This window comes from Biomphalaria glabrata, chromosome 11 (genome assembly GCF_947242115.1).
Source record: "Biomphalaria glabrata chromosome 11, xgBioGlab47.1, whole genome shotgun sequence".
Classification (NCBI taxonomy): Eukaryota; Metazoa; Mollusca; class Gastropoda; family Planorbidae; genus Biomphalaria; species Biomphalaria glabrata.
This window is the reverse complement of record NC_074721.1, coordinates 779,039-835,839: the sequence shown is the minus strand read 5'-3', so window position 1 is coordinate 835,839 and position 56,801 is coordinate 779,039. Positions and strand designations below refer to the sequence as shown.

The 56,801-nt window shown below is 33.9% G+C and overlaps 2 long non-coding RNA genes across 11 annotated transcripts; one reads left to right on the top strand and one right to left on the bottom strand.

Annotated features, from left to right (window-relative positions):
• Positions 1-4,521: 4,521 nt before the first annotated feature.
• On the top strand, positions 4,522-16,275 carry LOC129921854 (uncharacterized). The gene is made up of 6 exons (XR_008773839.1): positions 4,522-4,593; positions 5,390-5,482; positions 6,926-7,084; positions 9,394-9,626; positions 14,720-14,851; positions 14,980-16,275. It is a non-coding gene; the product is annotated as an uncharacterized LOC129921854 (long non-coding RNA).
• Positions 16,276-16,956: 681 nt separating this feature from the next.
• Positions 16,957-50,982, bottom strand: LOC129921786 (uncharacterized). Of its 10 annotated transcripts, none has more exons than XR_008773771.1 (8): positions 50,635-50,982; positions 50,358-50,442; positions 49,923-50,116; positions 48,862-48,985; positions 48,217-48,394; positions 20,489-21,583; positions 19,362-19,462; positions 16,957-19,238 (listed from the first exon to the last, which is right to left on the bottom strand). It is a non-coding gene; the product is annotated as an uncharacterized LOC129921786 (long non-coding RNA). The 10 variants fall into 10 exon arrangements; XR_008773767.1 differs by having other exon boundaries at positions 50,569-50,981; XR_008773769.1 differs by having other exon boundaries at positions 50,358-50,461; positions 50,635-50,981.
• Positions 50,983-56,801: the final 5,819 nt, after the last annotated feature.

The window sequence follows — 56,801 nt, the reverse complement described above, 5'->3', positions numbered from 1 at the left end:
TCTATTTCAGAAAGCTAAGAAAATTTAACATCAACACAACAATTATTAAACTTTTTTTATACAGCAATCATCAGCAAACCGTCATTAACTTTGCCATCACCTGCTAGTATGGTAATACTTCACTGGCACAATGACTTAGGACTATAAATAGACTAATTAAAAAAGCATCGTATATCACTCGAATACAGCTACTATCACTTGAAGAGCTTTTTCATGAAAGATGCCTTTCCAAAACACTCTTGATTGTTAAGGACAACCTGCACACATTAAACCACTGTTACATAAAATCTGAACAAAGTAGTCGTCTCCTTTCCATTAGGACTAAAACAGAAAGATTTAAAAACTCCTTTATCCCACTTTCGGTCAGAGCTGTCGACATCGAGAAGTACATAGAAGTCAAATTCATAAAGCGCTGGTTGTGTATGTGTTTTGTGTGTGAATGTTGTTCAAATTTTTCATCTATACTGTTATTGTACAGTAGTTACACTGGACTGATGTTGTCAATCGTTATCAAACTGAATTTCCATTTGATTGGATCAATAAAATTACCTTATATATCTCTTATATCTTATCTAGATCTATTCTAGATAATAAGTTAGTTATAGACTATAGAGATCTATACTACTAGATCTAGATTCTATCTTAGTCTTATCATGAATATAGATCTAGAATTAATTCTAGATCTAGAGTAGACATATCTATTCTGTGTAGACTAGAATAGATCTAGATCTAGTCTAAGACTAACTTGACTAAGACTAAGACTGTATTTTTTATTATACTAGTACTAGGCCTACCTACTACTAAGTACTACTACTAGTACTAGTACTATTACTGTACTCCTGTAGACACTGTAGTGTAGTGACTGACTGTAGTAGCTAGTAGATCTACTCTAGATCTATCATCTAGTATGATCTAGTAGTTCTGTGAGTTACTGTAGTCACAGTGTAGTGTAGTACTGTCAGGTAAGAGTAAGAGTTACTAAGAGTAAGACGAGATTGAAGAGTGTCACAAGAGTAAGACTAAGACTCACTAAACTAAAGTCTGTCTCTAAAGACTAAAATGAATAATAATAAGTCTCTTAATTGAATAAGTTAAGTCATTATGATTATAACTAGATCTAATTCTAGTCTATAAGTAGTATAAGAGTAACTTATACTTATAGACTATAAGATAATAAGTCTCTAGATCTAGATTATCATATGTTATGATATGATGATTATGATATAGTGAATATAGTGATATAATAGTATATATAATATAATATATATAATAGATATAATAGATATAATAGTATATTCTAAGTATAGTATATATTTATAATATATATAGTATATAGTTAATATAGTCATAGATTCTACTCAGGCTCAGACTACTTTCAAAACTTTCCAATAGATCTTATTGAGATCCAGAAAGCAATTTAGAGAATATACCCGGTATATAAATAACAAATCTACTACCTAGATCTATCTATATTTCTAGTCTAGAACTCAAGATCTCCTGTCTTGTTGTCTTTTATCAATGAATGAGCAAGTGAAGGACGTGAAATTAATAATCATAAACATAGAATCTAGAAATATAGGTCTGTGATATTAAACAAGATTTCGTCAGATTTTCCGGTGTGACTTTCAATGTTTTGCCAGATTTTTATAGATCAATTTTGTTTTAATGTAAGCCTAATTAAGTTTAATAAGGCCAATTCATCTCGAGACGTTTATATATTAAAAAAAAAAACATTTAAGGATCAAGTGTCAAAGTTGATATGGACAGTCACATAAAATTTCATTTATTGTTCTCTTTTGAAGGAACGTCTGTAATTTATAAGAGTGTCATAGCTGAAATGGACATGAAATCAAATTTAATTTGTTGTTCTCTTTTGAATCGTGTACTTTAGATTGCAATCACACGTACTGACTCGTGATACCAACCTAACACCCACTGGTTAATTGATTTGTTTCTTAGAGTATAATAATGCATCTATAATTTTTTTTTGAAAATTTAAAGATGTCTTAATACAGTGGGCGTAGCCGGGATTTTTTTTTCAGGAATGGGAGGAGAACAATTTTGTATGTCAGCTATGACATATGACGGAAACTTATGCATTATCTCAGTCAGTTAGCCTTATCGAATATTACCGTGTCGTAAAGTACCATAACGAAAATCTAATTAAGAATATTGAACGATAAAATAAAAATCGATTTACTGAATGGACCCTAACCTGAATTTATCTAATAGAAACATATTAAAAACAACAATAAGACCACAGATAGATAGTTATTTGAAAAATAACAAAAAAAATATAAATGCCAAATAGACACATTATGTTTATTTTTATAATCACAGACCTATATATTATATCTACTGCAATGTTTATAATTGTTAGAAAATACGTGACGCTGTAACAAGTGACCTTGACAATTAATACAAAACATGTTAAATAGTTAGAGTCTAGTAGCGGTGTCGTTAAGATGTCTAAAAAAACAACAACACCAGCACTAAAAAAAATGCGCCTTGCAGCATTGCCAACAATGTAAAAGCTATTTGCATGAAATCAATTTTGAAATCAGTGACGTAGCAAGGTAATCGTAGGGTTCAAGAATACAATGGTGCCCCCCCCTCCCTTTTTTTTTACATGGATAATAATAAACAAATCGAGTCTTCGTTGAATTATTTAACTTTGTTTTTTTGTTTGTTCTTTAATAATGAATCAATCTTTATGATGTGTTTGTAATAATGGTTAGGGCCGATATAATAGGTGTTTTTTTTTTTTTTTGTGTTGTCTGTTCCGAAGAAGATGTTTTGTTTGTAAAATGTTTTATATGTTTCGGATGTTCGTTCAGAGTTGAAGATAATTTACTTCCTAGTCCAAACCTCCCGCAGAACGACGGGGGGATGGGAGCGGGCAGGGTTTGAACCCGGTAACATTGATAAATCCAAACGGCAGTCCAGCGGGCAAACCGCACGACCTGGCAGCCACTTTACGCTCCATCATGGGCATAAAGTAGTAAGACGAATTATAGGCTAAATTAATTGTCTGCATCACTTGAAATTTGTCAAGCAGTGATGTTTAGCTTTGGAAATCAACCAGTTCAAGTTGCAGCTCTGTCTGGGCACTTTACACATTGGCCGCAGATTATGGATTTTTGAAACAACGAACATTGTTCAATCTGAACACGATCATCATCACATGGTCCAGACTAAATACCTTGCCACATAGATTTTGTTGGTGAATAGTTCAATGAAGCCACAGATGCTCGGTTCCATTTGACTCCATAACTTTTCTAACAACAGTTGCTGTCAAACACACTTGTGGCACCATTAAAAGTCACTCCCACTAATTACTCCCAAGAAAGAGAAAGATCCCCTCCCCCTTTGTTGCTCAAAACTTATTTGACAGGACTTCGCCAGTGAATGTCCCATGCATGCTCATCATAGCTACTAACTTCTCTGATTTCAAAACTGCTGTTTGCACCACGAATAAGCACCAAGATTTTTGGGTGTTATCATATATGTTGGTAAACTCGTCAGCGGTAATAGAAAACAATTCGAAATCTGGTTTGTCTGTTAGTTTTCAATGGAGATTTTTACCCTCATCTTTCACTTGCCTTGTAATTGTCATGAGAAAGGCTTCAAAAGCACTTAAATTTTCTTTTCAGGAATCCTTTCTTCCATCATTGCTAACATTCACTTTTTTATGCATTCGCTGTCGGAAAATGGCTTCATGTCTCTACTTACAATGTGAACAACTCTGTAGCTAGCCTTACAGCCGACTTTTTTTTTTTTGGTAAATATTCTCATAAGTCCTCCACCCTAGCTGGATTATACAATCGCGTCTCAAACCAAGAACGCCGCCTGTATTTATGCGTTTAATTTCATAAAGACGTCTAATGTTATGTTCTTTAAAAAACACACACACCAGATACAGGGTATGTTTGATAATTATTAGTGCTAATCTACTTACCCTAATGTGCCGGATGTATCACATCGCTGACCAGGTATGGCCTGAGGGCCGTATTTTGGGACACACTGGTATAGAGGAGCTAGAGGCTAAGCGATCGGGAAGGGCAGCCTTAGGAACTCTCCGTGACTTACCCTACCTCTGATGTTATCATGTTAGCAATACTAGCAAAGCTCTAAAGCATACAAATAGTAGGCCTACGTCACACGTAGATCTAGTTTGGCTGACAACAGCGGTCGTAATCATTGAATAGCAGACGTCTAAGTATATAAGCTGTCGATGTGGGTTAAAATTAAAAGGTGAAATTAACAGAACTATCCCTAAGCCGGCCTAAGCCTAATACTACCCACTGGACTAGATCTAGGTGAATTTAGTACCAACCAAATTATATTTTAACCCTATATCGCGATATGCTGCTAATTTGCTACAAAGTCAATGAAGTCGAATTATTTATTATTATATTTTTTATTTAAATAAAATTGATTTCCGATACTTTAAAGTTTAAAGCGAAATTAATTTTTAACTTAAGCTTTAGCTTCCTCTTCTCTCTTGTTTTTGTTTGTAGATCTAGCGCAGGCATGTCAAACTCATAGACGACAGGTGTTTGGGCCGCATAAAATGTCGTCTGCGAAGCGCAAGTTAGTAAATCTTCTTCCTCCAATGCTTACAATACCTTCATAGCCCTCGAGAACATCTTCCATTATCCTTACAAGGAAGATATTATATAAGATAAGATATTGAAAAGTGTCGGTGAAAGTACTAAGTAGGTACTAACTTACTAAGCCTACTATTTACTACTAATGCGTGTACTAACTTTGTAAAAACTAAGTTACTAAGGGCACTAAGGCAGCCTTGCCTTGCCTTGTGACTTGTCTTACTCCAACTCAACTGTCACTAACTAACTCAGTAACTGGTTTCAAACCAGGTTATAATGTGAATGTCAGAATGTGCCAATGTCTGGCAATGTTATTGTTAACCTTTTTGTTGAAGTACACACTTTACACAGCACTGTTGGCATCCTTGCAGTCATTGTAGAGGTTCTGGATAACTTTTTAATTAATTATGTTTTATTTATGTTGTACTTTTCCTTTGTCGCCCAGAGTGCCCCATGCCATACTCGATCGAAAGCTTTCTTGAAATCATTATAAAGACATGGAAAAGATTCTCTTGGTGTTGGGGGTATTTTTCACAGAGTATTCTGAGGTTTAGTATTTGTCAAGTTCTGTTGTGCTGTGACCTTGTCTAAAATCCGCTTTTTCTTCTGATATGATTTTGTCTGCTATTGATTTTAGTCGATTTAATATAATTTTTAACAGTACTTTGCTGGGATGGCTTGTGAGGCTGAAGGTGTGGTAGTTTTACTCTATTTAAAAATCTATTGTATGTGTTGTTATTATGATTCTACAAATATGTTTTATTGTTTGCTATGCACAGATTTACTAAATGCAATGTTTGGACGACTTGCAGCCAGACTTTAATTACAAGAGAAAGATGTTTCTTTGCTGGCTAAACATAGATGATAGATGGGTATGTTTATAGTTTATCTGTCTTTCATTATGTCCATCTAAAAAAGATTTGTTTTTTAAATAAAAAAGTTTGCCTAATATAGCAATGTATGTATAGAAACCAAATTACTTTGTATTCTAGTATAAAGACTAGATTTCATATCACTATGCTCCAACAAAAGTGTATCACTTACTCCTATGGCTAAAGTCAAAAGTAAATGCTACAGATCTAGATTATATATCTTACCATATAATCTTGGATTTATAGGTAAATCTACTCAGGCTACATTTAGTAGATCTACTGATCTAAATAGTAATTTAAAAAAACAACAATAAAGTAACATGTAGGTCAAATACAAGTTTTATGTTAGTAATCTAATCAAGATTAGAAGGTTTCTTCATGGTCTAGATCTAAGACTTAAAACTGTATGTAGAATCTAGAGCTAGATCTAATAATTAATACAAGTCTAGATTATAAACATGCATCTAGATCATGATAGTATTATAAATAGTCTATAATTGGTCTAGATCTAGTCTAGAGCTTGAGTAAATATAAATAGATTCTACATAATAGTAGGCCTATACTCTAAACATACATACTAGATCTACACACATAGTATGTGACATAGTACTCGACTCTCAAGCTCTAGCTAGATTGACTAGAATCTTTCAATCTAGATTAGATTTAGATTTAACTTTTTAGAAATGATTTCCACAGGGAATGGGCAGGGTTTGAACCCGGAACCATCGGTAAATCTGACCAGTCCATCGCGCAAAATGCATGACCAGGCAGACATCTTGATTTGAATTAATAATTAAGATACTTAATGCATCATAAATTATTATTTAAAAACAAAAAAATAAACTAGTTCTTGACATCCATTGTTTTTCAAAGTTACATAGAACAGGTATTGATCTAGAAATAAAATGGTTTATTTGAATAAACAAGTCTATAAGGCAGATGATGTAAAGGTCACCTGTTTCTGTGGACCACGGTTAACGAGGATGTCTTGGCCAGCACAATGACCAACCACCTTACTTTTTCCTAACTAATGTCAAATACCAATTAAACCTGGTTGGACTCAGAGGTATCCCAAAATTATACCAGTCTTCAACGAGATTCGAACCTGGGACTCCAGGTTCCACTAAGGGCCTCTTTTGAATGAATAGATCTACAATTTTCATACTAATAGATAAGATAATAATAATTAATATAAAAACAACACTTCAATTCATTTCTTTTATTTCCACAAATAAATGAATGCATTATATGATTTGAATAAATATATCTACATATTAAATTATATAAATATTTCTCATTGGAAAGCTTGGATATAAAACAGGTACAAAAAAATGCACTGTCTCACATTTACATATATATATATATATAATTTAATTTAACTACTATATTTATGAATGTACACAATTTTATTTTTTTTAACACACATTATTTCAAATATTCTAGGTAAACCTGCCTATAGATGTATTAGCTGATATGTTCAAAATTCATCCCACAACTGCATCTAAGATATTCATAAAAGTTTTGGATGTTATGTATGTCAACATGTCCGATTTGATTTTCTGGCCCAATAAGGAGAGTCTTATTCATACTTATGGCAGGAAGGTGAGAGTAATAAATGACTGTTTTAAAATTTTCATTGAGAGACCTAGCAGCGTTAAAGCACAGGCACAAACCTATTCTTCCTATTAGCACAACACAGTAAAATATGTGATTGGAACAACACCTCAAGGTTTTGTCTCATTACTTTCAATAAATGAATTAAAAATATTTAGACTAAGCTTTATAGTTTCTTTGGATTTAATAGCCTTTACATTTTTATTTTTAGAAGTGATGTTGTTCACAAGAGAATCAAATTTAACTTTTTGTTTTTTAATGAGGTGATGTCAATCTCAGAAACCTTAGTTGGCAAAACTTTTTTAAGCTCTGATGGATTTATCCAGTAAGGTGACAAGCCTGTAACTGTCTTACTCTCTTTTATCTTATCTTATATAATACAGACGTTACTTCAAAAAAGAAGATGATTACGTCCTACGCGTCAAGCATTTAGTCATGCATATTAACCAATGACTTAAATTCTGCCAAGTCACTGGTTTTCCTGGCTAGCTCAGGCAACCCATTCCATGCTCTAATAGCACTAGGGAAGAAGGAGTATTTGTACAAATTTGTCCTAGCATATGGGACGAGGAATGTGTCTTTATCTTTATATCTTTCCGAGTATTTTATTATTTTTTTTTTGTATTTGAAGATCATAGAAGTGAAAATTGTTCTTTAGTCAAGTTTTAGTTAAGTAAAAATTATCAATTTAGGTCAATGATTAATATGCATGATGCATGGCTGAATAATCTTCTTTTTTGAAGTAACCTCTGTATTATATAAGATAAGAAGATAAGAGAGTATACTGCTGCTGCATACCTGCTACATCATACACACATTTCTAAGTGCACACTGCTTTTGAATTTTGTTTCCCTTTTTCAAATTTGGATGCTGGCAGATTAATGAAGCTCATTTTTTTAAATAATACTTTTTTATTATCCTGAAGGAAATTTGTTATAAAAAATAGTGCCTGACACATAAATTATTACAATGCTTAAAATGAAATCTAAATTTATTCAATGGTGTTCCTCTATATTCTAGTACATCTAAAAATGGCTGTGAAAATTTTAGGACATCCTCCTACTTGTCTAGCATCTCTTGAAACTAGGGGCTCAAGGAAATTATAATAAGAATTACAATATTAGAGCAAAGGCTCATTTTAGCTCTTATTATTAAAAAGTAAGCTCCCCTTTCATGCGCCCATAGTGCAATTGATATAAAGGTCATCTGTTTCTGTGGCCTATGGTTAGCTAAAGTCATGTTACCAGCACAACTAGTTTTCCTCTACTCGTGTCAGGTTCTCATTAGAGCTGGCTGGACTAAGATCCTGAACGTAAAAATTCCAGTCTTCTAGGATTCGAACCTGGGACCTGGGTTCATAAGCCAAGTGCTTTACCACTCCCCACTGTGCCTCTCATATTATTAGTTAGGCTGTAAACATTCTTTCATTGGAACTGAAAACTTGGTGACTCAAAGATATAACTATACTTGTTTACTTGTTTAATTAGTTAATTAAAGTGTTTCAATTTCACTTTTTTTATTATATGCTGTAGATTATTCATTATTGAGTAGGTCTATTTATGAAAAAAATCCACTAGATTCAACCATTGAAGTTGGAGATGTACACAATTCAGCGTAATATTACATGACACTATTATCTACTATATAAAATCAAATTACTTGCACCTTGTTAGTAACAGAAGTAGGCCACCAATTTCCTTTATATTGCACGAAAGGCTAAGGATTCTTGGCCGAGGCGCAATATTTTAATCAAGATGATATGAAGGATTTGAACACAGGTCATTATTATAATAATGGATGTTTTCTTGCAAAGCAAAATAATTTCATGTTGTATAGACATACTCAAAAGAAATAATATTTTTCTGCAAATCACCTTGTAATTTAAAATTCAATTTAATAATTTGAAAGGTTACTTCTATTTAATTTTGACACAAACTTGTTGTTCCTATTGTATACATCAGGGGTGGGCAACCTTTTTGTATTGAGGGCTGCATTAAGAAAAATTTGCGAATGGGGAGATATGGGAATATATTCATGTATTTACAACTTTGAAAAATACGCTTGCTAACTGTGTCTTTTGATTCTTATTTATACCATATTATAATTCACTTTTCTTTTTTTCACGCTCCCATTTACAGCAAGAGTTAGCTATTTCTGAAATCAATTTTACTATTTTTACAAGATGATATATTAAAATTTGCTAGATGATATTAAATTTACTAGATTTTACACGAATTGAATTATTTCCAAATGTACTAAAGACTATTTTATTTGCTGACCAAAATTTTTTTATTCAGCCTTTTAGAGACCACTGGGACATTGTTCTTGGCTGCCTTTGGTATGGGGAACTCTGAGGAACCAGCTATTAAAGAAGAAACAAATAACTGTCTAGATGATAGTGACTCAGAGATAACAGATAGTGTGCTGCTGGAAGTAATTGAGGTGGTTGGCTACATTTTGTATGGAGTATACATTCTTGATGCTGTCGTGGTCCTGATCAATATGCTGTGATGAATTTGAAGACATTTAGGTTTGTTTCATGTTATGTGAATCATTAAGTTAAAAGTGTTTATATATCATGTTTCTATTCAAATACTCTTTACTTATCAATGCTTGTGAGAGGACCTTTTGTTTGTTTGTTTTACATGTTAATTCATATTTGATGATCATTACATCCTAGTCCAAACCTCCTGCAGGATGGCAGGGGCAGGGTTTGAACATATCAGTATAATAGTATAGAGTGCATGATGCATTAATAGATAATCCTCCAAAGTTGTGGGGTGAAAGTCTCTGCTGATTAAACATAACATCTTCTATCTAGTTCCTTTGGAATTGTTCAGTGCATTTGTGAAGGAAAAATGAAGCCAATTCTTTTAATGCTTGTTTATTTTCATTTCAAATTAAATAGCTAAAAAAATTTTTTTGACAAAAAAAAGATGCCTCTGAACCTCCTCGCTGTTATCAGCAGTAGACATCTTGGCTAGCTTGGACATGTTCATAGAATGCCACAAGGTTGACTTCAAGACATTTTGTATGGTGGTCTATTATCTCATCATTTCTATACTACTTCTAGCTATCTCATCATCTCTACACTACTTCTAGCTATCTCATCATCACAGCACTACTTCTCAACATCTCTACACTACTTCAATCTCAACATCTTCTGTCAGTACTTCTGTCTACACATCTGAGCACTACTTTTAACTATTTTAATATCTCAGCACTATTTCTAACAATCTCAACATCTCAGCACTACTTCTCATTATCTCAGCACTACTTCTCATTATCTCAGCACTACTTCTCAACATCTTTACACTACTTCTATCTCAACATTTCTACACTACTTCAATCTCAACATCTCAGCACTACTTCTAACTATCTCAACATCCCAGCTTGGATGAAGGAATGATTCCTTGACTACACTGATTTGTTACAAAGCAAATCAAAACTATGGCTTATGAAGCAAATAATAATAATGACAATGTCATTGCTATATCAGCATAGAAATTCAACACAGGCAAAACAAAGAATGTGATTCCAGAATTGATAGCTCATTCTTAGCTTTGTTCTCAGGCTGTTAGCCACTTATAATAAAAATAAATTATAAAACAAAATAATATTGTATTCAAGGACAGATTTTAAAACAGTATCCAACTGTTTGACATTTATCCAATGATTATGGAATATTTGCTGTTGGTACAGCAATGACAAACCGTAAACTACTTCAAAGAACTGACAAAGTTGAAGAAAATGCAGAGAAGTCAATCTGAATTAATCTATCATGGCAATAGTGTATGCCTTATTTTGGATGGAGCAAAGACCCATTCATCTGTTCACACCACAATCCAGGCAACATTTTCTTTCCATATGCTAGGCCAAATTCATACAAGTGCCCTTCTTCCTTAGTTTGAATATAGAATGGAATGGGTTGCCTGAATCAGCCAGGAGAACCAATGACTTAGCAGAGTTTAATTCACTAATTAACATGCATAACTAGATACCAGTAAGAGGCATTGTTAGGATGGACTAAAGAGCCATTCATTTTAGTTTTTCATCCAACACAAATGGGGACCCTAAAAAGAAGAACTAAAGATGGAATAACTGTGGATGTGCTAAGACCATTGCTCTGTATTGACCACACCCAATACATGGTTGTGATGTTGGCTCTTTCATCCTTTTCAAAAGAAAAAGATAGACTGGGTACTTTATTTTTATGAACAACTCTCTGACAAATAATGGAAACATATTTGGAGAATTGGTAAGCCATTGATTCCACTTTCACATGGACGAGCCAATTGTGGAAAGATGATTTTCTATTAAGAACTAGAGAATAGCAACTTGGCAGGGAGGACACTGGACACAGAGAATTGTCATAGACAGCTTTCAAGGATTCTCAAAGCTTAGTGACTTTATTATAAGACCAAAAAAAAGTTTTATCATGCTGGAAATGTTCATTGAAGATGTACTCTGTATTTTGATGAGCAGAGAAAGAAATGTGAACCAAAGTGGAGCAAAGAGAAACATCAGTAGATATGATGCAGGGATGCAACTGAATAATAGATTACTCGTCCTCAGTTTGGGAACCGTCAAGTCAAGAACATTTTAAGAAACTAGAATACACAAAATAGAACAGTGAGATTCACAACTAACAAATATTCACATTTGACAAGAGTTCTACCTTTAGTAAAATTATTAAATTTAGAAAGACTTCAGGATAGAAGACTTTAAAGTCAAGTATCTATTATACATAGAACAATAAACTATAATCTCCAAATACAAAAACAAAACTTTAAAAAATACTTAGAAAGACACAAAAATAAAGGAACATTCCTCATTCCATATGCTAGCACAAATTTATTCTTCTTCTTCCCTAGTGCTATAAGAGCATGGGATGGGTTGCCTGAGTCAGCCAGGAAAATCAGTGAATTGGCAGAGTTTAAGTCATTTATTAACTTACATGACTAGATTGACCTAGGGACACTTGTAAGACTTCTAGGATAAGAAGATAATGCAAAAAGATGGCAATAGACTGGGTGCTGTGAAAGCTCTTACTTTATTTCATCTGCCACTGAACAGTCTAAGAAAGAGTGAAGGAAGGAGAATCAAAATCAGTAAAAAGACAGAATTAAAAACATGGGTTTAATTGTTGAGTTAGATTGGTTTATATTTGTATCAAACTGCTTGTTATTATTTTGATTTTGTTGAATTTTCTGTTTTAACTTGATGATTTCTCACTTTGATATTGTCTGTAATATTCTTCACCTATCTCTTAGTTTGACATGATTTGTTGATTGTCTTTTAGGGTGTTATTCAGGAAGTCTAACTTGCATCTGGTCACAGCTATGTGATGGTCAGGAAAACCAGTGACTTGGCAGAATTTAAGTCATTGGTTAATATGCATGACTAAATGCATGACGCGTAGGACGTAATCATCTTTTTTGAAGTAACGTCTGTATTATATAAGATAAGATAAGATGGTTCTGAGGTCCAAGGTTTGAGTCCTCCTTAAGACTTATCTATGTATTACTACAGTTTCTTCACCTTCTTTTCCCTGGGTGCTGCTATTATGTTTGATGTCATGTTTATTTCATCAATAGTCAAAGTAAGAAGTATTTGGGCCTGATATTGATTAATTCCAAACCTACTATTACTTAGTCATAGTAAAAAGTATTTGGACTTAATAGTGTTTAGTTTTGTTTCACTTTCAAATGGAATAGTTACTTATGCAACTTCATTTGTTAAGATATGAAAGATTTGAAAAAAAAACATGTAGATCTTTTTTTTAATGCTTTTGATATAGTGCATAGTTCATGCTTAGAGCATACTTATTTCGCCATGGTCCAGTCTCCTTTTGTTGACTATTGGGGGAAGGGAACATATGGCAGGTTTCCATGCTGCCTTAGGACTTTCAGAAAACACAACTCTGCTCGAGTCAGGATTAAAAATCAAGCCCCCTTGTTAAGTGGCTAAGCTGTAGCCAAGCAGTGTAGGCCCGCCTCTCAGCCACACATCCCACAAATTTTGTGAATAAAAATGAGAAAATGGAACCTGCATCTGACAATTTTATCATAGAAACTCTTTTAGAAAATACTTTTTACTATGACTATGGGTGGCTGCCTGGATGTGCAGAATGCATGCTGGACTTTTGTTTTGACTTGTTGATGGTCCTGGATTCATACCTTGCCCTTCCCTATCGTCCTCTGAGATGTTTGGATGAGGAAATAAATTATCTTCAACTTTGAAGGAACAATTGAAACATGTAAAACATTTTACAAACTATCATCTCTATTTTAAAAATGGCCTCGTCCTTAAATAGGTCACTTGCTAACATTGGATACTAAAGAAGTTACAGTGTTACTACTGCAGCCTTGAGTTCAAATCACAGTATAGAATGCAATTTTTATTTAGGGCTTCAGGATGTTTCCAACCTTGAGTTATGGATACATAACTTCATTTTGGGATATTATCTTTCCTGAACAAAAAATCCTTATTCTATTAATTTTTTACTTTACTAAATGTACCCAATTCTTAGCAATACCTTAACGACACATATGACAGAATAAAGTGTTGAGGAGATGGAGTGTTGAGATGGAGCATTGAGGAGATGGAGCATTGAAGAGCTGGAGCATTGAGGAGTTGTAGTGTTGAGGAGATGGGAGTGTTGAGATGGAGTGTTGAGGAGATGGAGTATTGAGGAGTTGGAGTGTTGAGGAGATGGAGCATTGAGGAGATGGAGTGTTGAGGAGATGGAGCATTGAAAAGCTGGAGTGTTGAGGAGATGGAGTATTGAGGAGATGGAGTGTTGAGATGGAGTGTTGAGGAGATGGAGCATTGAAAAGCTGGAGCATTGAGGAGCTGGAGTGTTGAGGAGATGGAGTATTGAGGAGTTGGAGTGTTGAGGAGATGGATTGTTGAGGAGATGGAGTGTTGAGATGGAGTGTTGAGGAGATGGAGTGTTTTGGGAGATGGAGTGTTGAGGAGTTGGAGTGTTGAGGAGATGGAGCATTGAGGAGATGGAGTGTTGAGGAGATGGAGCATTGAAAAGCTGGAGCATTGAAGAGATGGAGTATTGAAGAGTTGGAGTATTGAGGAGTTGGAGTGTTGAGATGGAGAGTTGAGATGGAGTGTTGAGGAGCTGGAGTATTTAAGCAAACAGGAAACTTGTTCTATTCTAAAGTCACTAAAAGAAAGCCTTCACATTTATTTTGTTTAGTTTTGTAATTATTTTTTCTCTTTTGTTAAAAAAATTTGAACAGAATTTTTTAAATACTCATTTGGGAATCAACAGTGAAATTTATTAACCGGGATATAGGCTAATTGATTAATACTATTTGATATCTATCTTGTAATTTTGCTTTCCTCTGCTATGCTGTTTTTTTTATTTACACATTTTATCTCATATTGTTTGAGATCTATCTGTGATCTATATTATCTTGTTTAAGATCTATCTGATCTAATTTGTGATCTATCTTGTTTGAGATCTAAATGATCTAATTTGTGATCTATATTATCTTTTTATGAGATCATTATTTTCATATTTGAGATCTCTCTTAGCTTCTGCAAATAGAATTTCAAGAGATGATGATATTTATATTAAGCCCTTCTTGCATTTATTTCTTCCAGAATGTCCAAAAGATTAGTCAGCTAAGGAGCCTAAAATGTTGGCCTGTTTACAAATGTGAGATCTTCCTTGACTACACAAGTACCTTACAGAAGAAGGCTACTCACTTGTGTTTGGATATGTCAGCTGTTTTGGTAATATATCAAGTGTTGTTTTCATATCTCTAATGTTTGTAGGTTCTAAAGTTAGATAGTGTTGTTTTTTAATGCCACATTGCCTGTCAATTCTGTTTAGTTTTTATTTATTCTTTTTTTTTATACAGTCCCTGTGGCCCTTTTCAAGCATGACAGATACTATTCTAAGCAGCTTTTTTCACTGGAAATTATTCAATCACAGAAGCTGTGAGGGATATCTGAAATCCATTGCTTACTAGTCTAGAAAGACTTCCATCCATTGAGTGATAAAAGATTAAGCGTACACAACTTTTAGTAGTCACCACATAACACATTTTGATGCTCAAGACAATACTGTTCATGAATGGTTTATTTTTCTTTATGCTGAGAATGTCCAAGAAGGAAAAGGTCAAAGGTTAATTGGACAAACAAGTTAATAAACTTTGTCTTTGAATCTGAAATTGTAGAACTTGTAGAGAAAAAAAAACAACTAAGTAGGACGTAATCATCTTCTTTTTTGAAGTAACGTCTGTATTATATAAGATAAGATAAGATAAATGTACATTTTTCTTTTTTTTTTTTTTTTTGGAATAACAACTGATATTTAGTTTTATCCCTTTGTATTTTTCTACAGTAGATGCACTGTCATACTAAATAGAAATTTTAAAAAATTATAATAACTTCTAATCAAATTGTCTCCCTTTTAAAATCAAATATCTAAATGAATCATGCTACTTTGATTCTACACTATCTACAGAACTACCAATGTACATTAGTTTTGAACAAAAAGTTGCTAACTTTAAATAATTGATTAACACATTTTGATATTTATGTATACCTTGTAATAAAAGTGGTATTCATTTTACAATTTCATTTTTTTTTATTGTAACTGGTCTGTGTTAATTTCTTTTTTTTTTCAAATTACTTTGTATTGCCTATATGGGGAAATGGTATTTCTGGTGTTTCTTTGCTCAGCAAAAACAAATCAGGATTTGAACTCAAGCCCCCTTGACAGTGGTTTATGCCAGATATCCAGCATTTCATGCAGTTTGTATGCCAAATTTGATACAGTGCCCCAAAGAGGAAACCTTGCCTCATTAATGTTTGCTGCTCCAGACTTGCTTCTCTCTATCTCAACTGATCTAGGAAGCACTACAGCTTTGTTTCAGTCCACTGCATTGGCTAGAGAGGATTTCAGTCTCTCAGGCTGCAACTTAAATGAAGTCTGATGTGATTTTATTTATAAAAAGTTGTATGGATGTCTTTAAGCTACATAACTTATCCTAGTCCAATGTGTTGATTGACATAGTTACCAGGTACTGGTACTAAAAAAATTGCCGCTTTTATCCTCCCCTTCCAGCAACCCTTAGATCTAGTTTTTCTAAATTTCTAGTAGTTTAATAGTGCTTTTCCATATGTCATTAAAAAGTTATGTTAAAAGTTAACAGGTTTCTTTAGCTAATTGCTTTGTAACAATATTTGTTTTTGAGCAAATTTTTAGCAAATCTCAAACTTTGATCTGATTCTATGGCCTCCTTCAGTCACAAAGCTGATATGGATCATCTCATTTTCCAAACATTAGCTATGAATCATTTTCCTGACATTAGTTGTGGTTGCAATGATGTCACCCACACAGCTATATATTTGAAGGAATGGAATATGCCAATACAGTTTGGGATGAATGGCATCGTAGGCTCTGCCTGGGAGTAGCACTGTATGCTGCTAACTGAATGGTTGACTCCTGATTTTTCCTCAAAGGCTTTCCCATGTTGGTTTTAGTTGCAGACTTTGCCTTCTGTAGGGCAGATGATATAAAGGTCATCTATTTTAGCGTCCCATGGTCAGCACTATGACCAACTGTCTTTACCTTTCCCTAACAAATGCCAGGAACCCATTAGAACCAGGTGTACTCAAAGGTGCCTAATAGTCCTAAAATTAAAAATCCCAGTCTTCAAACCCTGGACCCATGTTTAGAAGCCAAGTATTTCACTGCTCAGTCACCTCACCTCCAAGTGAATTATTATAGAAGCTTTTCACTGTTTGCTCAACTTTCATTCTACAACTAAAGCAAGGTAATTATGTATTGTTAGGGACAGGGGTGGTCTCAATGCTGTCAGGAATGATTCAAGAGAATATTAGTATTATGTTAGCATGGCAGGGCCCAAGGTCATGTCTAGCCTGCACTAACAAGAAGTTACAGTTGCCAGAAGGTCAACTGGGTGGGTTGTATCTGTGACCAAAGAAATCAAGAAAGAGAAGAAATAACAAAATGATACTTTAATTCAAATGAGCAAAGCAGCAGTTACAAAACACTCAGATAAAAAAACAAAAAAATTAGGAAAAGATCTAGTACATAAACATTAGAAGTGGCCATCATTTTAAAACAAACTTTAAAAAAACAAACTGCCAATTATTTTGACAGTTGTTTCAATTAGAAAAATAATGTACCATAATATATAACTATATATATAAAGTAGCTTTACATATAGAAAAAAAAATACAAATTCTTAGCACTAGTCTACAAAAGTAGCAAAAATAAAAATACATAAAAATAGCTCTGGGAGCGTCAGTTCACAATTATAAAAAAAATGCTTGCATGACCTGTTAATAAAGTCTAGGTCTACTGTTTGTTTTCTTGGTTTTACATGTGAAATAGAGATTACATCCTAGCCCTAACCAGGATAGTGAGTGTTCATACCAGAGACTATGGATAGTGAATACCCCCATGATCACCATTAGATAAGACAAAGTGAATTAGTATTTGAAAGTTTTAAATAGATTATGGGGATGAACTCAGTGCTATGGTGAAGTCTGACAATATTAAATATTAATATAATCTTTGTTTATGAAACAATTTCTTATTTATGATTTCAGACTAAAACTTAAAATGCATTCATAGCAACACACAAACACATTCATATTAATAATAGCATAGAAAATGCTAACAGTTTTAGTTTAAATATAATATAACATATTATAATTGATCTAAATAATGTCAAGTCACTATTTACACTATAAAAAGCATAGAACAAATTGTGCATGGATGTGACACTAATGAACATTAATATGATAGCACACAAAAGCAGGGGAGATAATAAATTGAATTAAAAGCATAATGTAGCAAGGCTTTGGTGTTGTGACTCCAATAATGATAATATACCACAGCCCCTCCCTGCTCCAAAACAAAAAAGATTTCACTGAAACAACAAGAAAATTGAGGGGAAAAAAAGGAATATTAAAAAGAAAAAGAACAATGACTGGACTGAATGACAAGATTTACCTAAATATAGAACAAGATACAAATCAATTATGGTGATTCCACCCAAATAGTTATTACAAAGTACATCACTTGTACCTATATTAGAAATGATTGTTCTATTCATTGTCATAAGTTAGGTTTTCTGACTTTGCAACCACTTCTTGTAATGTAACCTCTTTTTCTTCTTCTTCTTCTAGCCAGCTTTATTGCTGCTGAGCTGTGAGCTCTTTTGCAGACTGTGCCAAGGAAAAAAAGTGTGCTGTTTTCTTCAGTTGTTCAGCACTGCCGTACAGGGCGTTGGTTATGTTGGGCTGTAGCGGAAGTAGGGTCTGCCTAAGGTGGATTAGGGAGGGGCATTCAAAGAGGATATGGTTTACGGTTTCAAAGAGGTTGGCACAGTGTCTGCAAAGGAGGAGTTGTGTGGAGTTTATTTTGTTCAGGTGGTAATTTAATAGTGGAGTGTGTCCTGTTCTTAGTTGGAAAATTGTAGATTGTTCTTTGCAGGGGAGGAAGTTAATACTGTCCAGTTTGTTAGGCGTAGTCATTTCTTTGTACATGGCTCTGCCTGTGTTTCCTGATGCCCATTGGTTGAGCCACTCCTCTTTGTGATTGTTGACTAACATTGACCTTATGGTGAGGTAGTTAACAGGTCTATCTGGTTGTTCCATAGATGAACCTGCCTTTGATAGCTTATCTGCCTTTTCATTTCCCATGATGCCAATGTGTCCAGGGATCCACTGTAGTGTGATATTGATATTTAATTTTGATATCATCTGATGGATTATCACAATGAGTGTTGTCAACTCTCTTGAGCTGTTTGAGGTGCTGCTGTTAAGTTCTTGCAGAGTAGATTGGGAGTCTGTAAAGACAACAATATCTGATGGTGGTTGCATTCCTTCATATAATTTGTTTTTCACTGTCTGTAGTGCTATGGTAATGTAACATAAAGTAGGTGACCACGGGTACTCAGCCTGAGGTTGGGAGGAGATCTGAATTTGAAGTAGCATTAGGGAAATGTTCAGTTCTTTCAGATGCAGGTTCCCTCACAAAAAAGGCTCTAAATGATGGTAGAAAAGGAAACAATCTCTTATGTATCTACTGTGTCTGTGTCTTTGCCTCTAGGAATTGTTTTCCCTCTCAAGATGTTCACTGTAAAGAGAACAAAAATTGATCAAAACATTTTCATAGTCAGTGAAACACAAAACTTGGCAAAGCTTTACTTAGGGGTTTAGTATAAAAAAAATATTAATTGATATACATAGCTTTGCTTACCTTTTTATTCCATATATCTCTTGATGAATATTTTGGTTTACATTTCATCTTCATGTCAGTCTACATCTCATCATGTCGGTCTACATCTTCATCATATTGGTCTAAATAAGAATAAGAAAAACTTTTGCCTTGAAAAGGAAAAAAAATAATACTATTGCTTTTCTTTTCATGTTCAATAAAACTATTCTGATGATGCAGCTTTGACTTTATGTTTTAACTTAGTATTTTATGAATAAACTTTAAAGAAAAAAAATACACTCAAGACACCTACTACAGCAGCAAAGAATAACTACCCAAATTAAGTGAAAAAAAAATTGTAAGGTTTATTAAGCCTTTAAATTCTAAGGAATTTATTGAAGATTTTCAATTATGCCAAAAAACTATAAATAACTAGCTATTTAGTGTATCTAATGTACAGAATACAGAAAGCTTTAATATTTAGAGTGAAAATTCTGCTATAAAGTTTGTGCTTTTCTAGAAAATAAAATCACAACTTTCTAAGTTCTTTTGCTTGTAGTCCAAACTAATTTGTTTTGTTTAGTTGGCAATAGCAATCTTTCCAAATAGCTACAGAGACTGTCTAGATTGTTTCAAATTCTCTAGGTTTATTCTTTTTATATATTCTTTTATTTGATCTCACTTTCTTTATATTGCTTCAGCCAATCTCTATATTGTTTGCTCTCCTTTTTCTATCCTTATGTATTGTATTTCTTTTAGAATGTACTTAAAAATCAAAATGTAAGCAAAGAGCAAATTATCAAGTTTAAAATTCCCACGAGATAAGATCCAAACAAATGAAAATTCAGTTTGATTACAATTATCCTTAGGATTACCACTATAACAATGACAATATAGATGCAAACAGGAACAACAATCACACACAAAACATATAAACACTCAGTCTTATACAGCCAGTGCTTAATGAACTAAGTTTCTCAGTGATGTGACAAATGACTATGAAACACACTGACAGAAAGTAGAGTAAAAGAATAATAAAATCTTTCTGTTCTAGCCTTAATGAAGAGGAAGCGACCACTTTACCCAGATCTGATGTAACTGGTTTAGTGGCTGCAGATCGTCCTCAAGAATGCATAAATGAGATCAGATAATGTTTCAACATTACTTACATGTACACTGCACTTGTTTGATATTCTTGTCAAATGTTTGACATGTTTAAATGTTTCTTGAGAGCTGAAGAGAATCTACTTCCTTGACCAAATGTCCAGCAGAATAAATGTCATCAGGCAAGATATGAGCATCAAGATGACCACACACAGTCCAGCACACATATCACATGACCAGGCAGCCATCCATTCTTATGAGAAGACAAAGTCTTAGTGTAGTGACCTCTTTTGCTTGAATTTTTTCTTGTAACTTAGTGCACAAAATAATTGAGAACTGAAATGACTTCAACAAAATATGAAAATCTAGGAGACAAAAAAATGCTAAGTAGAGGAAAAATGACAATTATAATACACATTTTGTTAATGTTTTATTTCATGTCAGTTCTCTGCAATTCTATAGAATTTGAAGAGTTAGAGCATGAATAAGATGATAATTCCCCTCTCCCTTTTCAAGTTAGTTGTTAGTAACACCAGGTTAGTAGCAACAAAATCATGTAGAAATAGACATGGCTTTATTTAATTTAGTCTGACTGTTGTTGACTTGTAGCACCAGACTGCTGGTAGGCAACTAAACTGTTGAAGGCATAATATATCTTAGCTAATAAGAACTTCCTAGTGAACGAAACTAAATATAACATTTATAATACTTGTGATCACATGAAATAAATGTAGTAGAGACTTAAGTAATAAAATTTCTTACAATCTAACTCACTACAATAACACAACCTTTCAGTCTTACATTCTGGAGTCATCTCCCCTAAGACCAAGTGACGACAATGCCACTTTTGCATCATTCACATCCAATCGCTAACCTCTTTCCACAGTCACCATAAAAACACACACACACCCACTCCATAACACTTCTGCTTGTCCAACATTCTTTCACTGAATCAAGCCACAAGCATCTTACTTGTTCATATGTTAGACTTTGCAATGACCATGTTTTTAATCATACTAGTTACATTTAGCAGACACTCTGGCACATATTGGAAATAATAGTGCAAATATTATGACTAATCAAGCTTTAAAAAACTCTAAATTAGATTCTTATTTCTGTACCTTGATATCTGTCAACAAAAACAACTGATACATTTGAACCTAAGGAAGAACAAAAAGAATCTGAAATATAAAGTTGTGTAACAAAAACTTGAAAGAGTTCAAGGTAACAAAACTTAATATATAGATATAAATTGCAGATATAGGCGAGAACCTAAAAAATTGGAATTTTATTTTGTAGCTTGATATCTGTTAACAAAAAATTAAACTTCAGTAAAAAGAAGTGTGATTAAACATTTCAAATATATAAATTCATATGTTGCTAATGAAACTGAAAAAAAAAAGTGGTTCTGGGAGTAATAAGCAGGACTACACATTTGTAAAAACACTGCAGATTATATATAATATATAATAACCATAATCATATATATTTATTTATAATGGTAATCAAAACTAACATAATATAATATAATATATATATATAGAGAGAGAGAGTTGAATGAATACTTGATGTGGCCCCAACAGTTAATAGGACACTTGAGGTGCCACATAAGTTAAAAGGACAAGCAGTTGTTAGGACACTTGTGGTGCCCCAACAACTGATAGGACAAACATGAGGTGAACAACAGTTGGTATGATGGATGAGGTGCCCAACAATTGATAGGAAACTTAGAGTGCCCCAACAATAAGACCATTGAGTTGTTAGGATGAATGAGATGCCCCATGATAGGATACTTTAGGTACCCCAACAGTTAATAGGAGACTTGTGGTTATCTAACAGTTGGTAGGAAAAAAGAGGTGCCTTACCAACTGATAGGATACTTGAAGTGCCCTACCAAACAATAGGACAAGAGGTGCCCTACAAATTGATAGGACACTAGAGGTGCTCTACCAATTGTTAGGATACTTAAGGTGCCCTACCAATTGATAGGATATTGAGGTGCCCCATCAGTTATAAGGACATTTGAGGTGCCTAAAAAGTGTTGAAACACTTGTGGTGCCCCAACACCTGATTGGACAAACTTGAGGTGGACAACAGTTGGTATGATCGATGAGGTGCCTAACAATTGATAGGACACTTGGAGTGCCCAAACAATTGATAGAACACTTGGAGTGCCCAAAAATAAGATTATTGAAGTGCCCAACAGTTGTTAGGATGAGATGCCCCAACAAATGATAGGACATTTGAAGTGCTTCAACAATAGATACGATACCTAAGGTGCCTCAACAGTTAAAAGGATATTTGAGGTGCCCAAACAGTTGTTAGGACACTTATGGTGCCCCAATAGCTGACAGGACACACTTGAGGTGCCCAGCAGTTGGTATGAGGGATGAAGTATTCCAACAATTGATGACCATATAGGTGCCCAACAGTTGGAAGGTATTGATATTTTTTGTTTTTGGCATATCAGCACAATTAAGGCTATGTCATGCCCATAATCTCTCAAGGGTTATTCCCCCTTCATAGCTCAAGAGCTAAGTTTTATACAGTTGGGTCATTAAAAACAAGATTCATTCACAGCTCAGATGGTGAAAATAGTAAACATTTACATAAATTAATAAAAATCTATTTTTAATATTATATATTCACATTTGCTTTGCCCTATCACAGATCAAACACTCGTAGACAGTTAAAGGATGAAAAAGGTGCCCCAAAAATCGACCAGACACTTCAGGTGCACCAACAATTAATTAGTAAATAGTATATTGAAGTTGGACAGTGTAAATTTTGACACAGGCAGACAATATTTTTATGCCAATGTATATTATATATCTCATCAAGTAATAGTCAGTAATTTTGTGCAGTACAAGTATATATATTGCATTGAAGTTGAACTGTAATTGTAAATTTTGACACAGGCAGACAGTAAATTTGTGTATATTATATATCTCATTAGTAAATAGTATGTAAGCACTCGTAGACAGTTGAAGGATGAAAAATGTGCCCCAAAAATCGACCAGACACTTCAGGTGCACCAACAATTAATTAGTAAATAGTATATTGAAGTTGGACAGTGTAAATTTTGACAAAGGCAGACAATATTTTTATGCCCCAAAAATCGACCAGACACTTCAGGTGCACCAACAATTAATTAGTAAATAGTATATTGAAGTTGGACAGTGATTGTAAATTTTGACACAGGCAGACAATATTTTTATGCCAATGTATATTATATATCTCATCAAGTAATAGTCAGTAATTTTGTGCAGTACAAGTATATATATTGCATTGAAGTTGAACAGTAATTGTAAATTTTAACACCATAGACAGTAAATTTGTGTATATTTTATATCTCATTAGTAAATAGTATGTAAACACTCGTAGACAGTTGAAGGATGAAAAAGGTGCCCCAAAAATCGACCAGACACTTCAGGTGCACCAACAATTAATTAGTAAATAGTATATTGAAGTTGGACAGTGTAAATTTTGACACAGGCAGACAATATTTTTATGCCAATGTATATTATATATCTCATCAAGTAATAGTCAGTAATTTTTTGCAGTACAAGTATATATATTGCATTGAAGTTAAACTGTAATTGTAAATTTTGACACAGGCAGACAGTAAATTTGTGTATATTTTATATCTCATTAGTAAATAGTATGTAAACACTCGTAGACAGTTGAAGGATGAAAAAGGTGCCCCAAAAATCGACCAGACACTTCAGGTGCACCAACAATTAATTAGTAAATAGTATATTGAAGTTGGACAGTGTAAATTTTGACACAGGCAGACAATATTTTTATGCCAATGTATATTATATATCTCATCAAGTAATAGTCAGTAATTTTGTGCAGTACAAGTATATATATTGCATTGAAGTTGATTTGTAATTGTAAATTTTGACACCATAGACAGTAAATTTGTGTATATTTTATATCTCATTAGTAAATAGTATGTAAACACTCGTAGACAGTTGAAGGATGAAAAAGGTGCCCCAAAAATCGACCAGACACTTCAGGTGCACCAACAATTAATTAGTAAATAGTATATTGAAGTTGGACAGTGTAAATTTTGACACAGGCAGACAATATTTTTATGCCAATGTATATTATATATCTCATCAAGTAATAGTCAGTAATTTTGTGCAGTACAAGTATATATATTGCATTGAAGTTGAACTGTAATTGTAAATTTTGACACAGGCAGACAGTAAATTTGTGTATATTATATATCTCATTAGTAAATAGTATGTAAGCACTCGTAGACAGTTGAAGGATGAAAAATGTGCCCCAAAAATCGACCAGACACTTCAGGTGCACCAACAATTAATTAGTAAATAGTATATTGAAGTTGGACAGTGTAAATTTTGACAAAGGCAGACAATATTTTTATGCCCCAAAAATCGACCAGACACTTCAGGTGCACCAACAATTAATTAGTAAATAGTATATTGAAGTTGGACAGTGATTGTAAATTTTGACACAGGCAGACAATATTTTTATGCCAATGTATATTATATATCTCATCAAGTAATAGTCAGTAATTTTGTGCAGTACAAGTATATATATTGCATTGAAGTTGAACAGTAATTGTAAATTTTAACACCATAGACAGTAAATTTGTGTATATTTTATATCTCATTAGTAAATAGTATGTAAACACTCGTAGACAGTTGAAGGATGAAAAAGGTGCCCCAAAAATCGACCAGACACTTCAGGTGCACCAACAATTAATTAGTAAATAGTATATTGAAGTTGGACAGTGTAAATTTTGACACAGGCAGACAATATTTTTATGCCAATGTATATTATATATCTCATCAAGTAATAGTCAGTAATTTTTTGCAGTACAAGTATATATATTGCATTGAAGTTAAACTGTAATTGTAAATTTTGACACAGGCAGACAGTAAATTTGTGTATATTTTATATCTCATTAGTAAATAGTATGTAAACACTCGTAGACAGTTGAAGGATGAAAAAGGTGCCCCAAAAATCGACCAGACACTTCAGGTGCACCAACAATTAATTAGTAAATAGTATATTGAAGTTGGACAGTGTAAATTTTGACACAGGCAGACAATATTTTTATGCCAATGTATATTATATATCTCATCAAGTAATAGTCAGTAATTTTGTGCAGTACAAGTATATATATTGCATTGAAGTTGATTTGTAATTGTAAATTTTGACACCATAGACAGTAAATTTGTGTATATTTTATATCTCATTAGTAAATAGTATGTAAACACTCGTAGACAGTTGAAGGATGAAAAAGGTGCCCCAAAAATCGACCAGACACTTCAGGTGCACCAACAATTAATTAGTAAATAGTATATTGAAGTTGGACAGTGTAAATTTTGACACAGGCAGACAATATATTTATGCCAATGTATATTATATATCTCATCAAGTAGTAGTCAGTAATTTTGTGCAGTACAAGTATATATATTGCATTGAAGTTGATTTGTAATTGTAAATTTTGACACAGGCAGACAGTAAATTTGTGTATATTATATATCTCATTAGTAAATAGTATGTAAACACTCGTAGACAGTTGAAGGATGAAAAAGGTGCCCCAAAAATCGACCAGACACTTCAGGTGCACCAAAAATTAATTAGTAAATAGTATATTGAAGTTGGACAGTGTAAATTTTGACACAGGCAGACAATATTTTATGCCAATGTATATTATATATCTCATCAAGTAATAGTCAGTAATTTTGTGCAAGACAAGTATATATATTGCATTGAAGTTGATTTGTAATTGTAAATTTTGACACAGGCAGACAGTAAATTTGTGTATATTATATATCTCATTAGTAAATAGTATGTAAACACTCGTAGACAGTTGAAGGATGAAAAAGGTGCCCCAAAAATCGACCAGACACTTCAGGTGCACCAACAATTAATTAGTAAAAAGTATATTCAAGTTGGACAGTGTAAATTTGACACAGGCAGACAATATTTTTATGCCAATGTATATTATATATTTCATCAAGTAATAGTCAGTAATTTTGTGCAGTACAAGTATATATATTGCATTGAAGTTGATTTGTAATTGTAAATTTTGACACAGGCAGACAGTAAATTTGTGTATATTATATATCTCATTAGTAAATAGTATGTAAACACTCGTAGACAGTTGAAGGATGAAAAAGGTGCCCCAAAAATCGACCAGGCACTTCAGGTGCACCAACAATTAATTAGTAAATAGTATATTGAAGTTGGACAGTGATTGTAAATTTTGACACAGGCAGACAATATTTTTATGCCAATGTATATTATATATCTCATCAAGTAATAGTCAGTATTTTTGTGCAGTACAAGTATATATATTGCATTGAAGTTGAACTGTAATTGTAAATTTTGACACAGGCAGACAGTAAATTTTTGTATATTATATATCTCATTAGTAAATAGTATGTAAACACTCGTAGACAGTTGAAGGATGAAAAAGGTGCCCCAAAAATCGACCAGACACTTCAGGTGCACCAACAATTAATTAGTAAATAGTATATTGAAGTTGGACAGTGTAATTTTTGACACAGGCAGACAATATTTTTATGCCAATGTATATTGTATATCTCATCAAGTAATAGTCAGTAATTTTGTGCAGTACAAATATATATATATTGCATTGAAGTTGAACTGTAATTGTAAATTTTGACACAGGCAGACAGTACATTTGTGTATATTATATATCTCATCAAATAATAGTAATTTTGTGCAGTACAAGTATATAAAATTGTATTGAAGTTGGACAGTAATTGTAAATTTGGACACAGGCAGTAATTTTGTGCTGATGTATATTATACATCTCAAGTAATAGTCAGTAATTATGTGCAGTAAAAGTATATATATTTATATATACATTCTATTGAAGTTGGACAGTGAAAAGATTAAGAAGCACTCTTCAAAGTGATGAGCTATATCAGTGCTAGTATTCAATGACATTACAGGAAGATAATCAGTATTGAAATATATTACTGATAATTTTGATTTTCATTTTTAATTTTTATGTTCTATATTTAGAAAGCTGTTGACAGTATTGTTCTTGTCAAAATTTGTTTATTTTAATGTTTACATTGTATTAATATTGTGCACAATTTCTTGGGGTCTTTAAGTCATTTTTATTTATATTTGTAAGTATATGTAGTATTTCTTGAAAATTTTCTGTCTTTTTTTTCCTGCTGTGCTTGTTTGTTTTTATATATTGACCAAATCTTGCTTTTGGAACAGGATGTGCTTTAGGGTAAGAGAGTGAGGTCAATGTGTTGCTCGAATCCTCCTCAATTTAATCAAAGTTTTCAGTGCACTGAGTCATCATCATATCATCATTTTTATAATTGTAACATTTTGGTATAAACTTTGTTACATTTTTTTTTTACATTATAATATTTTATTAATTTTGTTTTCTCTTTCTATATGACCAAATATTATATTGTAAAAACATAATAATTGATTATGACATTGATTATTAGATTGTTGACAATTCAGTGTGTTATGTTAATCACAATAGTATTGGCTTGATAATATTGTCAGTGATTGTAAACTATAAAAGATATTAGATATCATTATTATCTATAAAAAAGTATAGAATGCCATTGTACTTTTGATAAGTATTAATAGATACATGGATGGATATACTGAACTAAAGAAAGTTGCTGAATCGTTTGGTCTTAAAGATGAAGAAAAGAAAGATGTTTTGACATAAATGGAAAGGAAAGAAAATCAAGTTGATATTGAAAGAGTTGGCGAGAGCACAAAGAGAAGAGAGAAATGCAACTAGATGCTGAAAGAAATTAAAAGGAAGCAAAACCAGACAAAGAATCAGAAATAAAAAAAAAAAACAACTGAAAAATAAAAGCTGCAATTCCAAACAAGGGAGACAAAACAGAAACTACCAAGCGTGAACATATAGAGAATATTTACAAAGCACAAAGAGAAGAGAGAAATGCAACTAGATGCTGAAAGAAATTAAAAGGAAGCAAAACCAGACAAAGAATCAGAAATTTAAAAAAAAAAACAACTGAAAAATAAAAGCTGCAATTCCAAACAAGGGAGACAAAACAGAAACTACCAAGTGTGAACATATAGAGAATATTTACAAAGCACAAAGAGAAGAGAGAAATGCAACTAGATGCTGAAAGAAATTAAAAGGAAGCAAAACCAGACAAAGAATCAGAAATTATAAAAAAAAACAACTGAAAAATAAAAGCTGCAATTCAAAACAAGGGAGACAAAACAGAAACTACCAAGCGTGAGCATAAAGAGAATATTTATAGGAAAAAAAAGAGGGACCTTAAAGAAACTGATGGAATACTGAAGTTATTTTCAGACTATCTGTAAAACTTGCAATTACAATGAAGATACTTGTTCTAATATATTCATATGTAAACTAAGAAGCAAGACTTTGAGTGTTATTAACTCATTAATAGAGAGAACAAAGAAAGAAATGCATCCTTTTAAAAGCAATATTATTGGAATCTAGATCACCAAAGAGAAATTTATTATCAACATCAAAGACAAGAATCTAATTCTAATTGGAAATCAGAATAGGTAACAAAGTAATAATGTTAATACAAATGAAGTTCCAACCTACAGTATATAATATTGAAGTAGAACTGGAATTTTTTCCAGCATATGTTAATGGTGTACTAGTGAAATATACCACAGTCACTAATGATAGACATGTTAAAACAAGATACTATGACAGGTATAACTAAGAAAATATAACAGGTATAACTAGGATAATATGACATGTAAAACTAAGGAAATATGACAGGTAAAACTAAGAAAATATGACAGGTAAAACTAAGAAAATATGATGGGTAACAGTAAGAAAATTATGCTGGCAAAACAACAAGATATCATGTCCAATAGCATTTATTGACTGCCCATGGATAACAGAAAGAATCACAGCTATGGTGATGAAAAATGTTTGTCCCCTGATTATTGGAAATATTCACTGTTACCATGTTCATCTTTCACCTCACCAAAAAAGACTGCTTTTGGCATACGTTCATCACCCATATGGAATACATGCCCTGCCCAGCATAACTGTCAGACCAAAAGAAGTCTCTCTATTTATAAGACACAGAAGAGAGCACATGGTTGCATGCGGCTTCAGAGTGAGAACGCTAGAGGTCACTTACAAAGGCAATGATAACTACTGAATTGATGATAGAACTACTCCTGGCTACTCTCCATTTGAATTGATAATTGGATGCAATCCAAAGAGTCCTTTAACAATATTTTTTTAAAAGTTAATTGGAGGCTATATGTTATTAAAGAATGAATTTGAATTTGTAAATAAAGTAAGAGAAAACAGTTATTTTACTTCTAAAGTAGCAAGAGCTAATTCAGATAAGCAATGAAGAAGACAAAGGAACATAAAAAGTTAACACTGCAACATTAGAAGGCTAATAGAAGATTAAGTTTTTGTGTGGTTGGATTACTGGAAAAATTAAAAGATCTGAAATGGAACTTTATAATTATAAAAAAAAAAATATGAAATGGAACTTTATAATTATAAAAAAAAGAACTTTATAATTATAAAAAAAAATAAAATTATATGATCAATATTCATGTCGATGGAAATGTGGTTCAGTCTTAGGTTTAGTACTATTTTTAATGTACATAAATAATTTACCAAATTGCATAAGTTCAGGAACAAAAGTCAGATTGTTTCCAGACAATTGAATAATATATAAAACAATAAAAACAACTCAAGATACAGAAATTTTACAAAGAAAATTAGATGAATTACAAAAAAGGGAATCACATTGGAGCATGTCTTTACATCCAGAAAAATGTCAGTTATTTATAGTAACAAAAAAACTAAAACAATAATTTCACTTATCTCATTTATGGCAATAACTCAAGCTCAGATAGGAAAAACCTACCAAGTGTGCAGCCAAACATTAAGGACTCACCACCCACAAAGGAAAAGTCCTAAGCTAATGACAGTAAATTTATCAATTAAATGTGTTTCTCCACAACTACTTAATTGCAAGTGCAAATGTTGATTAGTGTGCGTTGCATCACGAGCGGCGATATTTCCTTTGATGGACAGGTTCTTATGTTCCTTGAGTGTGACTTAATTATTGTTACAAACCTTCCATCGGAATATAAATGAAGTCGTCTAACACAGTTATACATCCTTATGAATTTCTTTTTTAAGCACTCAAAGAATGATTTCACTGGGAATCGCAAATACATTTTGATCACCACATTAAGTGCAGAGATGAAAAATCTGCGAATTATCACACATTTGTACACAAACGTTTGTAGATATCCTCATCACAATTAAATAGAGATGTTTCGAAACATCACTGGTTACATCGCTTCACAATGTCTCAGTGGATGAGAGATGAGCGTGATACAAACGACACAAATCCCAACTGTTCCTGCACAATCATATACATCTGATGGCTTCTATTTTCATCCTTTTTTTTTTAACATTTGTTTTGCAAACGTGCATCAGTTGAATAGCTGGAGCCCAATAAAAAGTTTCAGGCTTGCATTTTCGGCTGACTCCTGTTTTGAGCTTGTCGACCGACAACTTCATTTTGATGAACTGACTGTAACAATATTTGTGATGACGTCGTGTTCAAGCTATTGAAGGTGGTCTACAAGCATCCGGTTTGAGGGCTGAAGCAGCCTCACAAACTTCGCACTCAACTAATGTCGAGTGAGTTGAATCAGCCTCAAAGCTTGCACTCAACTAATTATGTCCCAACTATTATTCAACTGAACTGAAATAACCGGTTATTTCACAAACTCATTCTTCTATGATATTTTTATAATGCTTTTAAACATTCCAAGTTATGATGATGCTTTGTCCAAGGCATTGTAGCACGTGAAAAAAGCAAAACAAGAAAAAGGATGTGCACTGCTGGGTTGTCTACAAATGCACACAGACATAACCAACTATTTTGTCTTGGATCAACAATTCAATTGATGACTATTAATACATCTAGTCCTCAGCTAAAAATCCTCATGTTTAAAACATAATACAATATCCTTTCCTATAAGTACAAAGATGGCCACCGAGACCGATCTTCTTTGAAAAAGTCCTCAACTACATCCTTTTAACATGAAGATGGCTAAAGAGCCCAGTCTTCACTTTTAAAATTCCTACGTTAATCATTCCTATGAACACGAAGATGGCTAAGGAGTCCAGTCTTCGCTTTTAAAATTCCTCCATTAATCATTCCTATAAACACGAAGATGGCTAAGGAGTCCAGTCTTCGATTTTAAAAGTCCTCCATTAATCCTTCCTATGAACACGAAGATGGCTAAAGAGTCCAGTCTTCGCTTTTGAAAAGTCCTAAGCTAAACATAGTAAAGTCATCAATTAAATGTGTTTTCTCCGCAACTATTTAGTTGGTCTGCAAGTACAAATGTTGATTAGTGTGCGTTGCATCACGAGCGACGATATTTCCTTTGATGGACAGGTTCTTATGTTTCTTGAGTGTGACTTAATTATTGTTACAAACCTTCCATCGGAATATAAATGAAGTCTTCTAACACAGTTATACATCCTTATGAATTTCTTTTTTAAGCACTCAAAGAATGATTTCACTGGGAATCGCAAATACATTTTGATCACCACATTAAGTGCAGAGATGAAAAATCTGCGAATTATCACACATTTGTACACAAACGTTTGTAGATATCCTCATCACAATTAAATAGAGATGTTTCGAAACATCACTGGTTACATCGCTTCACAATGTCTCAGTGGATGAGAGATGAGCGTGATACAAACGACAATCCCAACTGTTCCTGCACAATCATATACATCTGATGGCTTCTATTTTCATCCTTTTTTTTTTAACATTTGTTTTGCAAACGTGCATCAGTTGAATAGCTGGAGCCCAATAAAAAGTTTCAGGCTTGCATTTTCGGCTGACTCCTGTTTTGAGCTTGTCGACCGACAACTTCATTTTGATGAACTGACTGTAACAATATTTGTGATGACGTCGTGTTCAAGCTATTGAAGGTGGTCTACAAGCATCCGGTTTGAGGGCTGAAGCAGCCTCACAAACTTCGCACTCAACTAATGTCGAGTGAGTTGAATCAGCCTCAAAGCTTGCACTCAACTAATTATGTCCCAACTATTATTCAACTGAACTGAAATAACCGGTTATTTCACAAACTCATTCTTCTATGATATTTTTATAATGCCTTTAAACATTCCAAGTTATGATGATGCTTTGTCCAAGGCATTGTAGCACGTGAAAAAAGCAAAACAAGAAAAAGGATGTGCACTGCTGGGTTGTCTACAAATGCACACAGACATAACCAACTATTTTGTCTTGGATCAACAATTCAATTGATGACTATTAATACATCTAGTCCTCAGCTAAAAATCCTCATGTTTAAAACATAATACAATATCCTTTCCTATAAGTACAAAGATGGCCACCGAGACCGATCTTCTTTGAAAAAGTCCTCAACTACATCCTTTTAACATGAAGATGGCTAAAGAGCCCAGTCTTCACTTTTAAAATTCCTACGTTAATCATTCCTATGAACACGAAGATGGCTAAGGAGTCCAGTCTTCGCTTTTAAAATTCCTCCATTAATCATTCCTATAAACACGAAGATGGCTAAGGAGTCCAGTCTTCGATTTTAAAAGTCCTCCATTAATCCTTCCTATGAACACGAAGATGGCTAAAGAGTCCAGTCTTCGCTTTTGAAAAGTCCTAAGCTAAACATAGTAAAGTCATCAATTAAATGTGTTTTCTCCGCAACTATTTAGTTGGTCTGCAAGTACAAATGTTAATTAGTGTGCGTTGCATCACGAGCGGCGATATTTCCTTTGATGGACAGGTTCTTATGTTCCTTGAGTGTGACTTAATTATTGTTACAAACCTTCCATCGGAATATAAATGAAGTCGTCTAACACAGTTATACATCCTTATGAATTTCTTTTTTAAGCACTCAAAGAATGATTTCACTGGGAATCGCAAATACATTTTGATCACCACATTAAGTGCAGAGATGAAAAATCTGCGAATTATCACACATTTGTACACAAACGTTTGTAGATATCCTCATCACAATTAAATAGAGATGTTTCGAAACATCACTGGTTACATCGCTTCACAATGTCTCAGTGGATGAGAGATGAGCGTGATACAAACGACACAAATCCCAACTGTTCCTGCACAATCATATACATCTGATGGCTTCTATTTTCATCCTTTTTTTTTTAACATTTGTTTTGCAAACGTGCATCAGTTGAATAGCTGGAGCCCAATAAAAAGTTTCAGGCTTGCATTTTCGGCTGACTCCTGTTTTGAGCTTGTCGACCGACAACTTCATTTTGATGAACTGACTGTAACAATATTTGTGATGACGTCGTGTTCAAGCTATTGAAGGTGGTCTACAAGCATCCGGTTTGAGGGCTGAAGCAGCCTCACAAACTTCGCACTCAACTAATGTCGAGTGAGTTGAATCAGCCTCAAAGCTTGCACTCAACTAATTATGTCCCAACTATTATTCAACTGAACTGAAATAACCGGTTATTTCACAAACTCATTCTTCTATGATATTTTTATAATGCCTTTAAACATTCCAAGTTATGATGATGCTTTGTCCAAGGCATTGTAGCACGTGAAAAAAGCAAAACAAGAAAAAGGATGTGCACTGCTGGGTTGTCTACAAATGCACACAGACATAACCAACTATTTTGTCTTGGATCAACAATTCAATTGATGACTATTAATACATCTAGTCCTCAGCTAAAAATCCTCATGTTTAAAACATAATACAATATCCTTTCCTATAAGTACAAAGATGGCCACCGAGACCGATCTTCTTTGAAAAAGTCCTCAACTACATCCTTTTAACATGAAGATGGCTAAAGAACCCAGTCTTCACTTTTAAAATTCCTACGTTAATCATTCCTATGAACACAAAGATGGCTAAGGAGTCCAGTCTTCGCTTTTAAAATTCCTCCATTAATCATTCCTATAAACACGAAGATGGCTAAGGAGTCCAGTCTTCGATTTTAAAAGTCCTCCATTAATCATTCCTATGAACACGAAGATGGCTAAAGAGTCCAGTCTTCGCTTTTGAAAAGTCCTAAGCTAAACATAGTAAAGTCATCAATTAAATGTGTTTTCTCCACAACTATTTAGTTGGTCTGCAAGTGCAAATGTTGATTAGTGTGCGTTGCATCACGAGCGGCGATATTTCCTTTGATGGACACGTTCATATGTTCCTTGAGTGTGACTTAATTATTGTTACAAACCTTCCATCGGAATATAAATGAAGTCGTCTAACACAGTTATACATCCTTATGAATTTCTTTTTTAAGCACTCAAAGAATGATTTCACTGGGAATCGCAAATACATTTTGATCACCACATTAAGTGCAGAGATGAAAAATCTGAGAATTATCACACATTTGTACACAAACGTTTGTAGATATCCTCATCACAATTAAATAGAGATGTTTCGAAACATCACTGGTTACATCGCTTCACAATGTCTCAGTGGATGAGAGATGAGCGTGATACAAACGACACAAATCCCAACTGTTCCTGCACAATCATATACATCTGATGGCTTCTATTTTCATCCTTTTTTTTTTAACATTTGTTTTGCAAACGTGCATCAGTTGAATAGCTGGAGCCCAATAAAAAGTTTCAGGCTTGCATTTTCGGCTGACTCCTGTTTTGAGCTTGTCGACCGACAACTTCATTTTGATGAACTGACTGTAACAATATTTGTGATGACGTCGTGTTCAAGCTATTGAAGGTGGTCTACAAGCATCCGGTTTGAGGGCTGAAGCAGCCTCACAAACTTCGCACTCAACTAATGTCGAGTGAGTTGAATCAGCCTCAAAGCTTGCACTCAACTAATTATGTCCCAACTATTATTCAACTGAACTGAAATAACCGGTTATTTCACAAACTCATTCTTCTATGATATTTTTATAATGCCTTTAAACATTCCAAGTTATGATGATGCTTTGTCCAAGGCATTGTAGCACGTGAAAAAAGCAAAACAAGAAAAAGGATGTGCACTGCTGGGTTGTCTACAAATGCACACAGACATAACCAACTATTTTGTCTTGGATCAACAATTCAATTGATGACTATTAATACATCTAGTCCTCAGCTAAAAATCCTCATGTTTAAAACATAATACAATATCCTTTCCTATAAGTACAAAGATGGCCACCGAGACCGATCTTCTTTGAAAAAGTCCTCAACTACATCCTTTTAACATGAAGATGGCTAAAGAGCCCAGTCTTCACTTTTAAAATTCCTACGTTAATCATTCCTATGAACACGAAGATGGCTAAGGAGTCCAGTCTTCGCTTTTAAAATTCCTCCATTAATCATTCCTATAAACACGAAGATGGCTAAGGAGTCCAGTCTTCGCTTTTAAAATTCCTCCATTAATCATTCCTATAAACACGAAGATGGCTAAGGAGTCCAGTCTTCGATTTTAAAAGTCCTCCATTAATCCTTCCTATGAACACGAAGATGGCTAAAGAGTCCAGTCTTCGCTTTTGAAAAGTCCTAAGCTAAACATAGTAAAGTCATCAATTAAATGTGTTTTCTCCGCAACTATTTAGTTGGTCTGCAAGTACAAATGTTGATTAGTGTGCGTTGCATCACGAGCGGCGATATTTCCTTTGATGGACAGGTTCTTATGTTCCTTGAGTGTGACTTAATTATTGTTACAAACCTTCCATCGGAATATAAATGAAGTCGTCTAACACAGTTATACATCCTTATGAATTTCTTTTTTAAGCACTCAAAGAATGATTTCACTGGGAATCGCAAATACATTTTGATCACCACATTAAGTGCAGAGATGAAAAATCTGCGAATTATCACACATTTGTACACAAACGTTTGTAGATATCCTCATCACAATTAAATAGAGATGTTTCGAAACATCACTGGTTACATCGCTTCACAATGTCTCAGTGGATGAGAGATGAGCGTGATACAAACGACACAAATCCCAACTGTTCCTGCACAATCATATACATCTGATGGCTTCTATTTTCATCCTTTTTTTTTTAACATTTGTTTTGCAAACGTGCATCAGTTGAATAGCTGGAGCCCAATAAAAAGTTTCAGGCTTGCATTTTCGGCTGACTCCTGTTTTGAGCTTGTTGACCGACAACTTCATTTTGATGAACTGACTGTAACAATATTTGTGATGACGTCGTGTTCAAGCTATTGAAGGTGGTCTACAAGCATCCGGTTTGAGGGCTGAAGCAGCCTCACAAACTTCGCACTCAACTAATGTCGAGTGAGTTGAATCAGCCTCAAAGCTTGCACTCAACTAATTATGTCCCAACTATTATTCAACTGAACTGAAATAACCGGTTATTTCACAAACTCATTCTTCTATGATATTTTTATAATGCCTTTAAACATTCCAAGTTATGATGATGCTTTGTCCAAGGCATTGTAGCACGTGAAAAAAGCAAAACAAGAAAAAGGATGTGCACTGCTGGGTTGTCTACAAATGCACACAGACATAACCAACTATTTTGTCTTGGATCAACAATTCAATTGATGACTATTAATACATCTAGTCCTCAGCTAAAAATCCTCATGTTTAAAACATAATACAATATCCTTTCCTATAAGTACAAAGATGGCCACCGAGACCGATCTTCTTTGAAAAAGTCCTCAACTACATCCTTTTAACATGAAGATGGCTAAAGAGCCCAGTCTTCACTTTTAAAATTCCTACGTTAATCATTCCTATGAACACGAAGATGGCTAAGGAGTCCAGTCTTCGCTTTTAAAATTCCTCCATTAATCATTCCTATAAACACGAAGATGGCTAAGGAGTCCAGTCTTCGATTTTAAAAGTCCTCCATTAATCCTTCCTATGAACACGAAGATGGCTAAAGAGTCCAGTCTTCGCTTTTGAAAAGTCCTAAGCTAAACATAGTAAAGTCATCAATTAAATGTGTTTTCTCCGCAACTATTTAGTTGGTCTGCAAGTACAAATGTTGATTAGTGTGCGTTGCATCACGAGCGGCGATATTTCCTTTGATGGACAGGTTCTTATGTTCCTTGAGTGTGACTTAATTATTGTTACAAACCTTCCATCGGAATATAAATGAAGTCGTCTAACACAGTTATACATCCTTATGAATTTCTTTTTTAAGCACTCAAAGAATGATTTCACTGGGAATCGCAAATACATTTTGATCACCACATTAAGTGCAGAGATGAAAAATCTGCGAATTATCACACATTTGTACACAAACGTTTGTAGATATCCTCATCACAATTAAATAGAGATGTTTCGAAACATCACTGGTTACATCGCTTCACAATGTCTCAGTGGATGAGAGATGAGCGTGATACAAACGACACAAATCCCAACTGTTCCTGCACAATCATATACATCTGATGGCTTCTATTTTCATCCTTTTTTTTTTAACATTTGTTTTGCAAACGTGCATCAGTTGAATAGCTGGAGCCCAATAAAAAGTTTCAGGCTTGCATTTTCGGCTGACTCCTGTTTTGAGCTTGTCGACCGACAACTTCATTTTGATGAACTGACTGTAACAATATTTGTGATGACGTCGTGTTCAAGCTATTGAAGGTGGTCTACAAGCATCCGGTTTGAGGGCTGAAGCAGCCTCACAAACTTCGCACTCAACTAATGTCGAGTGAGTTGAATCAGCCTCAAAGCTTGCACTCAACTAATTATGTCCCAACTATTATTCAACTGAACTGAAATAACCGGTTATTTCACAAACTCATTCTTCTATGATATTTTTATAATGCCTTTAAACATTCCAAGTTATGATGATGCTTTGTCCAAGGCATTGTAGCACGTGAAAAAAGCAAAACAAGAAAAAGGATGTGCACTGCTGGGTTGTCTACAAATGCACACAGACATAACCAACTATTTTGTCTTGGATCAACAATTCAATTGATGACTATTAATACATCTAGTCCTCAGCTAAAAATCCTCATGTTTAAAACATAATACAATATCCTTTCCTATAAGTACAAAGATGGCCACCGAGACCGATCTTCTTTGAAAAAGTCCTCAACTACATCCTTTTAACATGAAGATGGCTAAAGAGCCCAGTCTTCACTTTTAAAATTCCTACGTTAATCATTCCTATGAACACGAAGATGGCTAAGGAGTCCAGTCTTCGCTTTTAAAATTCCTCCATTAATCATTCCTATAAACACGAAGATGGCTAAGGAGTCCAGTCTTCGATTTTAAAAGTCCTCCATTAATCATTCCTATGAACACGAAGATGGCTAAAGAGTCCAGTCTTCGCTTTTGAAAAGTCCTAAGCTAAACATAGTAAAGTCATCAATTAAATGTGTTTTCTCCGCAACTATTTAGTTGGTCTGCAAGTACAAATGTTGATTAGTGTGCGTTGCATCACGAGCGGCGATATTTCCTTTGATGGACAGGTTCTTATGTTCCTTGAGTGTGACTTAATTATTGTTACAAACCTTCCATCGGAATATAAATGAAGACGTCTAACACAGTTATACATCCTTATGAATTTCTTTTTTAAGCACTCAAAGAATGATTTCACTGGGAATAGCAAATACATTTTGATCACCACATTAAGTGCAGAGATGAAAAATCTGAGAATTATCACACATTTGTACACAAACGTTTGTAGATATCCTCATCACAATTAAATAGAGATGTTTCGAAACATCACTGGTTACATCGCTTCACAATGTCTCAGTGGATGAGAGATGAGCGTGATACAAAAACACAAATCCCAACTGTTCCTGCACAATCATATACATCTGATGGCTTCTATTTTCATCCTTTTTTTTTTAACATTTGTTTTGCAAACGTGCATCAGTTGAATAGCTGGAGCCCAATAAAAAGTTTCAGGCTTGCATTTTCGGCTGACTCCTGTTTTGAGCTTGTCGACCGACAACTTCATTTTGATGAACTGACTGTAACAATATTTGTGATGACGTCGTGTTCAAGCTATTGAAGGTGGTCTACAAGCATCCGGTTTGAGGGCTGAAGCAGCCTCACAAACTTCGCACTCAACTAATGTCGAGTGAGTTGAATCAGCCTCAAAGCTTGCACTCAACTAATTATGTCCCAACTATTATTCAACTGAACTGAAATAACCGGTTATTTCACAAACTCATTCTTCTATGATATTTTTATAATGCCTTTAAACATTCCAAGTTATGATGATGCTTTGTCCAAGGCATTGTAGCACGTGAAAAAAGCAAAACAAGAAAAAGGATGTGCACTGCTGGGTTGTCTACAAATGCACACAGACATAACCAACTATTTTGTCTTGGATCAACAATTCAATTGATGACTATTAATACATCTAGTCCTCAGCTAAAAATCCTCATGTTTAAAACATAATACAATATCCTTTCCTATAAGTACAAAGATGGCCACCGAGACCGATCTTCTTTGAAAAAGTCCTCAACTACATCCTTTTAACATGAAGATGGCTAAAGAGCCCAGTCTTCACTTTTAAAATTCCTACGTTAATCATTCCTATGAACACGAAGATGGCTAAGGAGTCCAGTCTTCGCTTTTAAAATTCCTCCATTAATCATTCCTATAAACACGAAGATGGCTAAGGAGTCCAGTCTTCGATTTTAAAAGTCCTCCATTAATCCTTCCTATGAACACGAAGATGGCTAAAGAGTCCAGTCTTCGCTTTTGAAAAGTCCTAAGCTAAACATAGTAAAGTCATCAATTAAATGTGTTTTCTCCGCAACTATTTAGTTGGTCTGCAAGTACAAATGTTGATTAGTGTGCGTTGCATCACGAGCGGCGATATTTCCTTTGATGGACAGGTTCTTATGTTCCTTGAGTGTGACTTAATTATTGTTACAAACCTTCCATCGGAATATAAATGAAGTCGTCTAACACAGTTATACATCCTTATGAATTTCTTTTTTAAGCACTCAAAGAATGATTTCACTGGGAATCGCAAATACATTTTGATCACCACATTAAGTGCAGAGATGAAAAATCTGAGAATTATCACACATTTGTACACAAACGTTTGTAGATATCCTCATCACAATTAAATAGAGATGTTTCGAAACATCACTGGTTACATCGCTTCACAATGTCTCAGTGGATGAGAGATGAGCGTGATACAAACGACACAAATCCCAACTGTTCCTGCACAATCATATACATCTGATGGCTTCTATTTTCATCCTTTTTTTTTTAACATTTGTTTTGCAAACGTGCATCAGTTGAATAGCTGGAGCCCAATAAAAAGTTTCAGGCTTGCATTTTCGGCTGACTCCTGTTTTGAGCTTGTCGACCGACAACTTCATTTTGATGAACTGACTGTAACAATATTTGTGATGACGTCGTGTTCAAGCTATTGAAGGTGGTCTACAAGCATCCGGTTTGAGGGCTGAAGCAGCCTCACAAACTTCGCACTCAACTAATGTCGAGTGAGTTGAATCAGCCTCAAAGCTTGCACTCAACTAATTATGTCCCAACTATTATTCAACTGAACTGAAATAACCGGTTATTTCACAAACTCATTCTTCTATGATATTTTTATAATGCCTTTAAACATTCCAAGTTATGATGATGCTTTGTCCAAGGCATTGTAGCACGTGAAAAAAGCAAAACAAGAAAAAGGATGTGCACTGCTGGGTTGTCTACAAATGCACACAGACATAACCAACTATTTTGTCTTGGATCAACAATTCAATTGATGACTATTAATACATCTAGTCCTCAGCTAAAAATCCTCATGTTTAAAACATAATACAATATCCTTTCCTATAAGTACAAAGATGGCCACCGAGACCGATCTTCTTTGAAAAAGTCCTCAACTACATCCTTTTAACATGAAGATGGCTAAAGAGCCCAGTCTTCACTTTTAAAATTCCTACGTTAATCATTCCTATGAACACGAAGATGGCTAAGGAGTCCAGTCTTCGCTTTTAAAATTCCTCCATTAATCATTCCTATAAACACGAAGATGGCTAAGGAGTCCAGTCTTCGATTTTAAAAGTCCTCCATTAATCCTTCCTATGAACACGAAGATGGCTAAAGAGTCCAGTCTTCGCTTTTGAAAAGTCCTAAGCTAAACATAGTAAAGTCATCAATTAAATGTGTTTTCTCCGCAACTATTTAGTTGGTCTGCAAGTACAAATGTTGATTAGTGTGCGTTGCATCACGAGCGGCGATATTTCCTTTGATGGACAGGTTCTTATGTTCCTTGAGTGTGACTTAATTATTGTTACAAACCTTCCATCGGAATATAAATGAAGTCGTCTAACACAGTTATACATCCTTATGAATTTCTTTTTTAAGCACTCAAAGAATGATTTCACTGGGAATCGCAAATACATTTTGATCACCACATTAAGTGCAGAGATGAAAAATCTGCGAATTATCACACATTTGTACACAAACGTTTGTAGATATCCTCATCACAATTAAATAGAGATGTTTCGAAACATCACTGGTTACATCGCTTCACAATGTCTCAGTGGATGAGAGATGAGCGTGATACAAACGACACAAATCCCAACTGTTCCTGCACAATCATATACATCTGATGGCTTCTATTTTCATCCTTTTTTTTTTAACATTTGTTTTGCAAACGTGCATCAGTTGAATAGCTGGAGCCCAATAAAAAGTTTCAGGCTTGCATTTTCGGCTGACTCCTGTTTTGAGCTTGTCGACCGACAACTTCATTTTGATGAACTGACTGTAACAATATTTGTGATGACGTCGTGTTCAAGCTATTGAAGGTGGTCTACAAGCATCCGGTTTGAGGGCTGAAGCAGCCTCACAAACTTCGCACTCAACTAATGTCGAGTGAGTTGAATCAGCCTCAAAGCTTGCACTCAACTAATTATGTCCCAACTATTATTCAACTGAACTGAAATAACCGGTTATTTCACAAACTCATTCTTCTATGATATTTTTATAATGCTTTTAAACATTCCAAGTTATGATGATGCTTTGTCCAAGGCATTGTAGCACGTGAAAAAAGCAAAACAAGAAAAAGGATGTGCACTGCTGGGTTGTCTACAAATGCACACAGACATAACCAACTATTTTGTCTTGGATCAACAATTCAATTGATGACTATTAATACATCTAGTCCTCAGCTAAAAATCCTCATGTTTAAAACATAATACAATATCCTTTCCTATAAGTACAAAGATGGCCACCGAGACCGATCTTCTTTGAAAAAGTCCTCAACTACATCCTTTTAACATGAAGATGGCTAAAGAGCCCAGTCTTCACTTTTAAAATTCCTACGTTAATCATTCCTATGAACACGAAGATGGCTAAGGAGTCCAGTCTTCGCTTTTAAAATTCCTCCATTAATCATTCCTATAAACACGAAGATGGCTAAGGAGTCCAGTCTTCGATTTTAAAAGTCCTCCATTAATCCTTCCTATGAACACGAAGATGGCTAAAGAGTCCAGTCTTCGCTTTTGAAAAGTCCTAAGCTAAACATAGTAAAGTCATCAATTAAATGTGTTTTCTCCGCAACTATTTAGTTGGTCTGCAAGTACAAATGTTGATTAGTGTGCGTTGCATCACGAGCGGCGATATTTCCTTTGATGGACAGGTTCTTATGTTCCTTGAGTGTGACTTAATTATTGTTACAAACCTTCCATCGGAATATAAATGAAGTCGTCTAACACAGTTATACATCCTTATGAATTTCTTTTTTAAGCACTCAAAGAATGATTTCACTGGGAATCGCAAATACATTTTGATCACCACATTAAGTGCAGAGATGAAAAATCTGCGAATTATCACACATTTGTACACAAACGTTTGTAGATATCCTCATCACAATTAAATAGAGATGTTTCGAAACATCACTGGTTACATCGCTTCACAATGTCTCAGTGGATGAGAGATGAGCGTGATACAAACGACACAAATCCCAACTGTTCCTGCACAATCATATACATCTGATGGCTTCTATTTTCATCCTTTTTTTTTTAACATTTGTTTTGCAAACGTGCATCAGTTGAATAGCTGGAGCCCAATAAAAAGTTTCAGGCTTGCATTTTCGGCTGACTCCTGTTTTGAGCTTGTCGACCGACAACTTCATTTTGATGAACTGACTGTAACAATATTTGTGATGACGTCGTGTTCAAGCTATTGAAGGTGGTCTACAAGCATCCGGTTTGAGGGCTGAAGCAGCCTCACAAACTTCGCACTCAACTAATGTCGAGTGAGTTGAATCAGCCTCAAAGCTTGCACTCAACTAATTATGTCCCAACTATTATTCAACTGAACTGAAATAACCGGTTATTTCACAAACTCATTCTTCTATGATATTTTTATAATGCCTTTAAACATTCCAAGTTATGATGATGCTTTGTCCAAGGCATTGTAGCACAAAAAAAAAAAGCAAAACAAGAAAAAGGATGTGCACTGCTGGGTTGTCTACAAATGCACACAGACATAACCAACTATTTTGTCTTGGATCAACAATTCAATTGATGACTATTAATACATCTAGTCCTCAGCTAAAAATCCTCATGTTTAAAACATAATACAATATCCTTTCCTATAAGTACAAAGATGGCCACCGAGACCGATCTTCTTTGAAAAAGTCCTCAACTACATCCTTTTAACATGAAGATGGCTAAAGAGCCCAGTCTTCACTTTTAAAATTCCTACGTTAATCATTCCTATGAACACGAAGATGGCTAAGGAGTCCAGTCTTCGCTTTTAAAATTCCTCCATTAATCATTCCTATAAACACGAAGATGGCTAAGGAGTCCAGTCTTCGATTTTAAAAGTCCTCCATTAATCCTTCCTATGAACACGAAGATGGCTAAAGAGTCCAGTCTTCGCTTTTGAAAAGTCCTAAGCTAAACATAGTAAAGTCATCAATTAAATGTGTTTTCTCCGCAACTATTTAGTTGGTCTGCAAGTACAAATGTTGATTAGTGTGCGTTGCATCACGAGCGACGATATTTCCTTTGATGGACAGGTTCTTATGTTTCTTGAGTGTGACTTAATTATTGTTACAAACCTTCCATTGGAATATAAATGAAGTCTTCTAACACAGTTATACATCCTTATGAATTTCTTTTTTAAGCACTCAAAGAATGATTTCACTGGGAATCGCAAATACATTTTGATCACCACATTAAGTGCAGAGATGAAAAATCTGCGAATTATCACACATTTGTACACAAACGTTTGTAGATATCCTCATCACAATTAAATAGAGATGTTTCGAAACATCACTGGTTACATCGCTTCACAATGTCTCAGTGGATGAGAGATGAGCGTGATACAAACGACACAAATCCCAACTGTTCCTGCACAATCATATACATCTGATGGCTTCTATTTTCATCCTTTTTTTTTTAACATTTGTTTTGCAAACGTGCATCAGTTGAATAGCTGGAGCCCAATAAAAAGTTTCAGGCTTGCATTTTCGGCTGACTCCTGTTTTGAGCTTGTCGACCGACAACTTCATTTTGATGAACTGACTGTAACAATATTTGTGATGACGTCGTGTTCAAGCTATTGAAGGTGGTCTACAAGCATCCGGTTTGAGGGCTGAAGCAGCCTCACAAACTTCGCACTCAACTAATGTCGAGTGAGTTGAATCAGCCTCAAAGCTTGCACTCAACTAATTATGTCCCAACTATTATTCAACTGAACTGAAATAACCGGTTATTTCACAAACTCATTCTTCTATGATATTTTTATAATGCCTTTAAACATTCCAAGTTATGATGATGCTTTGTCCAAGGCATTGTAGCACGTGAAAAAAGCAAAACAAGAAAAAGGATGTGCACTGCTGGGTTGTCTACAAATGCACACAGACATAACCAACTATTTTGTCTTGGATCAACAATTCAATTGATGACTATTAATACATCTAGTCCTCAGCTAAAAATCCTCATGTTTAAAACATAATACAATATCCTTTCCTATAAGTACAAAGATGGCCACCGAGACCGATCTTCTTTGAAAAAGTCCTCAACTACATCCTTTTAACATGAAGATGGCTAAAGAGCCCAGTCTTCACTTTTAAAATTCCTACGTTAATCATTCCTATGAACACGAAGATGGCTAAGGAGTCCAGTCTTCGCTTTTAAAATTCCTCCATTAATCATTCCTATAAACACGAAGATGGCTAAGGAGTCCAGTCTTCGATTTTAAAAGTCCTCCATTAATCCTTCCTATGAACACGAAGATGGCTAAAGAGTCCAGTCTTCGCTTTTGAAAAGTCCTAAGCTAAACATAGTAAAGTCATCAATTAAATGTGTTTTCTCCGCAACTATTTAGTTGGTCTGCAAGTACAAATGTTGATTAGTGTGCGTTGCATCACGAGCGGCGATATTTCCTTTGATGGACAGGTTCTTATGTTCCTTGAGTGTGACTTAATTATTGTTACAAACCTTCCATCGGAATATAAATGAAGTCGTCTAACACAGTTATACATCCTTATGAATTTCTTTTTTAAGCACTCAAAGAATGATTTCACTGGGAATCGCAAATACATTTTGATCACCACATTAAGTGCAGAGATGAAAAATCTGCGAATTATCACACATTTGTACACAAACGTTTGTAGATATCCTCATCACAATTAAATAGAGATGTTTCGAAACATCACTGGTTACATCGCTTCACAATGTCTCAGTGGATGAGAGATGAGCGTGATACAAACGACACAAATCCCAACTGTTCCTGCACAATCATATACATCTGATGGCTTCTATTTTCATCCTTTTTTTTTTAACATTTGTTTTGCAAACGTGCATCAGTTGAATAGCTGGAGCCCAATAAAAAGTTTCAGGCTTGCATTTTCGGCTGACTCCTGTTTTGAGCTTGTCGACCGACAACTTCATTTTGATGAACTGACTGTAACAATATTTGTGATGACGTCGTGTTCAAGCTATTGAAGGTGGTCTACAAGCATCCGGTTTGAGGGCTGAAGCAGCCTCACAAACTTCGCACTCAACTAATGTCGAGTGAGTTGAATCAGCCTCAAAGCTTGCACTCAACTAATTATGTCCCAACTATTATTCAACTGAACTGAAATAACCGGTTATTTCACAAACTCATTCTTCTATGATATTTTTATAATGCCTTTAAACATTCCAAGTTATGATGATGCTTTGTCCAAGGCATTGTAGCACGTGAAAAAAGCAAAACAAGAAAAAGGATGTGCACTGCTGGGTTGTCTACAAATGCACACAGACATAACCAACTATTTTGTCTTGGATCAACAATTCAATTGATGACTATTAATACATCTAGTCCTCAGCTAAAAATCCTCATGTTTAAAACATAATACAATATCCTTTCCTATAAGTACAAAGATGGCCACCGAGACCGATCTTCTTTGAAACAAAAATCCTCAACTACATCCTTTTAACATGAAGATGGCTAAAGAGCCCAGTCTTCACTTTTAAAATTCCTCCATTAATCATTCCTATGAACACGAAGATGGCTAAAGAACCCAGTCTTCATTTTTAAAATTCCTCCATTAATCATTCCTATGAACACAAAGATGGCTAAGGAGTCCAGTCTTCGCTTTTAAAAGTCATCCATTAATCATTCCTATAAACACGAAGATGACTAAAGAGTCCAGTCTTCACTTTTGAAAAGTCCTAAGCTAAACATAGTAATGTCATCAATTAAATGTGTTTTCTCCACAACTATTTAGTTGGTCTGCAAGTGCAAATGTTGATTAGTGTGCGTTGCATCACGAGCGGTGATGTTTCCTTTGATGGACACGTTCATATGTTCCTTGAGTGTGACTTAATTATTGTTACAAACGTTCAGTCGGAATATAAATGAAGACGTCTAACACAGTTATACATCCTTATGAATTTCTTTTTTAAGCACTCAAAGAATGATTTCACTGTGAATTGCAAACACATTTTGATCACCAGATTAAGTGTAGAGTCTTAATGAATGAGAGATGAGTGTGATACAAATGACAATCCCAAATGTTCCTGCACAATTATATACATGTAATGGATTAAATCTTTTTTTTTTTTACATTTGTTTTGCGAATGTGCGTCAGTTGAATATCTGGAGCCAAATAAATAGATGCATCATGAGCGGCAACATTTCCTTTGGTGGAAACGTTCATACTGATTGTTCATTGAATGTGTTAGGGTTAGGATTTTTTGCATGCAATTGTATATCATATCACATGGAATAGTAGATTTTTTTTTTCACATTAACTCCCAACAATAGTAACTTGAATCATCCCAATCTCCAGTAACTTGAATCATCCCAATCTCAAGTGAAAGTTGATGGTGATTCACAACTTTTCATTTTTGTGTTTGAATTCCATATTTAGAATACATTACTATTGAATTAATCCAAATGACAAAGAATCCAATTCCATTATTTGTTGAAATATATTTACATTTATACAGTTGGAATTATTTCAGAGCAATTCAGTTTTTCTGAAAAATTTAATAGGAACATCCACATATTTTAACTGAAATTAAAATGGTATATCACTAAGTTTAACAAATGAAAATTCAGTTTACTTTCATAACTAGACACTACTAAAACAAATACAATACAAATTTCTTTAACTAGACAGGTGAACTTACAAGTTGTGTGTGAAGTTGTTATGTGTTTGTGAAGTAATTACTGACATCATAATATACAAAAGAAATACAGGAACCATGCATACATATACAACATACAACTAATGCAGGATATTTAAAGTAACATGCACAAACAACATACAACTAATGCAGGATCATCACTTTACAAAAAAATAAATGCTGTGAAGTATAAGAATATTTCTTACCTTATTCTGACTATGGCTCCATTTGAAGAAATGGCAGATGAACTTTAGATAAAACATGTTGATCATTTGTAGATCGGTAGAATCTTTTCACAGTGAGAGAGATGTTTAATGTTCCTCCTGCAGCCTTGAAATGTTCATCCTTTTTCCTTGACCTCATGTTTAATAGACCATTTAGTCCCTAGTTGATTTGAGAAAAACGCACTGTTTAACAGATATATATCACATCTAAATGCATTACCATATAATGCAGTATTGATAAAATAGTACAACTAAATATTTTTTTCAAATAATTAATTTAAAAAATTTAAATCTAATGCAAACAAATAAATAAAAAACTTGAAAAACAGAGCTAGTCTAAAAATACTTCAAATATCTTTAGTATAAGTACAAGTTTAAAAAATACCTAATTTCCCAAGTTGGCCTTATAAGCTGGACTTTTCTTTAAAAACATTTTCAGAAAAAAAAACACTATACAGATCTGGCTTTTGTTTTGTGCTTTCATTCTAAACTAGCTCTGATTGTCTGAAAGTTTAAGAAACTATTGCCAGGGTCCTAAAACATACAACAGAATTAGGCGCATAGTGTAAAAACAATGTATCCTAAAGAAGAAGTTCTTGGGTTATAGAGTAGAAAAATATTTATTACCTTGATCTGTAGATCAGTAGATAAACTTATGGCAATCAAGGCATCAGTGGAGAATCAGTGCACAATGATTGAGCCACTAACCCACAGATCAGCAACATGTAGTGTCTGTCTTTAAAAAAAAAACCTGAAATGTTGAAGCAAATTTACAAATTGAAATAAAAATGTCAATAATATATTTAAAAAAAAAAAGGAAACAGAGTAATTGCCCTTGCCCATGTGTATAAATTTTTCTCCATAATTATTTTCCACATTCTGGCAGAATTGTTAATGTTTCAATTCCACCCTGTTATGATTAAACTTCAATAACATTTTTGTTTGTAATCAGAAATTGTTACATTTTGGTATAGAATTATAGGACAATGCATGCTCTTTTTATATAATACAGTATACTTTCTAAAAACAAAAATATATATATAATAAATTGTCAACCTTACAAATCAGAGGGTAAGTTATTATGAAAATGTATGCACTATTCAAACATTCTTACAGTAAATGTGAAGCAGCTCTTGCGTGATTAAGTACACCACTTTATAAAAGTTTACATTTTGATCCTAATTGATTCCCTTTAGAAGAAAATGTATCTTATAAACCTAAAACTAGAGCAATATCTGAAAATTTGCTGGCCAAACAACCCATGGTTAACCATTGACCATAGAAACAGTTGAGCTTAACACTATCTGACCTATGATCAGATGGTCTGAAACGAGTACTCTAAAACTCTAGACATTGTGTTTTTATAATAGATATTTTATATGTTATAAAAATTATTTTTTTTTCATTTTGCTATAAGATTTGTTAGAAAAGATACCAGCAACAGAGCTAGGCAGGCCTTAGAGTGGAACCCCCAGGGAACAAGACGCAGAGGAAGACCAAAAAGAACATGGCGACGCAGTGTACTTGAAGAAGCAGAGAAGACCGGGAAGAGCTGGGACACCATCAAAAAGCTAGCAAGAGACCGTGGAGAGTGGCATGTTTTTGTCAAGGCCCTATGTTCCATGAGGAACTCAAAGGAGTGATGATGATGATAAGATATTTGACTGGTACACTAGAATTCAACTCACCTATTGTTCTTAGAGAATTACCTAAGTAACCTTGGACACAAACTTGATCTCCTTGGCCTTGGGCTGACATATCCAGACTCCTGAAGTGATTGAAGTACAGTAATGTACTACCATTGCAAGAAAGGTGTACACACTGTTTGGCAGAGTGACTTGGCAATGAAGACTTGTATATCATAGGGGTGCATTGCTGATAGCTGGTACCCAGAAAACAGTTTAGATCACATTATCTTATTTGATTGACCTAAATTTTAAACTAATAAGTGCCTTTTAACATTATATTAGTTATGATGATGCATTGTCCAAGGCTTAGTAATGCATCAAATAAACTTGATCACTATAACAAGAAGGTTGTTTAGCAAACTAAATACCTATAGCTTTTTTTTTTTTTCTATAGTAAAATTAGTGTTGTGAATGAAAATAAAACTTTGTACTCACTGTGTAGCCATCTTCATAGTGAGAGAGATGAACTAGACACACCAAACATTTGTTAATATGTAGTACAGGATTATGCTAAACAAATCTGAAACGTGACCAAAACACTGAAAAATGGTAGAGAAATATGTATAAAAAGTTCTTTATTATTTTTAACATGCAATGATAAATTATTTTAGAATTAGCAGTCAAAGAAAAAAAAAGTAAGTCTTACTTAAGCCTTGAAAGCTTTAATTCATAAAAATGCCAACGAGAAAACTGTTATCTGATAGCAGATTACCAAGGAATATTTGTTGCTTGGTTGACAAATTGGTACTGTTGGCAGCAGAGAATGTGTGCTTGTTAAGCTGATGATATATGGAAACATCATATACTGATGAATGGAAAGTATGTCCAGAATTCTTGATGGCTAGAGAACCACAAGAATGAAATAGGCTTGACTGAAAAAACTTCTGGATAAGCTTGCTACACTGCTTTTTCCTGTTCCCTATAACTTGTAGTTCTTTTCATTACCTACATCTGAGGAGCACTAAGCTCTACTCAGCATCTTAACCTGAAAGTTGTAATAAAATGTGTACAGGCAGATAAACACAAATACAAGTCTTAGTGAAGTAAGATTTTGATTAAACTTCATAATGAGATAATCCTTAATCGATCTAGCTCTCTAAATGTTAAAGTGAAGAAAATAAGTTTTATTGTTATGTATACATTTGAAACTAATTACCATAAGGCTAAGAGATAACAGAAAACATGTATTTTGAGATTTTGATAGGAAAATATTTAAACATTTTAAAATTAGCATGCAAAAAAAGCAACAAAAAAAAGAAAAAATGCAATTAAAATATACAAATACATAGAAAAAATATACTTGCTTTGATAGATCTGTAGTAAGAAACTGGTTCTTATTTAACATACATGAAAAGAACTTAAATTAAAAGTAGTTAAATGTAACATTGGAAAGGACCACTTGCCTTAAGAAAAATTTGGTACAAGCTTGCTACAATTCTGATTATTTGTGCTTTATATTTCATAGTTCTCATAATCTGTACTCATGCTCCATTTCTAAATCACTCAGTTGCAAACTGCATTTGGAACTGAAAATGTTATAAAATATGACAATGTTGATAGAATGTTATGGCTGCAAGAGAAAGAGTTTGTTTTGAAAATACTGACTTTATTACCAAATTAGTAAGGCTAAACCTGAGTTTACCTATCTCAATAAATAATACATCAAGGTAATGAGGCTTCTCTAACATGCATATATTTAAAACTAGTTACCAAAAACTAAGATAACAGAAAAGTATACGAAGTGTTATGTTAATATTAAAAACAAGTTTAATTAGCATGCAGTACAAAGTCAAAAAAACTATACTATTACTTACTGTGCTGCTCAATATCTATATATACCAATTGCCTGCCTATTCTTTATTAAGCAAGCATCAAAAGAAACTTAAGTCTAAATTACATAAATTATAGCATTTGAAGCAATGTCTTTGGAAAAGAAAAAAAACTTGATCATCTTATCTTCACTACTTTCCATCACAACACCCTCACCTGTTCTTTTGTTGGACTGTCGGGGCACCACACATGATCTGTTGACTGTCCTCCTTCACTTCACCGACAGGCTGTACACAATCTTGTTCTGAACATGTTTCATGTGACATGAAACTTGTGTTGAAGCTTTGGCTGCTAACAACAAAAAAAGTTTTATTTCATTATTTCATTATTTCAAGATGCTGTTTTTTTAATTACAAAATGTTCTATAAAATCAGAAAAAATTTTCTTTAAATGTTATATAAACATTGAAAACATATTCTCAAATTGCATGCACAAAAAAAAAAAAAAAATAAAATAAAACTGAAACATAAAAAAAAAAAAAAATACATGCCTTGCTAGATCAGTGTTCCACAGCTTTCCTGTTCTTATTAAACATACACCAAAAGAAACTATGAAATTAAATTTAAAATTTAAATTATATTGAATAGATTACTTGCCTTAAATACAACTTTGTGGCATAGCATGTTTCAACTTCTGACCAGTTCCTCACAAGTGAAGGTTCTAATCCTCTGATAACTAGACATTGATCTGAAAATGTTCCAAAATTTAATTATGATAATGAATACATAAAACATTTATGCAGAGTTGTTGAGTTTAAGTCTGTTTGAAGATAAAATTTCAACTTAACCATTAAAACCTTTTTTTTTAAACTAGATCTATAAAATTTATATGAAGCTAAATGATTAATTATCTAACAATTATTCTTAAAATAATTTTAATTAAAAACATGCTCCATTTGCATGCAATAACACAAAAGGTAAAGCAACAAACAAACAAAAAGAATGAAACTTATAAAGACACTTGCTTTGTTGGATCTCAGTGGTTTCATCGCTTGCCCTTGCTTAGTAAAAACATTTTTATGACAATAACATTGAAGTCAGAATAGTTAAATTCTAGCTTTGTGAATGACTACTTGCCTTAAAGAATGCCGGCATCCTTGATTCACCATTTTTTTAAAAGTGTTTTCATTTCTTGTCTGTTTCTCAAAGGTACTACCAATCTTTATGATGTTCCCATTTTATATTACAAAGAAGAGATCTGCGTTTTGGTCTGAAAGAAAAAAAAAATCTGCACAGTTAAAAATTATTTATTGCAACACTCCTGTTTAAAATATAATTGGTTTGGTAAATTTTTTAGATCTAACTTATATTTCTAGCATAACAAGGCACCATCTTTAATACAAATGACTGTGAGGGTAATGGATAAGTAGACAGTCTTTAATACAAAGGTTATGGATGTGTAGGCACTTTCTTTTAAACAAAGCTTATGGATAAGTGACACCATCTTTAATATGTAAGTTATGGATGAGTGACACCATCTTTAATATGTAGCTTATGGATGAGTGACACCATCTTTAATATGTAGCTTATGGATGAGTGACACCATCTTTAATATGTAAGTTATGGATGAGTGACACCATCTTTAATATGTAAGTTATGGATGAGTGACACCATCTTTAATATGTAGCTTATGGATAAGTGACACCATCTTTAATATGTAGCTTATGGATGAGTGACACCATCTTTAATACAAAGGTTATGGATGAGTGACACCATCTTAATACAAAAGTTATGGATGAGTGACACCATCTTAAAAACGTAGGTTATGGATGAGTGGCACCATCTTTAAAATGTAGGTTATGGATGAGTGACACCATCTTTAAAATGTAGGTTGTGGATGAGTGACACCATCTTTAATATGTAGGTTATGGATGAGTGACACCATCTTTAATATGTATGTTATGGATGAGTGACACCATCTTTAATACATAGGTTGTGGATGAGTGACACCATCTTTAATACGTAGGTTATGGATGAGTGACACCATCTTAAATACAAAGGTTATGGATGAGTGACACCATCTTTAATACAAATGTTATGAATGTGTAGCCTGCAGTATTTCACATGACTATGCAGACCAAGTAGTCAATGCATATTTTGCCACAAATGGACAACTCAAGACCTAAAATCTAAACTAAGTAACTAGTTATGTTATTAAGGCAGCATTTTTCTTTTCACAAATAGTTAGGTACAACTTAAGTGTCTTAAGACCTAAAATCTTAAGTAACTAGATTTTACTAGATCTAGTTATGTTATTAAGGCTGCATTTTTCTTTTCGCAAATAGTTACGCTTCACAGTATCTTTTTTTGTTTGTTTACACATTTATCATTAAGATCTAGATCTAGAATGTTGTTTGTAAGCTATACAAGATCTAGCAAGACTAGATCTAGATATAATCTAAATTATTCCAAATCTACAGGTCAGCAAGCCTAACAAGGAATGAAAAAGAAATGTCCAAGTTTTGCATAATCTCTGAGCTGGTTTAAGTTTAAGCCCAAAAGCTGATTATTCAACTAGATCTAGTTACAATGGCAACAACACCCCTAAAGGATTACATTTTTGATAAGTTGTGCTGACAGCTATTTCTAGGACTAGATCTAAGCCAATCTTATCTAGAGCTAGTCTAGATCTAGAGTTCTAGAGTCTTGATGATTAATAATAATACATCTAGATCTAATCTAGATTCTAATGAGACTAATGTTGAGAGGTCCTATGACTATGTAGTCATGATAAATCTAGTTTACTGTAATTTAAGAGTTAGATCTAGATATAATAGATCTAGATCTATATTCTATATAGCATAGGATATGATAGGCCAGGCATCCATATTAATATATATGATAGAGAAGACCACTAGACATAGAGATAGAGATCTAGATCTAGTAATAGTAGTATCTAGTAACTAGTAGAGATCTAGACTTCAGATGAGCTGGTTACCGTAATAAAATTATTAATTACTAGGGGTGCACCGGATAGTACTTTTTGATATCCGACCGGAGCCGGATATGACCGGATAGTAAAATTTGATATTCGGCCGGGGCCGGAGCCGGATACCTAAGTGTCTTGTAAATATCTTGTATTGCTGAACATTTTACGAAACTGTTAAATAACATACCTATATTGGTTGTTTTTTTTTTCCTTTTATATACCTTATAGTTTTAAACTCTGTTACTGATTGATTTATTCAAACTTAACAGTATTTCTAAAAATCTGTATAGCATGAGTGTGTCTGTGTGTATGTACGATGCCACCAACTGTAAAGGATGTGTGTAGGAAGGTCAATGTAAATAATGTTAGTATATATTTAACTAGCTACTAATGTAAATCTCATAAGTAAAGTACAATCTGCCTTGTATAGTGGTCGGTTGTGTGTGTTCATGAATTTCAGACCATCAACTTGGTCAGATATACCTAATGAGCCTACATGTGTAGCCCTAGTGTAGTGTGTATAGTTGTTTGTGTTAACCATCAAACATTGTTTTTTTCCTTGAGCATACGCACGCAATAGAGTTGGGTGTCAGTCAAAAAAGATAACACATTGGCATGGTCAGTCAAGCATATAGATAAATTATACCCGTCCACTAGTTAGAGGTCATGAGTTGTTTTTTTTTTTATGCTCCAGCATATTGTTTCTTTGTTTGCTAGATCTAACTGCGGTACTATTATTCAATTTATTTTATGTGATTTTAAAATGTACTGTAAGGTTTTCCATTATTTATTAAGTCAAAAGAATTAAACAATGAAATTAGCTTTCTTTCTAAAGATTTTAATACAAGGCAAAAAAATACATACACGCAAACATGCACATTTTTGTTTTATTGTATTGTGCAAAGAACGTACGTAAGAAATATTAAATGCAAAGAACGTATGTAAGAAACATCTTCCTTAATTATTACTTATTAATTATTTTATTCGTGGTATCAGTAACTGTTACAAAAGGGAACGATAGTAAGCTGGCTTAAAAATGGCCAATGTCTATCAATAAATTGGGTGTCAAGGACCAAAGAAATAAAATAAAGAGTACTGGGTGTTTAGCTCTCCATTTAAAGATAGCCCTGGTCGTGTCTTCTACAAAATAATTAGTTACTGGCTTACTGGGCTATATAATCTCGCGGTTTGTGTTCACTTGTTTAGATGCGTTTGATCTTTAGTCCAGCTTACTAATTGAGATTTATGTTCAAGTAACTCGGCACACTTGAAAAGGTGTTGCCTGTAGCCCAACCACGTGATTAAGATTTTTCTCCAAATAAGCAAACTCTTTGTACGGATACCCGTGTAGATGTTTGGCTTGAAGTCCAGCCCCCCTCCCCCCCTATTAGGGTTAACTACTAAGTAAACAAACATAGTTCCCTCGTGTGACCTCTAGAGAGTGCTTACGTCCATCGTATCTGACTTGGGGTCACCTGTCAATCAATGAACTCATTGTGATGAACGAAACAAATAAAAGGGGGAGGGAGTTGTTCATCTGGAAATATACCTAGTTACCTTAGAGGTGTGGCTCTTGTAGTCCAGCCCCCCTAATAAAGATTAACTACTAAATAAACAAACTTAGTTCCCTCGAAAGGTGTGACCTCTAGAGAGTGTCAATACGCTGACATTAAACCTACGTCCATCGTATTTAACTTGTGGTCGCCTACCTATAAAAAAAAACTCAATGTGATGGACTAAACAAATAAAAGGGGTGGGAGTTGTTCATCTCTACCTCTGGAGATATACCCGCATAGCTAGACAGACGTCTGGTCAGCATGACGTAGTCAAGGAATGTAGCATTTTAACATGTTAACTAACCTACTCAAAGGTCAAGACAAATTGAAAAAAGTGTCAGCCATTGCTGCTCTGTATGTAAAGCGCATTTATGATGTAAAGTTTCATCTCTATTTATATTAAGTTATTAACACGCCTTGTCTTTATAATAAGCGATGTTTGGTGCATATTCATAATGGCTCTATTTTTAAGCACATTATTTTGTTTTAATATAAACATTAATACATTCTAAAACAGACATTAATGGAACGAGGTCCACTTTATGCATATTAAATAGGTGTATTT